A 72,089-nucleotide genomic window follows, 5' to 3' on the forward strand; every position below is an offset into this window, starting at 1 on the left:
AAAAAAAACTTCTATCCCTTTGTCATTCATAGTGTTAAACCCTCAAATAAAAGAAATTGTCTGCCGTTTGTTTCAAAAGGTTTACCTCAAACTTTAAAATGGTAAGAAATTATTTGACAACGTTGAAGTGTAGCTGAAATAATGTGTTCAACATGAACTTGGTGCATCAGATGATAACATTATTTTTTAAGTCTTGTAAAAATATATAATATAAATATATACATTGTCAGCTGGCTCTCCTGGCGCGAGTTCTGTTTTACAGTGAAAAACAGAATAAAAAAGAATATGGGTGATATATTCTACATTCGTGGCATGTTTGTGGCTGCTAAGTTTCAGTGATAGAACACAACATCTGGTAGGCATACCTGTCAACATTTGGATACCGAAATCCGGGAGACTCCGGGGGGCGGGGCGGGGGCGGTTTGGGGTGGGGGGGTCTGCGGGGGCGGGACTCGACAGATGGGGGTTGGGTTTGGAGCGGGTCAGAGGCAAGTTAAATACACATAATACATAATTATTAATAAGAATTATTGTGATAATAATGAGACTTATTCATGTTTATTTTTTTTATTATAACAAATTTTATATTACATAAAAGGAAACACTGTGGTGCATGTGGAACATGTAACAAAAAAAATTCATGTACTTCAAGTACATGAAATTTTTTGTTACATGTTCCACATTTACTTTGTAAGAAACACTAGGAAAGACCTTCATGTTAAATACATGAAGTACAGTACTTCATGGATTTTACAACCCCTCTGGAGGGAGTGTTTCTTACATTCAGAATTATAATTGTAAGTAGCAGACTGCTATAAGTACCCCTCTGGAGGGAGTGATAAAGTTTGAAATCGCGGGTGTGCCCCTTTGTGCCTCCACAGCGCGATTGTGCTGTTGAGATTTATTGTGCTGTGGTACGTCTTTTTTCCCAACGTGTCCGATACTGAAATCAGTGCGACATACTTAGCAAAAAGCGTGGGAATTGTTGATGCAGCTTCGTGATAAGAAGTTAAATTCCTCCGTCCAGCTGTTGTTATATTTGCAGCTATATTTAGTTTTTTTCGCCGTAGCTTCACCTGAGCTTTCTAATGCCATTTTTAGTGACGCTTGATTCAAATTCCCCCGTCTACCTGCGCAGATATCAACTGTGCAACAGAGCTGTAGGTTGCCAGGATGAGGTCACAAATGGGTTCAAAATTGTATGATGTACCTATTGTGTGAGTAGGATACGTTTCATAAAAGATCTGGCAACTAGACAACCTTGGAATAATGTATTGATGTTGTTATTATACATATTACGAGGTAGGGCCATACAAATTACGGGAGTTTCCCGGGAGAAATAACAAAACGGGAGGTGGGCGGGAGATGGGTGTCAAATACGGCACGGTCAAAGACTCCCAGGAAAAAACGGGAGTGTTGACAGGTATGCTGGTAGGTGACGCTTGCTCGCTCTCATTGGCTATCGTAGGTATCATGTCCGAGGCAGCCCGATCAAGAATCCTAAATATCAAACATGCTTGATATTTACGATTTGAGTTCGGGGACGCTCCGTCTCAATCGGGAGCAGTTAATCGTAATGACAACTTATTAAATTATTTGCGACAAGCCTTGAATCGGGCCATCTGTCTTCTGTGGTGGTTTTTATTTAGAAATAATAAATTTCTTTCAAAGATTTAGTCTTTCACTGACACTTAAGATGATGATTTCAGCATAAAAGCAGCAGCGTTGAACTTTCTCTATTTATAGACATAACAGTGGACTGATCAACATCAAGGCTTTTAGAGTCAATTAAAGTTTAGAATTAATCAATTAAACTTATTAAATATATTCATTCAAGACCAGTGAATGATTTTTCTTTTGTTCTTTGATTAACATTAATGATAGGCAGTGTGTTTATTAGGCTGTTGTCTCTTTAAGCAAAAATACTGTATGTGTGTTTTCTTTCTCATCTGTTTACGTTCACGTAAGACAAAAACGGCTGTGTTTATGATGATATACTGTTGTAGTTTTCTGTACACATAACGACAAAAAAAAAAAAACAAACCATCAACCCGGAACAACCTTTTCTATGCTAACAGGGTGCATGTTCTCTTTGGTTCTGCACTGAAATAGTTTTTAATTGCTCGTCCACCGACCGCTGCTGTCTGTGCACACGCTTGCGCTTCATGTGCGCTGCACACAAACAGAGCGCAAATTCTTTCCTTCCTACACTTAATCATTTTTAATCAAATTGAAATGCGAACATGCACAATTTTTTTCTAGGCTACCATTAGATTGAGCTGCCATGTACTATATTACCACATAGACCAATCGTTAATAATTTGTCCGTCACGGACTAAGTGATTTTGCCACTTCATGTGGAAATTTTTTTTTCTGCGACTATAAGTGCCTAATAAAATTTTGGTAATATGCATATAAACAGCCTTTTAATTAGTAGAATAATCATGGCAGATAGTAAAACATGCAAACATAAAAGAAAATCAAACTGGATGTGAGAAAAGCTGTAGGCTATATTAAGGATATAATTAAAAATTTGGAGTTGGGATAACCTCCAACCAAAGCCGATACTTTTTAAAAGCTCATTATCATCAGATGTTTCTAAAATGTTTATATTCCGAGGTAGATTGCTGGCAACAGACATTTTAGGATATTTCAGATTTGGTCTTAGTGACTTAGGGGTCCTCTTCACTACTCCTAACGTTTCACATATTTAACAGCTAGTTTTAGCGCTAAAACACTTTGTGAAATACTCTTAGAGCATTTAGGTTTGACACTTCCAATATTTTTAAGATTTTCTCCTAAATCGGCAAGGTAGGAGCTACTTTTAGCCTCAAGATGTTTTGTGAATGCAGAGCAAGAAAATCATTGTGTCCTTTAGAGGAACAAAAAAATTTACATATTTGTATATATGCTGGTGGCCAGCAGTTATTGTGATGCACTACAACTTTAATTATGGCCCTCATAAAATGCAGTACTTACCTGTTGGTTTGTTGAAAAATTCAGATAATGGAAGCCACAGTTGACCGTCTGAGATCAGGCTGGACTATTTCACTTGCCTCTCTCTGTGACAGACCCTGGTTTATCACATGGTCTATGATGGTGGCTCTTATTTCATCAGTAACAACAGCTCTTACTCTCCTTTGAACTGCACCACACATTCTTACTTTTCTCCCCCTACTTCTCCTTCTCCCTGGTCCTGGTCCAAATACTCGTCTCCCTAGTCCATCTTGTCCTCTCCCTCATCCAGAACATTTTCTTTCTTTTTTCTGCTTCTCTGTTGTTCTGTATTGTTATGAACAAAAACCAATCCAAAGAGTGCTTTTTTATTGTGCACGTCTATGTAATGGAAAGAACTGGAACTAATCATTAAGATTTGAATCAGCTATTTCTCAATTATCAGTAATTAAAACAATTCTTATCAGCTCTTTTTAACCTGCTGTTGTGGCAGAAGTAGAGGCTTTATACTATATTTAAAATTTGGAACATGAGGTGAAAAGAAAATGGAAGCATTTTAGAAATGCTTTAATTGACCGAATATTGTGTGAAAACAACATGAATTGTGTTAATGGTATGGTCACAGACAGATGTTGTGCTAACTGTTTAGAGTTTTAAAAATGTGATGCTTTTGAGATTCCCAGGTGCAATCATTCGCAATGCAAAAAAGCGAGCAGTTTTGTTTCGTCCTGTGTCGATTTATTTTTTTTCCCCCGTCATTCGCAATGAAATGGGCCGTCCAATCAGATTTGAGCTTAGATCATGTGACCGGAGCTGCTGCTGTTGCACAAAAAGGCAAGAGTGGTGGCGCTGTTTCAAAACCCAGTGTAAACAAACACGAAGAAGAGTGTTCTGAGAGAGAAGAGTTCTTGTTATCATTGGTATCTGAAAACAGATTTATTCCTCATGTGTTCTTAATATAATTCTTAATTCTCCACTGAATTACATGATCTGGAGAGTTTGTTTTCTTTTCCACGTGCGCGACTGTTATGAGTTGGAGCGTGTTCACTCTCTAGATCTTCCGTATTCAGAAAAACAAGTGAACATTTTCTACACATGAAATATGAAAGCAAATAGGCAGGATTGTGATATATTTTTTGTATGTGTTTTGTATGCAGCTCATGATAAGCAGCGTAGCATTATTAACAGAGGCGGACCAAGTACACAGCTTCATTACTTGAGTAAAAGTACAGATTACCCCTTGCTAAATTTTTACTCAAGTACAAGTAAAAGTACTACAGTCAGATGTCTACTTAAGTAAAGTACTGAAGTACTTGTTTTTAAAAGTACTTGAGTATCAAGAGTACAAGAGTACATTTTCTAAATATTGCATTACTACTGCCACAGTGCTTACATTTATGTACAGAAACGTCCTACATGGAGTTATGAAAGATTTTAATGTTAATACCTTGGAGAATGTAAAAGGAATTGAAAGTAAAATCAAGTCATTTTCATCTTTTTTACCATGTTGCTTTAACATTTCTCACTTGCGCACAATGGCAACACTCTGACAAACCTCTGCTAGAGTTTTAATGGATTTTTTGCACCCACATTTGAACCTGACTGGTGTTAAACACACCGCATACTCAACAACATAAAAGCCATACGCTCAGCTTACATTAATGCGTAATATCAGAAAAGAAAATTCAGCTAAGAATTGTGTGTACATGTGAAGTTTCTCTGTTTTTTCATCAATCAAATCAATAAACCTAAATCAGCAAAGAAGGCAATATAGCAATGTTCTGACACACCTCTGAACCTGACCATGTTATACACGCAGCATAGAAGAGAAAATAATAATGATTAAAGAAAATCAGCTAATCAGCTGTGTTTAGGTCAGCGTACAAAGAAGGAAAAAATTAAATTCAGCTGATTTGACTGACAGTATTAAGCCTCTTCCTCTCACAGACATACAGGCAAAGGCAGGAGAAAATACTTTCAGCTGAAAAACACCATTCTCACACCAGTGTTGGGGTCAGTTACTCAAAAAATTTAATTAGTTACTAGTTACTAGTTACTTCTGTAAATTGTAATGAGATTACATTACTAGTTACTGCATTTTAAAAGTACTTCACTACTTATACTTTACTTTCCTTTTTTAGGGCCCTATGAAATCTGTTTTTTATTTTTTTCCGAATTCCGTTTTCCGTTTTTCCGTTTTTTTTTCTGGATTCCATTTGTTTCGTTTTAGTTTTATTTTTTTTCAACTCCTTTTTTTATTGTTCAATTTAATTGTATTAATCAAAAAGCATGTCTAATTAATTTAAATCATAACACTTATACATTTTCACAACAATTTATTAAAAGTTTAACAAAAATTACATGTTTAGGGCCCTATGAAATGTTTTATTTTTTCTTCATCATATGTTTTATTGTTACCAAATTCTGTGTTTTAGCATGTCTAATTATTTAAACGCATAAAAACAACTTAATTTATTCATTTTTTCTTAAAATAGCCTTATTTTAATGCATGTAAATATGTCAATGACTTGCTGAAGTGCACGAAAACCAGCTATGTATTAGACCCGGAAATAATTTCTCTCTCTCTCTCTACTGTATAAAAAGTATTACGCCAACACCACCCGAACCCAATAGTTGTCACAGCCACACCATCTACACTCCCTGAATCGGACACTTACGCCACGCCCACTCGTTCCCAATCACCAGCATTCTGAACACCTGTGCATCATCACCAGTGCCACATATAAAAGCCCTCAGTCACCATCACTCATTGTCTGGTCTTGCACCGATCTCCTACTTACCTGAACGCCCTTCGTCAAACCTACCTGACCTGTTGTACCCTCTTCATCCTCCTCTGCCTACCTGTTCCCATCATCTTCGTCGGAGTCACCTTCTGTATCACCATCACCTCAAAGGAAAGTTGTGTTACCACTGTATTGTCTCACGTGTCAAGATTCACCTGTGTCTGAAACCTCTGAATATTATTAAACACTATTGCACTGAATCCTCTGTGTCCTCGTCTGTGTCTGACAATAGGATTATACACTATAATATATATATATATAATATAGGGCCCTATTTTTAATGATCTAAACGCAAAGTGTAAAGCGCACGGCGCAGGTACACTCAGGGCGTGTCCAAATCCACTTTTGCTATTTTGCAAAAAGGTTGGCGCGCCCGGGCGCATGGTCTAAACGGGTTGTCCCTATTCTCTAATAAGTAATAGGTGTTTTTTGGGCGTAACGTGCCATAAACCAATCAGAGTCTCATCTTCCATTCCCTCTAAAAGCCAGTTGCGCTCGTGCCATGACGGATTTGCTATTTACACGGCGGAATTTGGCAAGCGCAAAGACAGAACGCGTCTCTGAGATGAAACGCCTCAGCGTCGTGTGTGAGCAAATAGATAATTCTGATACATGCGATGACTATCCATTATGACATGTAGGCATTTTTATATTTAATTAGCCCTACAAAAAATTCTTATGCATTGCAATCGTTAAATTTTTAATATTTGGCATGTTTGTGTGCTGCTGTGCGTCCCTGTGTTAATAAGCAGCGTGTGCGTGTGTGTTGTGGAGCCGCCTATAACTAACACGCTCTTTAAATAACAAAGAAAAAAACATTGTGCCAGACTTTAGACCAGGCTTGAGTGGTCTATGGCGCAGTATATTTGTCAGCTCATTAAAATAGCAAATGCGCCTGAACACACCTCGTTTTCAGACCAGCACGCCCATGGGCACACAAATGGGCGCATATGCATTTGCAAATGAAACGACGTGGCGCTGGACTGAATCTAGCAAACACACTTGCGCCGCGCCTTGCGTCGCATTGCGCCGGGTGTATGATAGGGCCCTTGATATTGTATTGTATTAAAGTTATTATATCCAAGTTGTCTGTCTGGAACGCAACATTAGGTTAACGTCAATAAACTATCCTTTACTACAATTAAGAGCCATTCTATAAAGTGACGCAGGGCCGTCGCCAGAACAAACCAAATGGGGGGGCATTTAATTTTCATAGGGGGGCACACTTTTTTTAATGATCTGAGACAGACCATAACAACAACCCATAGAGAGCTGGGTAGTAACGGATTACATGTAATCTGGATTACGTAATCAGATTCCAAATCTCAAGTACTTGTAAATAAAGTAAACTACTTTTTAAAATACTCGTAATCAGATTACAGTTACTTTTTTATGGATTACATGATTACATATTATTTACACAATGGTAATAAGTTGTTCAAAAATTAATTGATTCTCCTAAATTTCCTTTTTTAACGTTTATATTTTTTCCTAATAAACCTGCCCGCTTTATATACGTTCGTGATTCTTCCAAGTTTTTTCGGCGGAGAGGGGAGGGGTGTCAGAATCGCGCTCAGAAGAAATCAGCAACAAGATAATGGGCAATAGCGGGTAAAAGCAGCCTTTAATCACTGGATGTACATACATCATTAATTTTTAAAGAAAGTCATGGGAAAATGTCACTGTTCAGTGTAAGATCCTGCCTACCGCAGATTAATTTGCTGTCCACGGAAATCTTTGACCTAGCAAAGTTATTGCTGGGAATTTCATGTTCTTTAATATATTTTTTGTAATGTTGATTTTTCTTCATTGTTACTACATTATGCACTTCAAGGGCCCCGTCCACACGGAGACGCAGTTCGCTGTATACGCATACATTTTGTATCGTATAGGTGTTTCGTCCACACGGATCCGGTGTTTTGGGAGAGCGAAACTGATCGTTTTTTAAACTGGGTCCCAGAGTGGATAACTCTGAAAACGCCGCCCTTCGTTTTCGTCTGGACAGCGAATCCGTATATTTTCTGAAACAATGACATCATCAGCCCACGTCTCGTCCCTAGTCAAACACTGCTACGTCACATAAGAGCAACACAAAAACATGAACAAACACTGAACAATTGTTTTTTTTTATTAATTAACATTAACACAAATTAATAAATGTATTGTTCCATGTTCATTTGTATACCGAGCGCAAGGTTTATGCGCATAGTCCATGTCTTCTCCGTGTTAGTGCATCTCTGTGGCAGAATTTCAGTGCCACATGCTGGTCTGGCATCTGTACTACATCGTTTTGTGTCTTTTTCTCATTAGTACTATGCACTTAAAATGTTTTGAGATGGATAGAAATGTCATTGCTGTGTGAATTTAGTCTTTTTCAGAATTTTAGTTTGGAAGGTAGCTATTGTTTGATGTTTTTCATTTATACAGTCATATACACTTCTAGTGTTTTTTTTTTATTTTTTAATATTTGACCTAGCAGAAATATTGCTGTTAATTTCATGTTTGTCAATATTGTTTTTTGTAATGTAGCTGTTTTCTAAATTACTTAATTCTAAGTAAATATGTTTTAAAAATCATAAGATGTGATTTTGGTTTATTCAGTGTTACTAGCAAACACTTACAGCAAGGTACATTAGTGTTAGTATTTTTTTTAAGTATTAACTTTCCATACATTGCACTTGAAAAAGAAGATATTGTGGCTCTTGTTGGTGAATTAAATATATTTTTTGGAATATATATATATTTTTTTTATCTGTCAAAATAGCACAGGATTAGGCTAATTCATTATATGTGATATCAAATAAGGGTTAGCTCAAATGTAATCTAAATGTAATCCAAAAGTAATCAGATTACGTTACCAAAAATGTGTAATCTAAGAGATTATATTACTGACTACAAATTTTGTCATGTAATCTGTAATCAGTAACTGATTACAATTCATAAGTAATCTACCCAGCTCTGAACCCATATTAGCATATAACTAAAATAGACCACAATAGTCTTGTTTTGTTTCAATTATTCAAATAAAATAACTTCACCGTATGATCTCAACGTCTCTGTTTATTGTCTCTTAACATTTGCAAATTTAGCTAGTAGCCTATATTTTTGTTAATCTGCATTGTTCGTCACATACACAAACACAGTGCCATCTAGTGGCTTTCTTAAGTAACATGAACAATCAACGTAACGCATATCATTACAAGTCCAACCTAAAACTACAACAAAACCAACATAATTAAAAACAATACACTCCTTTCCACTGTCGCGCTTAAAGCGGGCGTGCTAGTGCGTGCCAGGGCATCAATAGCCGCGTTTCCACTGTCTGGCTTAAAGCGGGCGTGCTAGTGCGTGCCAGGGCCAGTCGCGTTTCCACTGTCACTTCCGGGGCTTGATCGTGCCTCGGCGGGGCTTCCTCGGTGCCAACGGCCAGGGTTTTTTGGCCCGACGAAAACCTTGGGACAAAGCGGGGCAGCTGGGGCTAGAGGAGTGGTTCTGAACAAAGGCGGGGTTTCTCCGCGTCTGGAGAGTGTCAGCGCCGTTCATTTCAGAAAGATAACAGCTATAACATCAACATTAAAAACTTTTTTTTAAAAATAAGGTGAGCTCAAAACTCACTTTCAGTCAGCAGCGATTGTTTGAAATAACGCGATCCGATGTGGATTATAATCATCATAAAAGGCAAAAATATTTATAAGCGATGTAAAAGACTATGCACGCTAAACATTAACGTTACCAGAATAAACATGGCAAATGCAACCACTTGGAGAAATCAGACGTCAGCTTCTTATTCTCTATCACAATTGTGTATTTATTTAGTAACTTATATTATCTGTCATAAGTCTCGTCTCGAAGAGTTAGCTCCGCATAGCATGTCATCAAAATATAATAATGATTTTTGTTCGCGAGCTTTTATAAAAATAGAGTTATGTATCATTCATTCTAAATGCGACGTATATAGGCTACTGTGGCTACAAATAAACAGAAACAGTCTCGACTGAATAAGCAGGCTATTTTCATAAACGTTAAAAATAAATAAATAAAATAGAAATACATTTATTTCTGTGTGATTCATTTTGAGTCCTGATAAATTGATTCATTATGCTCAATGTATCACTTATTCTATAGTAAAACATTGATGCTTTTGAATTTTAATATTTAACAAAAGCATGCAAACAAAAATGCCGCTGTTATCATGTTCGTTTTGTGATCGCGCTAGTTCCAGTGACTTATTTCTTAGTTTTCTGATAACTTCTCTTTGTTGGTGAAACGATGGGGTTGCATGACGTTGTTCCTGAGAGGTGTGTAAAGGGCGGGTTTTAGTGACGCGCAGCGCAGCTTCTGGCCCGACTGTGGAAACGCTGAGCTATTCTGGCCTCGTGCTACTGGCCCGAGGCTATTAGCCCCGCCCGGCCTGCTTTAAGCCCTGGCTCGCACTGGCCCGACAGTGGAAATGCAGCTAATGTCCTGCAGCTTTGGCCCAGTCACAGCCACAGCGACAGCAATCACGTCATCACTAGTAGTAGGCCCATTCATAATTACACCCGCTGTTCTGTCTACGCTGTGAAGTTGTGTCTCATTAGACAAATTCTCCAATCCTACCATCTCATTAGCTCCAGAGTCGTCTCCACACACACGTTGGTGTTGTTCAAGTCGTCTTTGTCACCGACGAATCTTTAAAACACACTTTCTTATATCCATACTGTAGCTTTTCTGTACAAAAAAACGCCAAAAATTTATTCTGAGATCACATGCAATGCGCAGCTCAGCTGCGCAAAGGAATTACGTATAAACAATACTGTATGCTTAACTAAATGAATTGCATGATTTATATATATATATATATATATATATATATATATATATATATATTTACACACAAACTGCATATTGTAATTTGAATAAATAAAACTACTAACACAAAAAAATAACATATTAGCCCCTTTCACACTGCAGGTCGGACCCGGCAAAATGCCGGAACATTGCCGGGTCGACTTCTGTGTGAAAGCAAACACGTCCCGGGATTGATTCCGGGATTGAACCCGGGTCGGGGACCTAGTAAACATTGCCGGGTTCAGTCCCGGAACGAGCGCTGTGTGAACAAAAGCCAGATCTAATGCCGTGTCGTAGTGATGACGCGCGTTATCGCGCGACTCTTTCAGCGTGTTTTGAAGGCAGATCAACGTTCGCGACGAAACAAATATGCGCAAACTGTAACGAAGCAGAGATCAGTTAGTTCCTCATTAATCCACGCTGAAGCTGAGACCGTTCACCAGCTTCAGTGAAAGTTAACGTGCCTAGCGTTTTCGACTCGTACATTACACGTCACACCCTGATAATCACGTGTCTTCACGGGACCTTTACGGGTTGTGTGTGAACGCAAGCATATATTCCGGTAATCACTGGCAGTGTGAAAGTGCAAAAATCTAGCGACCTGGGTACAAATGCCGGGACACATTACCCGTGTATTTGCCGGAATCGCAGTGTGAAAGGGGCTATAGAAAGGTCTGCTGCTGGAGCCATTGGCTGTTGTATTTGAATAATTAATGAGGTAGGTCTTTGCAAGGTTTGGGTGCTATTTTGGGATGTTTTAACAGTCATTTATGAATATAATTATATTTAAAATTATGTTCTATGTAATAATCCGTTGAATAATGAATTGTCTGAATTATTTCTGAATAATTGCGATTGCTTTACGTGCATTGTTGGGAAACGTAAGATCAATCGTTATCGGGAAATCCGGCCCAGAACTTTACACACAGGCAAACACGTCTTGTGTAATGCAGGCAAAGCGCGTTCCCAGAGTCTAGTAAAGTAGTGTAGTTACCAATATTATTAGTGTAATGCGCTACTTTACTTCGTTACCCAAAAAAGTAATATAGTTACTCGTTACCCCCAACACGTGTCTCACACACACAATCTATGTGTGACAACACTCTGTGTGTGTGTGTGTACTGTACTTCAATTCAATCAGATGTCATGAAGTCTTTGGCGGATAGCTGAATGTGATTGCTGATAGGCTGTGTCCCAAACAGTGGCGCCTGCACAATCCAATCACGTTTTGAGAGGGAAACAACACATTTCCGAGATTTTTCTTTTTTTCCGATGAAGTCATCAACCCACGTCTCGCCCTAATCAGACACCGCTACGTCACGTAATAGCAACAAAAACATGAACAAACACTGAACGATTGTCTTTTTATTAACTAACATTAACACAGATTAATAAATGTATTGTTCCATGTTCGTTTGTGTACCACGCGCAAGGTTTATGAGCATAGTCCAAGTCTTCTTCTCCGTTTTTAGTGTATCTCTATGGCAGAATTACAGCGCCATATGCTGGTCTGGCATGTGTACTACATCGTTTTGCGGTTTCGTGTGGACGCGGATATTTCTTGAGACGAGGAAAAAAAAGATCGGATTGGGGTAAGCTCCGTCTCCGTGTGGACAGGGCCGAAGAAGTAATGGGTACTTACGGTTATGGATAGAAATGTAGCTGAGTAAAGAGTACAATATTTGCCTCTCAAATGTACTTGAGTAAAGTCATGAGTACTCCAAAAAAATGATACTCGAGTAAAGTACAGATCCCTCAAAATGTACTTAAGTACTGGTACTCAAGTAAATGTACTCCGTACTGTACGGCTCTGGTTATTAAACATACAAATAGTGCATGTCTACCTATTATAGTATCAAAATCAACTGTAGATCACAATCGGAAGTTATTACAAGCACTCAGTGATGGTTTACAGTGGGTTTTAAGCAAAAACATTAATTATTACATAAATTTTTAAGTATAGCTTGATGCTAATTTGTACCTCTAATTATATTTTAGGGTGTATTCCTGTAAGCATTATAGATAGTTTTGTGTTTTCTGGCATAGAACCAAACTCTATCCTAATGTAATGCTGTATATTGAGCAGCAGATGGTGTTTGTGTTAAATCCATATATGAGATGCATATCTGAGGAAAAATGCATTGTTGGGTTTGGCGCCACTAGCATGCAGATGTGAATTAGCAGAAGACGATCAATCGCTCCACGTTCAAAACCTTTATGAATTAGTTTGAATCAGTGGTTAAGAGAGTGTATCAAACCGCCAAAGTCACATGATTTCAGTAAACGAGGCTTCATTGCATCATAAACAGTTTCGAAATTCGTTTGTGGGGCAATGATTTCTGGGATGCCATGAATCATGCAGATTAAGAGATCACCTCCTTGTGGCCAGCCATGAACAAGTTTTTATGGTTTTTTACCTGATCTCTGATCAGTTTGAAGAGTTATTTGTATAATTAACAGGAATAACAGTAGTTAATCGTCTTGGTTACTTTATTTTAATAGTCCACTTTAGACATTCTACTAACTACAAGTAACTTTGTAACTACCTGTCAAATAATTATTGTTGAGTTTGCAACTACGTCTACTAACTCTAACTCTGATTGTAGAATAAGTTGACATATACTTGCAATGATTCTCATAGTATGTTGTATGATGTGGACCCATCAAAATAAAAGTGTTAGAAGATATTAAGCACACAGTCTAATTACTCTAATGACTGCTAGTTGACATGTAGTTGCAAAGTTACTTACTGTTAGTAGAATGTCCAAAGTGGACTATCGAAATAAAGTGTTACCATATTCTCTTATTTGGCCTTTTTAGCCAAACAAAAACAAAACAAGCCCTAAAAAACTGATAAAAAGAACACATTATAAAAACAGACATTTAATAGTCTGAGATGATTAGTTAGTTGCATTTGATAGATTATACTTCTGATAAAGTATTTCCAATGAATTTATAAAATGTGTTTTTATACAAGTTTTTGGCTGGAGTTTTTGTTTTATTTACACTGTTCTCACCAGCAGGGGCCAGAATTCTCCAAAGCTCTCCAAACTTTTGTGAATAAATTTTGTGAAGCAATTGGTTTAAACTAGTTTGTTCAGCCAATTAAGGGCAGCATTTTAATGAACTTTAATATTATTCATCTTGAAATCACCTGTTCAGCCAATTAAGGGCAGCAACTGAACTTTTTAGAAAGTTTTTTTTTTTTTTAAAAAAGGTTTTAAATTTAAGTGTACTTTAGGAGATGTAAAAATGCTGTTTTAGTCATTTTAGCATTTTTGTCAGTTTTACAGCAATTCATGACGTTTTAGGATTTAAAGTGTCATGATTATTGAGATACATTACCTATAAATATAAAGCAGCCAATCAGATGAGTGATTAACAGTAAAATAAAATGAATTAAAAATGCAGTGGAATCTACTGGGGCGACACACGGCAGGCAAAAAAAGTCATTTTTGTGCATACTGGTCGATTTTCAGAATATGGTACTTTTGCTTCTATAATACGTCTTCTTTAACAGGGACAAGGTTGTTCAGATAGTTTAGGTTAGCCTACTAGATTTCCACGTACAATGAATGAATAACTGGTGAATCATCCTGATTTATATTGACATTTACAAAGGTGTAATACTATATTTAGTGCTTGTATACATTAATTTTGATTGATCAAATAACATTTTGATAAATGTTTTACTTTTAGTGGCAGAGATAGAGTGAGGCTTGGAGTCACTAGGAAGGGCCAGAGAGCAGGTCAGACAGGCTTATGCAGACATTGACCCAGATGTGGCAGAAATTCTGAGGGAGGATGCAGATGCTGTCATTAACATAAGTGTGTCTTTTGATGGCACTTGGCAAAAAAAAAGGGCTTTACTTCACACTATGGCATTGGTGTGTGCATAGACCTTATTACAGGGCTTGTGATAGACTTTGAAGTTTTATCATCTTATTGTCATGCATGTGCACTAAAGGAAAATGCTAGGAGAGAAAAAAACAACATCACAGAGGAAGAGTACAACACATGGAAAGAAAAAGCACGATGACTGTACAAAAAACTTCTCTAGTTCCAGTAAAGCCATGGAGCAGGAATCAGCTAAACGCATGTGGGAGAGATCAATAAGCCGGCATCAGCTGCGCTACACTCAGATGCTTTCTGATGGAGACAGTACTGCATTTAGGCAGGTTGTTGCACTGAATACTTATCCAGGACATGAAATAACAAAACTGGAATGCATCAACCATGCACACAAACGTATGGGTACAGCTCTAAGAAAACTTAGTGCACAGGGTAAATTGGGTGGGAAAGGAGCAGGCAAGCTCACAGCTGCAAAATAATAAAAGCTTGCAAAATTATTATAGAGGGGCAATCCTTAATAATCAGGGCAATGTAGAACAAAATGAGAACTGCTATTTGGGCTAGCCTCCTACACTCCCATGTCAAACTGATGATAACCCCTTGCATAACAGATGCAAACCCTCATGGTGCTGGTACAGGAAAGCAGAGGAACATGGTGTAACACCAGAGAGTCACAATGAGCATGCAGGCTGCTCTTGACAAAAGAGGTTGGCAAAAAGCTTATTCCATTATATCATAGGATGTCTAGCGATAGCCTACTGCAGAGAATGCAAAAATGGGGGAACCCAAAATGCAAATGAGTGCTTAAATTCTGTCATTTGGTCAAGGTGTCCCAAAAACTGTATTTGTTGGCAAAAAAGAGAGTGGAGGCAGCAGCCAGTATGGCTATTTCAACCTTCAATGAGGTGCTTCTGCCATGTTATCTGTTATGGACAGATTGTGGCTTGAGACCACGGAGGTCCACAGTTAGTGCAATCAAAAGTGCAGACAAGCTTCGGATAGTAAAAGCAGATTCTCTGTGACCTCTGCTTGTGCAAAATATAAAAGAAAGAGCTGTGACATAGACAAGAAGGTCAAAAGACACAAGCAAGAGCTTAAAGAAGGGCCAACATATGAGGCAGGCATGGCAGACTAAGTTGGGGCCTCTCCTCTCTCTACCTCTTACTCCTATCCTCTTTTTGCTACACTTCTCCTCGATTTGTCCACGCATTTTAATACGTGTTTATAGTATCTTAATATTTTTTCATTAAAAAAAGGGAGAATATCCAAAATCTGCCCTGTAAAAAATTGTAACACTGATAGTTTATTAAAATGAAATAAAGATAACAAGTGTAACTGTTTTCAGTGTTCTAGATTTTTGTTTTTTAAATATATGTAAATATGCACATATTTAATTAGATATCAGCTTATTTGCATAACTAAACATGTTTTGTCAGGAAACTTGCAATTCAAAATTTTTAAGTAATAATGTATTTAATTTATTGGTAAAGTTTCAAAGTTAATATGTTTAAAGAAAAAAAAATCCCTATTCACCTGCAGTGTTTCGCCTTAAGATGAATTAAAAACGCAGTGGAATCTAGAGGCATGAGAGACCAACCCTACTGTTAAACACCAAAACCAGAGGAAGAACTGATCACAGAGACCTCAAATTACTGAACACAATCAAATATTTGTTGTCACTTATTCCCTTTATGTCAGCTCCTCTGCCTGTTCCTGTCATCAGCAGTAACTCTTCACCAATGTTTCCTGTTCATTGTTGTGTTCATCTGTGAATGTGGATCATGCGGCTCTCTCCTGGTACAAAATAATCAGTGTGTCTGATCGCAGCATCAATCTCTCTCTTCCCTCTGGAGGTAGACTGTCAGGATAAAAACACCTTCAGCTGTGTGCTCAACAATCCCTTCAGCAACCAGACCACACATCTCAACTTCACTCAGCTCTGTAGCACATGTGCAGGTACGGCAGCGCTGATATTAGTGGCTGATATTGTTGGTCAATGACAACAGATCGTCAAGAAGGCGAAATGGAGAAAACCAGAATATATTTAATAAAAGGTAGGAATTTAAGCATGTTTTGGAGAAGATTTCAAGTCAACATTACCTGTGAATTTTGGATGATTTTGCATCTGGTTTCATCACTGTATCTACTCCATTACTTTGGAAAGATTAAGGTGTGGCCCAAATCGCATACTTATGCAATATTATATGACATTTTGTAGTATAAATAGTGTGAGTACTGCATTCACCCTGAATATTCCAAAAGAAAAAGTGCACTTTAAACACCCAGAGTGGATGCACTTTAAATAACCCAAAACCTGAAGCGTGTGGAATGTTGGACACTTCATCAAACTGCACTCAACGAGTCAAGCTTTAATAATGTCATACAACGACATTGAACAAAATGGATGAGTTACGACTTCGCATCACCCACAGTAAGAGACTTTTGGACTGCAATGTCATGGTTTTTCACAGAAACATGGCTACACAACGACGTACCCGATAATGCTATTGAGCTAGCCGGACGCTACACGCTCCGGGCAGATAGAACAGCAGATGACTCCGGCAAGACAAGAGGTGGTGGATTGTGCATTTATGTTAACAAAGCTTGGTGTACGAACACTGTCATTGTTGGGAGACACTGCTCAGCTAACCTAGAGTTTCTCATGGTTAAATGTAGACCTTTTTTGGAGCATCTGCCGCGGGAGTTCACTTCCACCATAATAACTGCCAGTCTATATTCCACCGGATGCTAATGCCAAGCTTGCTTTGAACGAACTTCACGCAGCCATTAGTAAACAACAGACTGCTCACCCGGAGGCTGCTTTTATTGTCGCGGGTGATTTTAATCACTGCAAATTAAAGACAGTGCTCCCCAAATTTTCACCAGCATGTTTCCTGCCACAGCAGAGGAGACAAAACTTTGGATCATGTTTACACAAACATTGATGGAGCTTACACCGCGACCCCCCTCCCCCACCTCGGACAGTCTGATCACCTTTCTTTGCCACCCACACCAAACTATTCACCCCTCATCAACCGTGTGAAGCCATCAGTGAGGACCATCAAAGTGTGGCCAGCTGGAGCAGACTCTTTACTTCAGGACAGGTTTCAACACACGGACTGGAGTATGTTTGCTTCTCAGGCTGCCTGTGGCTCTCACACGGACATTGATACCTATACCTCCTCTGTACTGACTTACATCAACACCACCATTGACAGTGTTACATCAGAAAAACAGATCACAACATACCCTAATCAGAAGCCATGGATGAACAAGGAGGTGCGAATTCTGCTGAAAGCCCGCAACACTGCCTTCAGGTCAGATGACGTGCAGGCCTACAGTAAATCCAGGGCTAACCTGAAAAGGGGCATCAAAAAGGCCAAGTACTGCTACAAGCTGAAGGTAGAGGAACACTTTTCCAACTCTGACCCCCGACGCATGTGGCAGGGCATCCAGGCCATCAGTGACTACAAACCAAGCAACTCCACTCCAATGGTCACGGACGTCTCCTTCCTTAACGAGCTAAATGACTTTTATGCTCGCTTCAACAGCGACAGCAAGGAGACGGCCACCAAAACCACACACTCAGCAGACCACCAACCTCTCAAACTCACCTCCTCAGATGTCCACACTGCATTGAGCCGGATCAATGCACACAAGGCTGCCGGCCCGGATGGCATTCCTGGACGTGTGCTTAGAGCATGTGCAGAGCAGCTTGCAGGGGTCTTCACAGACATTTTCAACCTGTCCCTCACCCAAGCAACTGTGCCAACATGTTTTAAGTCCACATCCATTGTGCCAGTACCGAAACACTCCTCCCCGATGTGCTTAAATGACTACCGCCCTGTAGCACTCACACCCATCATTATGAAGTGCTTTGAGCGATTGGTCCTAGCACACCTCAAAGACTGCCTCCCACCCACACTGGACCCACATCAATTTGCCTACCGCAGAAATAGGAGCACAGAGGATGCAGTATGCACAGTGCTGCACTCTGCACTCACACACCTGGACAGTAACAACACATATGTACGGATGTTGTTTGTTGACTTCAGTTCAGCATTTAACACCGTCATTCCCTCCAAGCTGACCACAAAACTTGGAGACCTGGACATTAACACCTCCCTCTGCAACTGGATCATGGACTTTCTGACCAACAGACCTCAGCATGTTAGGTCTGGCCACACCTGCTCCTCCACCATCACACTTAACATTGGCGTACCACAGGGCTGTGTGCTGAGCCCATTTCTCTACTCCCTCTACACCCATGACTGCAAGCCTGTGCATGGATGCAACTCCATCATTAAGTTTGCAGACGACACCACGGTGATTGGCCTCATCAGTGACAACGATGAGACTGCCTACAGGGAAGAGGTACAGCACCTGGCCACATGGTGCGCTGACAATAACCTGCTCCTTAACACCAGTAAGACAAAGGAGCTCATTGTGGACTTCAGGAAGAAGAAAGGGAAGCACGCATGACCCCATCCACATTAACGGGATTCCTGGGAAACGTGTCTCCAGCTTCAAGTTCCTGGGAACCACCATCACGGAGGACCTGTCCTGGACCACAAACACCTCCAGCCTGGTCAAGAAGGCTCACCAACGCCTCTTCTTCCTCAGAACACTGAAGAAGAACCAGCTGTCTTCAGCCATACTGGTGAACTTTTACCGTTGTGCGATCGAGAGCATCCTGACCAGCTGCATCACAGTCTGGTATGGGAACTGCACGGTGGCTGACCGCAAAGCACTGCAGAGGGTGGTGAAAACTGCCCAACGCATCACAGGGACACCACTTCCTGCTATTGAGGACATCCAGAGGAAACGCTGTGTACGTCGAGCTCGCAGCATTCTTAAGGACTCCTCTCACCCTGACCATAGACTGTTTAACCTCCTGCCCTCCGGGAGGCGCTTCAGGAGCCTCCGGACAAGGACCAGCAGATCCAGGAACAGCTTTTTCCCTACAGCTGTCTCCTTACTGAACTCTGCCCTCTGACATCCCCCACACCATACACACAGACTCCTCCCTACATCTGACTGATTTATTTATTTATTTATTTACAACAAGCAAAAACAACAAACTTGCTATTACTTGCACTACTGTCTGTTCATCCAGGAACACTGAATAATCCATTGCACACTGAATATTTTTCTATGCACTTTACTTTCCATTGCACTAGTTTAAATTGTTCATATGTTCATAGTTCTGCCTATAGTGTACATACACTTCACACATATTCATCTGTATAATATGTTCATAGTACACCTATCTGTATATCATGCTGATAGTATTTAAAATCTGTAAATTTTGTCCATAATACTTATCTGTATAGTTATTGTACATATTGTAGACCTTGTATATTCTGTACTTACTGCTTATTGCACTTCTGGTTAGATGCTAACTGCATTTCGCTGCCTTGTACCTTACATGTGCAGTGACAATAAAGTTGAATCTAATCTAATCTAATCTAATGACTGTGCCATTTTGGCCCACAGCCCGGAATACAATATCCAGTCTGTACCAATCTTTTGGCCTACACTTTAACACTCAAAAAAACGAGGTCATGTCCTATCTCTCTACCCCCGCCCCCATACCCCCCAGTTTTCACATAAATGGTGTTCAACTTAAAACAGTGGACCAATTCACCTACCTCGGCTCCACCTTGTCCTCATGCTGTTCCCTTGACACAGAAATACAAACCCACATAAATACAGCCTCATCATCTTTTGGACTTTGGACGCCTACGTAGCAGGGGTTTCGAAAACCTTAACCTTAAGATCAGTACCAAGGTCGCTGTTTACAACAGTGTATGTCTCTCCACTCTGCTTTATGGGGCAGAGTCATGGACCCCATACCGCCTGCACATTACTAACCTAAAGGCCTTCCATATCTGCTGCCTACAGAAGATCCTCAATTTGTCCTGGGAAGCTCGAATCCCCCACACAGTCATCCTCAGCAACACTGACTCAATCTACATGGAGACAGCAGTGGCCGAAAAACATCTGCATTGGCTAGGGTACACCATACGCATGCCTGAACACCGCCTGCCCTGCCAAGTCCTCTACAGTCAACTAATGGGCGCAAAGCGCTCCGCTGGAGGGCAAAAGCGGCGTTTTAAGGACTACACCAGGGACCTCCTAAAGCGAGCGAACATTCCCCTCACGCAGCTCGAATCTCTGGCACTCGACAGGTCACCTGCGCCACTGCAGTCTCTCAAATACATCAAACCAACCAAGACCGACGATCCGAGAGACGCCCCCCGCTATCTGGCTTCCCGGCTGTTACCCCCCGGGTATTTGGTCTCCCTTGCTCCATCTGCGGAAGAGTGTGCGGCTCAAGGATCGGACTCGACGCCCACGACCAGCGGCAACATCGCTGAACCCACCCCCCTCCCACTCCCATCCCTGGAGCAAGCGTCATCATCGAGCACGACGGACAGCTAAGAGAGAGAGTGGGTGGGTGTGTGTGGGTGTGTGTGAGCAGGGGCGTTGCACAAGATCCCGGGCCCTATGCATATGCAGTCCTGATGGGCCCCCATGCCCCCCACCATGAAAATATCCAGGTAAAATAAAATATATTCCAGACTTTTCAAGGGCCATCTTTTCCTTTGGGGCCCTGGTAATTAGTACTGGTTTTACCCCCAGTCCGACGCCCCTGTGTGTGAGCAACATTCCTAATTTTCTTTTAGTTTAACTTGACAAAAAAAAAAAAAAAAAATGGATAAAATAAAATTGGCAAAACAAATCACTAAAAATAAAACCATAAAAACATTTTTGTTTCCTTATGAACAGATCAAAATCCCCGCTCTCCAATAAAAAGCATTTGCAATACCCAACTCTATTCATACTTACATTTATTTCATGCCTCTTATTCACATTCCTGTATGTAGATTTTTATAGCTCTATATATATATATATATATATATATATATATATATATATATATATATATATATATATATATATATATATATATATAATTCATTATATATTCATTATATATTATTATTATTATATATATTTTTTTTTCTGTTATTCTGTTTATTCATTCATTCATTTCTTTATTTATTTCTCTTATTACATGTCTTAATCGTTGTCACTCCGTGCTCTGGAAGTTTCTGTCACCAGGACAGATTTCTCCTGTGTGTAAACATACTTGGTAATAAATCTCATTCTGATACTGATTCTAAAACTTCAACAAAATTAATATGCAAAAGTAGGGCTGAGCGATAAAACGAAAATTATGATTATTACGATAATTCCTCATTAAAACGACAGCAAGATTTCGGAAGGAAACATGGCTCACGGAGCATTTATTCATCCGCTCGGGTCAGAGTTCTGAGTTCAGATGGAGCTCACAAGAGCAGATGTGTCTCAGTCACACGACACTGAACAGCTGTGAGATCCAGTGTGAATAGAGAAGAACACAGATGATTTACACTAGATCACAGTCGGATGAAACAGTGCTGATGAACAGATGACTTTCATTTACCATGGGTTTACTGTAGTAACACTAACTGCACCATGATATTGTGGCAGAAACATGGGATATTCATATCAAATGTTATTATATTATTAATGTAGACATGTATTAAATGTATTAAAGGAGTAATGGAATATAAGTACAGTATTTTATGTGATTAAGCTATAGCATTTGTGCATTTACACTAAATGTATTTAGACTGCTGTTTTTCAATCAAATACCTAGACATCATATACGATAGTTATATTTTTACAATGGTATTGAGGTACTATATGTGTGGTTTTAACTGTGTTTATCATGATCTTAACGTATGCTACTATGGAAGACCAATGGTTAATTCTAATAAAACTCAAACAGTCAGAATAATTCATTTTCACCATATAAATATGAGGCTGTTACAATTTTTACAGATGTTTCTGTTTTTGATAATGAACATAAATATATATCTACATCCAAACTCAAGCTACTATTGCCTGCACTGCAAACTGTGCTGAAGATACTCAAAGTCAGGAACACAAACCTGTTTCATGATTTATACATCACTCATTAGAACATGCAGAAACTAAGAAATAAATGTCTCTATTAAGATATTTATTTTATTCAGGAAAAATGACTAGAAAAGTGTAAAGAATTCAAAAATGTGACGTATTTGTCATATTCTGACCATAAAGAGAAGTTTTCAAAGCACAATGAATGGTCTGGTTTCTACAATGTTCACTTAGGAGCAAAAATCTGCCTTTAAACTTGAAAGAAATTTATAGTTACAGTAAAGTACAGCGGATTGTGAAAGTCCACCGCAGGCTTCATTCTGACGCTGTTTACTCTGCATCCAACAGTTTCTTGATGTGCATCATTCCTTTAGCGAATCGTCCACTAAAACAGCATATTGTGTGTGTACGTTCCCCCTCATGTTTAAACCTGTGCGGTGTGATCAGATGAAGAATGCTGCCTGTACATTAGCACTCCCGGCTGATGAACTGTTGTGTTGTGCTGGGAGAGAGAAATGCCCCACAGCTGCACTCCACTAATGAGTCCATTAGAGTCCGCTCGCCACCGATGCCCATTACACATATTGGTCTGGACAGCGTCCAGCAGCCTTCCAAATACACAAATCAGGTTTGATTAAAAAACACAGCCGTGTTCGATATGTCAAGAAAACAAGGAGGGTGGTGGTCTGAGCTCAGAAGGCTCTCCTCCAGATAAAGCTGCTGCATCACTGAACGCACAGGAATGAGGCTCCTGCGCAGAATCACAATGACTCTTGTCAACAGGAGGAGACAACAGCAGAATGCAAACGTCTTTACTGGAAATCTTCCGCTGATCCACAGCAGGCAGCACGCTGCGCTGATCAGAAACACGGAGATGATCTAAATCGATGGATCCATAGTCTCATCTCCTGTTTCAGCCCACTTATGAAGTCCCCCTCCACATAATGCAAAACACATTGCACCACACAGCTTAAATACAAAAATCCACTCACTGAACAAATCACTGTAGAGAGGCAATCAATCGCTAATACTAGATCAGAAAATCCTCCGTCCTGGGGATCAAGTGACTTACAGTCACCAGACTTCCCCTCCCGCTAGACATGATACACAATGAGCAGAGACCAGGAGAGCGAGGGGAATTCACTCAGGGACGAGTTACAACAGAACAAATCCTTTGACATGATGAAATTATAATGTAGCCTATATTTGCATCAGTTGTGCATTTTTCTGATTTACAGTTTTTTTTCAATTCTGAAAATTCTTTCAATTTTGAAAACAGGGCCCGATTTTTCAAACCCCTTCACACAATTAGCACAACACCTCAGATAATTTGCTAAATGTCTTATAAAAACCTTATTTTATTGACATAAACACAACCATCATATGGTCTGATTCTGTTTGAATCAGTTAAACACTCCTGTGCTCAACCTAAAACACTTTTAGCATTTACACAGAGAAAGTGTAAAAATAAATTCACCAACACCACATGACACCAATTGTGCAGACTAATGAAAATATTTATTTTCGTGTGCTCAAGACAATCAATACTGAACATTTCAACAAAACATTCATAAAACATTTTCCAGTCTTCATAGAGTATTACTGAACATACCATTGTACTGTAAGCTTACAGTAATACTGTAACAAATTGGGCCTCCCATCCTTCGCAAAGGATGTTTTCGGAAGCAATATAGGCATAGCATCCGTTTAGGTGTATATGGAGGAAATTTGAGGTGATTTCAAACCCTCTTGGGAAGGCAGAAGTCTGCAGGGGAAACACGGCTCTCCTAGGCTCATACCAGTGGACTATACGCATAGAAGTACCGCTTCAGGTGTCCAAGTATGGAAAACCGGCTTCCACGGTTCTCACGGATCATCATGAAGGCCTGGCCGCCGGACGTCCACTGCGTGCCAGCTGTGCTAGGGTGATGGAGGGGATCTCAAAACAGGGTCTACAGTACAGGACACTCTGGAGCAGTTTCACAAGCCGACACTAACCGGGGCCTCTCTTGGTTGCCGACTATCCCATTCTTTGAGGTGAGAACACAGGAGGGGGGCGGATAACCGGCCTCTACACGAAGGCTATGAGAACCTAGCGAACGTGTTAGGGGTACACCCACGCCACGCAGCTAGCTCTACAAAATACTCTTTCAGCGATGTTTTCTCCGGCACCACGAGCCAGCGCCCAGGAGGATGCAACACTTCTAGATAAGTGAGCTTGCAACTGAATGGGCTCAGGGGGGGGGGGGCACACCATGTGCATGATAACACAGTACAGAGCAAAGTAGGGCAGGGCGTATGCACTCCAGGGGAAGTGCTTGCAGGTTCGCCACTTGGTTATTTGATCCAGGGTGTAGATGGAAATCCTTGGAACAAGAAGGGCGGGGCCTCAGGATTACCTGGGAGTTAGCGGACCCAAATCTAGGCACAGAATCGTCAACCGAAGCAATGCGTTGCGGTTTCCGACCGCTTGATCAGAGGCCAGGTTGCAAGCCAGGTCTAGCCAGAGTTTTAATGAAAGCAAAACTTTTAGCTCAGAAGCGAGCACAAGAGCTCGAATGGGCCATGCTGTAGTGATTTCCGCACAGAGGTCAGGCCCAAGAGGGTACTGGAGGGGGGCCGACTTGAGGATTTAACCTCCTGGTACTCTGAAGGACCTGATTGACGAGGGAACATTGGGCAACAATAGACGGGCCGCGGGCACGGGGATCACTGGTATGTCAGCAATAGCAAGAACCGGACTTTTGAGGGTATTGGAGGGAGACAGATTCGCTGTTCTTGGCTTGCTGCAGAAAGCAAGCGAAAGCACGACCGCAATCGGGAACCCTAGGGGTCCTCTCAGTGGGAAGAACACCACAGCGATAATCAGGTTGCACTTCAACGGTGTAAGCGTCGTACGGTAGACAAGAGCTTGTCTGGCCGCCAACAGCTGATGGTGGTCTCTGTACCTACGCCTGGGGTAGGTTTTTCAAGCTGGAACATCCGCGTTCCCATCCAGCGATACCAGACCATTGAGTTTCCAAAAGTCTGGAGACGAGAGTGCCAAATTGGTGCACCATCTCTGAGTCCAGTAGTCCTTCTCAAGAGGAATCGGCTAGGAAGGGCTGTTGAGAGCAGCATAGTTTGGGGAACCAGAGTCCAAGTGGGCACAGTATGGCACCACTACGCCCAAGACTTCTCCTCGTCTTCCAGACTTTGCACAGTGTCTGTGTAAGAAGGTTCACTGGGGGAGGAAACGCCTATATCGATGTCAGACCACTGAGGCCAGCTGTCCTTGGTAGCCAGTGTCGCGTCCATGCAGAGTAGTTGCGAACGCGATCAAATTTATCTAGTGAGAGTGTTCCCTCTGAACAACTGGCAGTGACGAGGTGCTCTGGAGAAGAAAGCAAACAGGTCTACTCCTGAGCAACACGCTCTGAACCCGAATTGTCTCCAGCATCAAGCTGGATCGTCAGGGGACGGAGTCACCATTTCTCCTGGGGAGCATGTACTCGGAGACAGCTCGTCGACTGTACGGTTGACGCAGCGCCCGGAATGTGAACAGCACGAAGTGACCTCAGAACCTTCCGACCTCCAAAAGGAGGAGGTGGCGAGAGCACGAGTTCGCGACATGCGGAAAAAAGTGCAGGACACTTGTCAGTTGATGTACGCAATGCTCACTGTGTTGTCCGTTCAGACCAGACGTGCTTGCCTCCTACGCGACCTTTGAAGACGGTTCAAGGCAGGCACCACTGCGAACAAACTCTAGGCAATGATGTGCCACATGCAGCTGCGGGCCCATCCAACAACCCTGAGGAATGATGCACGTTGTACGTGCCCCCCCAGCTGGTGGGGAGGCATACGTGTAACCACAGCCAGCAGACCCGGAGATCTGCTTCTAGGGGCACCCGCCCGGAGAAGAAGAGCGAGCGAAGAAGAGAAACGCAAGACTGACCATGGGGTGGGGTTTGGCACAGAAGGCGGTGTAACTTGACCGGTGAGTTGCTGCACTTCCACGCCAACTCGCGGCTTGGCCACTAAAGCCGTGCTGGAGAGGTTCATATGTAACAGGCCGGAGCGGTTTAAGTGCCGCTGCAGCCGCCATATGCCCCAGGCGCCTCTGAAAAAGTTTCAGCGGGACTGCTCTGTACTGGCCATGAATGTATTCAAGCAGGCTAGCACCGACCGACAACGTTCCTCTGTAAGGCGTGCTGTCCTGTTCGACCAAATCCAACTCCAACCGAAAGAGACCCCTTGCATCGGCGAGAGCTCTTTCCCCAGTTCCCCCAACCCCCCCAAACAGGCTGGGTGCCGGGCCCCAGGCCCCCCGTGTGCAAAAGACCCGAATTGTGCTAGTACACCCAAATCGTGTAGATAGAAAGCGACACCCCTCTCTTGGGGAAAAACCAAGAGCCACCTCTTACTTTCGTAAAACACGGGGGGGCAGGAAGCCTAAAGGGCAGGACCTTGTATGAAACCCTCCTTTCGAACACAAACCGCAAAAAAGGTCTGGGCAGGAAAAGAAAGATTTCCCAAAAGGGCCCCTGGCCGGACAGGACAGGCGTGAGTTCCTGGGGGCCTCGGGGTGGCCAAAAACAGGACAGAAAAATGATTCATGGGGATACTACTGACACCTCCAAAGGTTCTGCAGCATTTGTGCACCTCTGGGGTTCCCAGCAGTAACATCCCTTGCAGAAACACAACAGGGCGAAGAACTTGCTTTGGTGAAAAAACCAGGTAGCGGGCTTGGTATCAGCTGAGACTGCGAGACTCCCAATCAGCTGTGTTTAAAACTCGACCGATCATAGTGACTTTACGATTTGTAGATCGACGTGACTTGGTTGTTTTGTGAAGTCGGGGGGGACTTGACTTGACTCGGAAAGGTCAACGGGACCCCCACTCGGGAAATCAACGGTACCGACCTTGACTCCCGGAAGTCAAGGGTGACCGACTTACTCGGGAAAGATAACTGTGCTCCCATTTCGGGGAAGTGCCACACCCACCCCCCTTTAAGGGGCATGGGGGCGGGTTCTGGATTGGGGGCCCTTTTTTGTGCGTGACCCCGGGCCTGGCGGCCATTTGGCATTTGGGGCTGGAAGATAATGCGGGAGTGCTGTGTTCCCCCTCCAGACGCCCTCCTCAAAAAAAAGATAGAGGCATACCTCTCCATTTTGGTTAATGGGCCAACCAACAAAATCCATCACATGTCCTCGATGCCGTCTCCTTGCGGGAACTAATTTTTGCTGCTGGAACCGGATTGGTAAGTCTTCTGAACTAGCCCAAAAACTTCAGATCCATATCAGTATTTTTTAAAGAATGGTCAGCCGGGAGAAATCAGGAACAGCACAATTGGCGGGGTACCAAATCATAAAATACCCAAAAAAGCGGGGGGGGCGGCGAAATCCGGCTAAAAAAAATCCAAGACAGACACGAAGGAAAAAACAAAGGAGAAAAAGGAATTTATTTGATTGACAAACCGAACGTAGTGTTTACTACCCCTGATAAAGTATGGGTTGTATCTTGTTTATATTCACAAGCTTTTATCGGATTTACTCTTTTACATGCACACATTGCTGAAAATGCGGTTTCCCGCTGTTTTCATACAGAAGAAATCGAGCGACAATAAGGCAGCATTTTTTAAGTGTTTGCCTCGTTTTTCCCTTAACTACTGGGGTACGTTGCAGGGGGAAAATTTGCTTAATTTTCAAAAAAAAAAAAAAAAAAAAAAAAATGGGTACTGTTCTTACAACAACGGATTGTCAAGCATTGTATACCGGTTGTTCCCTCGTTGACTGATTTTTTTTATGTTTATTTGTAAGTCGCTTTGGATAAAAGCTTTTGCTAAAGATTAAATGTAATGTAATGTAAATTACTTCGGTTTAAATTGGCCGCCCGCACATAACTTTTAAAAAAAGAAAAAAGTATAGTAAAAATGCCCCCTTTTCGCACAAAACCAGTCGTTTGTTGGGTCTTAAACAAGGACTCTGGGGATTGTTGTGCTGCTCCCCTTTACAGACGTGAGTGAAAGGGTAGTTTTATAATGACGGGTACTTATTTTGACACTTTATTTACCGGAAGAACACCGATCCGCTCATCATACGTTTTTTCTGGCACTCGTACAGTACTTTCCATTCGATTTTTTAATCCAACAAGTGTTTTCATGTCCTCTCGCTCGGGTTACAAAAGGAAATAAAACCACCACTTCAATCCCATAAAAATTTTAGTGGATCTGGCCCAAATTTATCCCATTTACGGTTTTCAGTGCCTTTTTTTTTGTCTGTTGTGCTTCTAGTCCTACTACGTCGGGTTCGTAGGGCCCCGTAAACACGCTTTAATTTTTTTAACTGAAAACGCATTAATTTAAAATTAAAAAATATTTAACCCCCCAAAAAAATTAAAAAAACATTTGAAAAAATCTCCAAGGGGGAAAAAACATGCAGGGTAGCTATACTGATATGGACTGGGTAATTTTTTAGGAATGAAAAAGCCACATTGTTTAATGGAAAAGAAAAATTTTCACCTACAGAGGGTGAATTCAAAAAGCCCAAAAAAATTAAAAGTGAAAAAAGGAGCAGCAGGTCCCCATTAAGCTGAATTTTTTGCAGCAAAAAAAGGGCTCGTATTTGTAGGCCCCCACTCCTTGTTGCAGCCTGAAATGCGGGGATGCCCTACTGAGACAAGGATGGTGTCCGGGGATTCCCTCCCGATCTGGACCAGGGCCCTGAGCTCCGGGACAGTCTGAGGTAACCCTGGCGCTCGAGGGAACCGAAACAAATGTCCCAAGGTGTTCTTTGGATTTAGGTGGGGAGGGGGGTGGGGGAAATTTCATGGTTAAAATTTTTTCTCCTTCTGGAACTGACGCATACCCCCGCCACATGAGGCGGGATTGTTGCACCAGGAGGAAAAAGGGCCCCCAATGCCCCAGGTGGGGTTGACAAGGGCCAGGATTCCTCCCAAAAGTTGCCTTTGTCTGCCTGTGAGATCCTTGTTCCCCCAGGGATATTCCCCCCCATCAGACCAACCCCAAAAAAGGGGCATGCTGAAAAAATTTTTACGGCAGCATAACTTTTCCCACTTTTTTTCCCAAACCCCTTTTTTACTCTTCCAGGGGCTTGGGGAAACCTCCCTTATCTGTAAAAAACAAGCCCCGGGGCGGATCTCCCAAATTTGGTTCAAGGCAAATGAAATAAGTACACGGTGCCAGAGGAGCACAGAGCCAAAAGGGGAAAGTCACCCTGGGCCCCTCATGAAGTCTGTTTTTAAAGTTTTTTCAGGGGCCCCAGGGCCGCTGGAGGTTTTTTTGGGGGCTTTGGCAGTGCTATCCTGTTCCTCCTAGCCCCAAAGGAGCGAACAGGTCCTGCGAGGGTTAACCTCTGAAGTCGATTAACGCGTTACCTTTTTGAGGCATTTTTCTCTAACCCCGAAAAGAACTTAAAATTACCTTTAGTTTTGATGACAGAAAGGAAATCACAATCAAATTGAAAAGGGGTCTACTTTTTTTTTTATACAGACAAATAACAAAAAAACTTTGTGCACTTAAAAAAAAGAAACAAACAAGGTGGCTGTCTCAGCCTTTGTCGCGCTGATCTCATTTAAAAAACGCTCTTTAAAAATAAACGAACTCGTAATACTCAACGAAAAAAATGAGAGGATATCTATAGAAAGCCTGCATTTACTTTTAAACAAAACTAGTGAAAGTAACCCCTATGAAAACAACGCGATGCCCTTTTTTTTCCCGTCTCCCTTATTATTTTTCAAATCGCCCCCGCCCCCCGCAAACACCATTCAGATTCAATGTTTTCACGAAGTGCGCGGCTTGAATACCCCACCAACAAAAGAAAACGCAGCGAGATTGTTCTTAAGTTTTTTTTTTTTTACTGTTGCTTACGATAAAGGGGGAAAGACATAATCACCCCAAAAAGTGTGATGGGGTTTTGAGGATTTAGTTTTGGATTCCTCAAAAAAAGAATGAAGCCTTACCCCAGCAAGATCATACACATGAGTAGTCTCTTTTTTTATTTATATATTTGTACTTTTTCAAAACTGAAAACATTTTACTAGTTGATTTTTTCAAAAGTTTTCCAAACTAAAATTTCCCGACTAAATTCAACAAGGAATATCATGAGTTTCAAAAACAATTTATAACCTAATATACCTTAAAAAATTGTTTAAAAAATAAAAATAACAAAAAAGGTAACTGTAAAAAAATGTAACAAACTGTTGTTTCTTTCAATTACCCCCCCTAAAAAACTAAAAAAAAAATTTCTCAACCTTTAAACCTTATTAAAATAATAATAATGAAATAAAACTAAATTTTTTTTTTGTAAAATAAGTTTGTTAAAATGATTTGAAGGGTTTGGTACTGGGAAAGATAAAAAAAATTCATTTTTAAAGTCGCTTTGATGTTCCTAAAAAACTGTTAACTGCACTCCAATTAAATTTAATTTTGGGGATTTTTTAAAATATATTCTAAAAAAACTCAAACAAAAATTATTACTTTATTTTGTCCTTAATTTTTTTCTTAATTTCTCCCCTCAACAGCGACTGAAGGCTATTATGCAGTTTAGGGGCCCTTTGTTTTCTCGGTGGAATACAATAAATTTCATGATATTTGCCCCACTCGCTAGACTTTTACCAAAAAAAAGTGTTAAAAAATTTTAAAATCATATATTTTTTTCTGAATGAGTAAACATGATTTTCACACATTTAGAAAGAAAATTCGGGGCACAAGCCCCAAATTTCAAAAGCCCGGAAACCCAATTTTCTGTAGTGTTTTTTTGCCTTATTTAAATGATTTTAAAATTTTTTTTTTTCACTAACCACACATAAAAATTTTTTTCTCAAAAACACAATCTGTCCAAAAAGCTGCCCACATTTATTATAGACCGTTTTTTCGATTACGTGAGATTTGACTTTTGCCATTTTGATATTTTTAAGAAATGAAAAAGCCAAAAAGTCAGGGGATGACAAAACTTCTCCAGGCCCCAAAAATACCCTTGATCCAGAGGGGTTTAAAGGACCTTCTACGCCCTGTCCAGTCTCCGGGGGTAAATGCCTTTTTCCTGGAATCCCTACATGCCCTTTAACGTGTGGGGGGCCAGCAAACCTTTTGGCTGGCACATAGGGCCACCTGGAGGGGTTGGACTGCCCGTGCAACCCTTTTTTTTGGTCCAGGGGTGCCCCATTTCTACCAGTAGACACTTTCCCTACCCGTGGGTTTCTCAAATTTTTTTCCCCCCGGCCCCACTATGGCCCAAATGCAATCTCGGGCCGCACCAAAATTTACATATTACGCACCAAAACAAACAACTGATTATAATTTTGCCTAAATATTTGATAATTAATGATTACTAATGAAATAAATTAAAATTCTATCCCCAAAAAAAAACACCTGGCTGTCGGGGGTGACCCTTTTGTGAAATTCGGCCGAAAGGGAAAATAACACACATGAATTGCGATGTAATTTCGTTGTAAGCGGCCGGAGCATGATTGAGCGCCAAAATTTCAGAAAAAGTCGTTCACAAATTACCTTGTTGATCCCCAAAAAGGAAAGCATTTTAAAATTTTTAATATGAGGTTCTCTCCAGAGATGTTTTTCCACATTTCGCAAATTAAAGGGTGATTGGCGTGTATGGGGTTTTTTTTTGCCTGAAATTTTTCAAGTGAGTTTGGCGCAAAACCCAAAATCCAGCACCCCTTCACTGTGTACTGTGATATTTTTGTTTGTTGTGTTCATTTACTGACATTTTCCCCCTTCTTTTTACTCCCTTAAAAAAAATTGTAATTCTGAGCTCATTTTTTCCGAACTAAAGGTGTTTATGACTATTTGAAATTAATTCGCCAAAGTGCGGTTGTATGTGTTTTAAAACGGAACGTTATTGGAGGTGCTCAGTCTGAAAAAATATATGAAAACAAAAGAATTTTACATATAAAAATTAGGGTAAACTTTTTCTTTAGTAGCTACATTTAAAGAAAGTAAAAAAATAAAAGAATTGTAAAATGAAAGTTTTTTTTTTAAATTTTGTTTAGCATGGGGCCCATTTGAATTCGGGGCCGGGGTTTAGAACCGCTCCCTAGCCAAAAGCAAAATAGTGAAAACAATAGAAAAGTAAGTGGGAAAAAAAGTCAGTGCCTCCACCGTAAAAAAAAATTTCCCGTTTTGGGGGGGTTTTTTAAGGTTGCCCCCTGGCCCCGTTGTTTAATTTTTTTAACACCAAAAGCAGCTGAAATGAATTAGCAACCCCCCCGCCGTAACTGACAGATCATATCCCCAAAATTTTAATTTACTTGATGCTATACTCTGCTCAAAAAAATTAAAGGAACACTTTTAATCAGTGTATATATTTTAAAAATCTTATTTCAATGGGAAGAAATCTATCATAATAATTGCATAAATATTAGTTAGTACCATGAAATTATCTCAAAACACAAAAGAAAAAATATTGTAGAACAAAAATTGTGTTATATTGATTTTACTGGGGTGGGGCGGGGGACATTACATTTTAGGTGTCCAGTCACTTTGACCGTGAAGATCACAAGTGTGACTCCCAAATGTGGCGCACTAGACCGAATGGCATTTTTGGCAGAACCTTTAACCACTGAGTGGAGCAGCTCAGTGTGGCGTTCATTCATTGTTTCAAGCATAATTGGATTAAGCTACAGTTTGTCACTTATGGAAAACATCTGTTGTAGTACCTATCCTTAAGTGTGAGAAGACGCAATTTTTTTAATGCCTATAACATTAACCTCACTAGTTTGAAAGAGTTGGAAAGGGAGTTTAAGTTACAACTTCTGATAGTCATGGGTGAGAAATTAGACCCATTACAGTTTGCTTATCGCGTTAAAGGGGCATGGATGATGCAAAAACTGTTCCTCTTCAATACTCTCATTAACATTTGGAGAGTGGGAGACCTTTGCTATACTGTTGTTTTCAGATTTTTCCTCAGTGTTCAATACACTGCATCCCATTATTTTAGAAACTCGTAATGAATTCAAAGTTAGTCATGGGTGGTTCTTTGGATCTTCTTTGGTTTAACATGTAGGCAGCAAAGTGTCAAGATGAATGAAGTTGATTCAGACACACTTTACACATCTACTGGATCTTCTCAAGACTGTCCACTTTCACCGATTCTCTCTACTGACACTAACAAGCGTTGAAGTTCTCAGAATAATTGTCATGTTGTTAAACGTGCATACGTCACAGTTCTTCTATCCCTGCTATCAAATTTTGTAGTATTATGATAATCTGCCTCTCATGAGTTTATTATATGGTTCAATGGGTAGAGTTGCAACTAAATATCAGTAAAACAAAAGAGATGGTAATGACTTCAGGAAAAATGCTCTAGGTTGCAACCAGTGTACAGTCATGACAAGACAGTCGATGGAGTAGAGGAGTACAAATATTTTGGAACTGTTTTTGATACCACCCTAAAGTTTTAGGCTATCATTATGAAGGCTCATCAAATATCTATTTTCTATGGAACATTAACTCATTTTATTGAGAGTATTTTGAGCTTTTCTTTCTCATGCTTCATGCGGGACTTATAACTACAAACTGAGTGTAAAAAAGAACCACAGCAAGGAAGTCTTCTATGACATTCCTGAAGGACTTCAACCGCAGGCAGTTAAGTACTTCACGGTTTAGTCTAGATTTGACTATCCTTCCCATACCTGAATAATCATAGGGTTGAAGGTGTAAGATAAAATACATAACTCCATTATGTTACGAGATGTGTCTTTTTATCTACCTTGCAAACGTGTGAATCTATCCCTCCCTTTGTGTCCTAAACCCTATAAAAGACAGAGTACATCTACATTCTCTGCTCACTGTGCTTGAGTTTCATCATGAAACTTCTAGTTTTCTTCTGTTACCATACCTCTCTCTGAGTGAGGTTGGGCAGGATTTTAGTCAGTGCAATCAGTTCTTTTGCGTAACAACCCTCCTCAGTTCACACCAGCACTGAGGTCATCAGCACACATCTGTCAGTGTCTTTTGGACAACAGTGATAAACAAATTTATCTTTATGCAACTTTATACAACACGCATGGAGGATCCCCATCTATTCTGGCGTATGTGTTTAAGAGCCCAAATATGGCAGGTGTGACGCTTGGTACATCGAACCTCAGGTAACTGTTCAACTGTATTTATAGTATATGTATTTGAAATGTCAGTAATCAGTTGTAATTATGACTAAAACTGTCTGAGACACTTTGTTGCATTTTTCTTGCATGTCCTTAAGCTGGATGATATACAATGCTAAGCCATGCATGGGACCTGAAGAACCCAGAAGACCTATTGGTACAAACCAGGCTGTGAATAGTGACTATAAAAAGTCTAATTAGACAAGGTCACCTCTACCCGGTGCAGCACACGAACAATCATCTGTCCATGCTGGCCACCTCCACCCTGACCAATGCCGCGCCACAGAACCACAAGTTCAATCAGGGTAAATGGAATAAAACATGAGAAAGATGTTATTCTTGATCTGCAGTCCTGTCATAGCGAAGCTTATGTGGTTACTGGTGTAGTCCCTGATACCAACATAAAAATTAAAACAAATAACCCTAGAGTTATACTGTCTCAAAGTATTACTGGAGAGCCACCTGTTGTAAAAGGGACAGAAATTTGAAGGAAAGGTTACTTTGGACCTGATAACAACGGCAGAGTGCAGTCATTTATCAATTACAGACTTGCAGGTCAGAAGCTGATCAAAGATTACAATGAGATGGATATAATTTTTCCAGTGCTTTACCTTCAGGGCACAAAGACCCTTGAGCCAGTTTGTAACTAATTTAGCCTTTACAACCTTGAGCTAAAAAATGGAGCAGTTATATATAGTGACCAGAAGAGGACATGTTCGGTTCATTTATTTGTCGGAGCCACAGCATATAAATTCAGGGGAAGTGATAATATGTCATGGCCCAAGATAACAATATCCTTATGGGCCGCGCGATGTTAAGTCGTGGCTTTGAGTCCTATGTTGCGGTAACAACATTTTTATAGTGGCCCCCAACTTTTTGTTGAGGGAACATTTATTTCTCATGACCATAAGTTTAATGGACCAACAAATCTGTGTGACCATAGCAGCCTTGGATTATCAGAAATTGATATTATAAACTACATTAATATTTCGGTTTAATTAAGAATGACAAAAAGTTCGAAGCCACGATACGCGTAGCCTATTATCTTATCTCTTATAACCTAAATCCTTGTGTGTGCAATAGTTGTCTTCAGAAAGCATTCTAATGATTTTTATCTGTCCCCTCCCAGTATTTTAAATCCATTCACTGGTCTGTTGTTCTTTCTTTCTTTTTGTTGTTATTATTATTGTTAGCTATTATTGTGTGGTTATATTTTTATTAGTATGTATTTGCTTTATTTCCCCCTTCATTTCCTTGAACCTCTTAATTAACATTCTGTATGTTGCTTAAAAGTAGGGGAAGTCAGTGACCTGAGTGGTTAGAGAGTTTGACTCCCTAACCCTAAAGTTGTGGGACTGAGGGTGCCTCTGTGGAGCTTGTAATCGAACCCCCAGCACTGCTCCCCGAGCCGCCGCAGCATAAATGGGTTAAATGCAGAGCACGAATTCTGAGGTATGGGTCACCATACTTGGCTGCATATCACTTCACTTTCATATAGTTTTGTAAATAATGTACTGTTAATGCCAAATCAAGCCAAGCAATAAATTATATAGTCTTTATGACTGTATTTCTGTAGGCTTAACTATGACTGCAAGTTTTGATTTAAAAATTGGCCCCCTAGGTACTTGCATGACAGCATTCGAATTAAAGTTCAAATAAATTTCTATTAATACGCTATATGTCAAAAATAATATTTACACTAAATAGCCCTAATATTCATTACACCCAAATGTCTTTTTAAATCTATTCACGTATGTAGGAATGTAATTTTTTATCTAATATTTTTTACATATATATTTATTTCCTGCTTTATCTCATTTTCTCATGTCCAGTTCTTTCCCCCTCAATATTTTACCCATTCTGTAGGATAGGCCTGCTTACAGTATCATATAGACTGTGAATTATTTTTTGTAAATTATGTAATTGCAGACAGTCATGCCAAGCTTTTGATCACGACAGGTCAGCACTTATAGAATGTTATGGGAGGTTCACTTTATGAAATTTTACCATAAGCTCATTTATTTCATTTTATTTTGCTAGTAATTAGGGGCATATAATAGTAATAATAATAATAATAAATATAGCTTTGCATGCAAGCATGGGGTTCAGTGTTTAAGACCTTTAGGCTGACACAAAAGCATTTAGGATTTATAGACACTGCATGTTTAGGGAACAGATCTTGAGTGCCTATACATAAGGAATTTTTCAATCTGGCGGACAACAGGCTCTGGGCCCGGGCCCAGCTTCAAAACAGTTCCATTTATTGATCCGGAAACACATGGGACATGTTGATAAGAGAAAAACATCATTTCTTCTAACTTCTTCCATCAAACACAATAATATCTGGAAGAAGAGAGGAGAAAATGTCGCGTCTTGTGGCTCGCGTAGCGTGCCCTAGGCATTGAATGTTGAAATATTCAGTTGTTCTAGGAGGCTGACGATTGTTAACAGGCACAATACAATTTGTGTAACATTGGTATGATAATACGATTTAAAGGGTTAGGTTCACTTAACCAAAATAAAATTATGTCATTAATGACGCACCCCTGCCAGTGGTGTGTTGAAAAAAAAAAAACCAAAACCGGTAAGACCTCCGTTCTTCTTCGAAACACAGTTTAAGATATTTTAGACTTTAGTTCTCGAGAGCGTTCCACCTGTAACCGCGCGCCTACCAGCAACCCCCCATTGTGAAAATGTATGTATGGTATACTGTCCCATTGGTCCAGAAAGGTAATAAAAAAACATTAATCAAAGTAGTCCATGTGACGCTCATGTGCCGTGTCAGTTAGAATTTGTTGAAGCATCGAAAATACATTTGGATTCCAAAAATAACAAAAATTTGAGACTTTATTCAGCATTTTCCTTCTTCCTCTCTCTTCTGGTCGGTCCTATTTTGGGTAAACTAACCCTTGTAAGAAACACAGAAATAAGGAAAGTAGACTAAAATATCCTTGTTTATAGTATATTCACTCTTTGGTTACAATTTTTGTCTCCATATATTTTATTACAACAATGAATAATAAAATAAATCTGTTTCCACATGAACCAACCACGTAACAAACATTCCTCACCAAAACATCATACAAGTTTCACAATGACACTAACTGTAACGTGAGAAATCAGTACGCCATAGTTACAGAACATTACCCACGAATCATCAAACTGAAAAAAAATATAAATGTAAGTAATTGATAGAATTTAACAAAAAAACAGATTCAAAGTTGTACCATAAACATGAGGAACAACCAGCAAATTCATACACACACAACAACAAAGGCCGAGAATGTGGGAGCAAGGTGAGGAAAGAAACGGAACATCGATGGGGAAGACCGGAAACACAGAGGGAGCACTGTTGAGTAAGAGAAACAATCCATGCCTACGTTCTTCTTCTAAGCTTCTGAGATTTGTATTGTGCATAAGATATATGCAATTTACGCAAGAAAAAACTGACTTCTTTTTGCACTAACTTTCTCGCCCAGGGCACTATAACTTCCTTAACGCATCCATTGCAGGCAAAACTAATATCTTGGCCTTCTTACATACATTCCCTCGTTATACACAAATAACAACACTAATAACACACAAACTAACAAAATTAAACTCCACATATTGTGGCGAAAAATCCCAAATAAATATCAACACACCACCGATACGGTTTAAACACTGCACAAAAAAACCAAACCAAGAGTTGTGTGACGGTGGCCCATTCCGCACGTTGCCAGTGTTGTACTGTGACGGATAAGCGTGTTCTTAAGTTTTGGTGGCTACTTGTGTGCCGTCATAGTGATAACAGCAATCACTTAGTTTTCCTGCTGTTGCATGCTACTGACGATTAGCTATGGCGTCTGTGCTAGGGTATTTTGCATAAAGAAGCGATCCTGATTGGAGGGCGCCTGGTTTGGTGCGTGAAAGGGTGGCAGTTTTCAACTTCTGCCCACAAGCCAACGGACCCAAACGCGGCGCGCACTGACCATCAATTCCTTTTGCATCTCTTGGCGTCACTCCACTTTCAAAGTAAATGAGAAGCGTTGTTGCCGATGCCCCCCACCCGTCTGAATGGGCCGTTCCCCCCCCCCTTTCATAGTTCCCTTCATAATACTCGCGGTGGCGTCACCATATGGTAACTGCCTTTCGGTGTGACGAATGTCTGGAAGCCCTATACACAGCCCAACCAATTTTATGTGGCCATGGGAAACAGAGCGCAGGCGCTGCCCCTACGCATAGTATAAAACTATCCCAGAATCTGAATAAAAAAACATAAAACCCCCAGTGGTTGTGCGTGCTATTTTGCTCAGATTTCATTTCCTTCAGGAAAGCGAATCATCTGTGCCCTAAGGAAACCATCTCTTGCGTTCTCAGCGGTTTTTTTTCTTCGAGCAGTGTTAACTCCTCTTCAGGACGCGATGAGTCATCAACGAAAGGTAAGTGGCGTATAACGGGTTTATCACAGGGGGAGACACTCATGAGAGGTTACTTTAGCAGCCCTCTCTATATGTTCTCTCTGTGATAGCCTGCGGCGACAGTGTGTTGCGCTCGGGAGTGTATTTTTCCTCTAGGTTCACCCTCACATCAAAACCCCCACCGTTCGCTTCGGCGGTCCCCCGGGCCCACACACGGCGGGGTTGGGGGCGATGTGTGCGGCTTGACTATGAGGACAGTGATGCACTGATTTTTTCCACTTTGCTCTCCCCCACCAGAGCGCTTTCCCCCCCCCCCACTTGAGTGTGTTAATCAGCAGATTTGCTTTTAAAACCTATGTTTGTCCACGCGGCTTCGGACTCAGAGTACGCACTGGCCTGCACATGCGGTTCTCTCCTCTGATCGGACAGGAAGAAAACGGTGCTCCCCCTTCCCCACCAAGAGGTTCGAGGTCCTGGAAGCAGCCGTGGATAAACTACCCTTCTCACGGACCTCCACCAAGAGGTTCGAGGTCCTGGAAGCAGCCTTAATCAGTGCGCATCACGAACGCCGTGGGTTTCGCCACCATTGCTGACTTGGCGGACCGCGGTTATACAGCGATGCCGCCTAGAACTCTCTAACTCTCTCGAACGTATCGCGCCGAACTCAGCCGCGGCCTGTAAGTCTCCCCCCTCTCAAAGGGCGTGTCGAGTCGCGTCTAATCTCGGCAAATTTACTCCACTTGATGGCGGTTCTTAACGAGAAGGTATCACACCGGAGGCTGTGAAAGAGCTGCGGCGGGCAACAGATTTGGCGCTAAGTGCTACCAAACACACTGCCCGTGCAGTGGACCGTTCTATGACGGGGATGTTAACGGTCGAGCACCACCTTGGCTAATCTCGCCGACATTACAGAAAACCTGAGTCAGAAGGCAAAGCCTCTCGTCCTCAATCTCCTAACAGCAGTTCCTGATACTTCTCTGTTCGTCAGGGACTGTTCCCTCCACTAGAGAGCGCTGTTGGACCGCTAATGCACATTCAAACCCTCTCACTGCAGTCCCCACTTTCTAACATTGACTGTCTCGCAGCAAAAGGCGCCTTGAGCATCATTGGATCAAGCTATACTTTGAGCACCCCTTCAGACACTCTGCTCAATCCAGCCTTCAGAGTTTGAGGGAAGGCACAAGAGGCTGACAAAGACGGCCCGTTTATGACGGCTCTCGCTAGCGGCGGACCCGATGTTCATTTTGTTGGATTAAATCCTGCCGTGGATATGCTTCAGGATTAAGCACAATGAAACGTAGTGACTTTGACACATGCGCTTTCCTTGCTTACAGATGCTGTGAGCTTTCCGTGCTCAAACATTAATGCATGTGGAATGGCAGAGGCTTGGAAACCACTACATTTTCAGGGCCACAGGGGAGTGCTTGCCCGGCATTTTCACTATGGGTTACGCACAATTCGTCACGGATACACCATTCAGTTTCAAAAAGGCCCGCCTCTTTGCCACGGAAATCTTCCCATGGTTGTTAAACCAAAGGAAATCGCGTTTCTGTGGCAGGAGATGTCATCTCTGCTGGGAAAAGGGGCTACAGAAGTACACCCCTCTCAGATGGAGTCAGGTTTTTTCAGCCGCTATTCTGTAAAAAAAAAAAAAAATCACAATCTATATAAATTAAAACCGATATTGGATTTATGCCGTTTGAATCTTGCACTCGGGACGAGCAAAATAAAGATGTTGACGGTAAAGTCTATTCTGTCTCAGATTTAATCAAACATTTGGTTTGTCACAATCTATCTGAAGGATGCATATTTTCATATTCAGATCATCAAGAGACACAGGAAGTTCCTCAGATTCGCTTTAGAGGGCAAGCGTATCAAAAACCGTGTTCTTCCCTTCGGCTTAGCCTTGGCTCCTCGAGCATTTTCGAAATGCATGGATGCAGCTCTGGCCCGGCGATCCAGGGCGTTCGCGTATTAAATTACTGGACGATTGGCTGGTGTTAGCACAATCGCAGAATCATCTAACAGCCTGGGCTTATGAAAAATTTCCAGAAGAGTGTTTTAATTCCCTCTCAATGGATCACCTTCTGGAAATAGACTTGGACTCTCGCGCAATGACAACAAGACTATCTCTCCCGCACGTTCAGTCTCTCACGTCTGCCTGCGCCATTTCATAGCAGGTCGCACAGTGACGGGTGATTTTGTGCTAAAGACTTTGGGTCTAATGGCAGCGGCATCCCCTGTAATCCGCCTGGGCTTGCTTCACATGTGCCCATTTCAGTGGTGGACGAAAAGCCAAACATTTCATCCCGTTGTTTGTCCGCATCGGACGATTTGGGTGACACGGAGGTGTGTTATGTCGAAACCAGGGATGTCAGCCAATCCTTCAAACGGGAGTTCGGCTGGGGATTTGTGCTTCCCGCGGACGGTCACGACGGACGCGTCTTTAAACCGGTTTGGGGGAGCTGTTGTCAAGGACGCCAGCTCACGGAGTATGGACGGCGACACAAACGCGGCTGGTATATACAGGTTGGAATTGCGGGCAGTTTTTCTAGCTCTCCATTTATTTCTGAATCTGCTGTTTCACCGTCCTGTACTAGTCAGGGCAGACAACATAGCGGTTGTGTCGACGAATCATCAAGGAGGATTACGCTCTCACCCCCTGTGCAGGTTGGCGGGATTTTTCTTCTTTTGGGCTCAGAACAGATTTCGTCGATCCGAGTGGATCATGTCCCCGGGCACTTGAACTTCGGAACGGATTTGCTTTCAGACAGAGCGGAGCAAAGGGAATGGAGGGTTGCACCCCCAAATGTTGAGCCTTATATGGCGAGTATTGGAGAACGAAAGTGGATTTATTCGCGTCGAGCACGACTACGCATTGCTCGCTTGGTTCTCTCTCTATGCCCTCCATCGCCCCTAGGCTTGGATGCGTTAGCTCACGATTGGCCCAGGACCAGCTTATATGCTTTTCGTCCAATTCGGATAATTCCAGCAGTGTTACCAGAATTTGGTGGACAGAGTGGAGCAGTGCTGTGGGGGGGCTCGTGGTGGCCCCCCACAGCCGTAGTTTGTGGATCTGGTCAATCTGTTAGCGGCTCTCCGGGGGGGTTTCCCCTCAGACAGGACTTACTATCGAAAGCACGAGGGATGACTTGGCACCCAAGCCAGATTATGGAAGCTGTGGGTGGCCTCTGAGCGGAGTGAGTTAATATGTCCCGGTTTTTTCAGTTGAAACCACCGAATTCTAATGAATTCAAGAACCAATGAATTCTAGGGCAGCTTCTACGAGACCTTATGGCTTTCAAAGGGAAAAACTGTTTAAGGCCCTGATGGGGAATTCATAATATAGACCAGTTTACTGCCCCGTGGCTCAGTACGGAGTTTCTTCAAAGCCGTTTTCGTGAAGTAATACCACCACCCCTTTAAGTTTAGTGGCAGCCATTTCGCAACCACGTATATATAGATGGTACTTCGTGGGCCATCATCTGCTGGTATCCGCTTTATACAGGATTCGTGACGGCTAGGGCTTTCTGCCCTGCGCAAGGTCCTTATGGAATTTATTCATTGTGTTCCCAAGGTCTATCAGAACATCGGTTCGACCCCTGGAAATTAAAAAAAAAAAAAAGAAATCCTACTTTAAAGACAGTTCTTTTGTGGCTTATCCTCCCTCATGAGAGTTGGGATTTGCAGGCTCTTTCTGTTTCGCCCCCGGGGCATGGGCTTTGCACCAGGTTTGTGAAAGTACTGCTGCGAACCCAGGCCTAATTATGTACCTAAGGTTGCCTCAACCCCTTTACTTTCAGCAAGTGGTCTTGGAAGCTTTACCCCCCGCTGAGGCGGGGCTAGGAGATTGAGTCTTTGCCCTGTCAGAGCGTTTAAGACTTATGTTGATCGAACAGCCCATGGCATGAGTCCGACCAGCTGTTTGTGTTTGGACACAAAATAGAGGCCATGCGTCACAAAGCAACCATGTCTCATTGGTTGGGGGGACTATATCTTTAGTCTATGAGGCACGTGGACTCGCTTTACCCTTAGGAATTAGAGCTCATTCCACAGAGCAGTGGCTTCATCGCAAGCTTTTCCAGTGGATCTTTTATGTATGATATCTGTGCTGCGACAGGATGGTCCTCACCAAGCACTTTGGTCAAGTTTTACAGTCTGGATGTGAGAATGGCTCCTGGCTCCCGGTTCTCTCCGCTTGAGCAGATTTTTTCCCTTTGGACCCCAGCTATCAGGTATGTCAGCGTTATGGTATAGGGTTCCCATACGGTGATGTCACCGCAGCATCGAAGTGACCTATGAAAGGGAATATCTGGGTTAAGTATGTAACCATGGGTCCCTGAATAGGGAATGATGCCGCGGTCCCAGCCATTCTGTACCTTGATAGCATTTTCTTCAGTTCATGAAATCTGAGCGAAATAGCGCGGGACTTAGGTATACTAGCTACGCATGCGTAGGCTGGTGCAAGTACTATTTGGCCAATAAAATTGGCGGATGGTATAGGGCTTCAAGACATTCGCACACCGAAAAGGGGTTCCCATACGGTGACGTCACCACAGCATCTCGTTCCCCCATTCAGGAACCATGGTTACATCTAACCGAGATGTTACGCCCCCTTCACACGGGGCTTCTGCGTTAACGCCTGATGGAGGGGATGTCTGAAGTGGATGCTGATTTAGTTGCACTGGTGATTGGGCGTGTTGTCGTCCCTTAGTGTACACACAAGCTGCACAACTGCACAAGCTCAGGCGACGTGGTGCCCGCCGTTGTTGAGTGCATTCTATTCTCAGAAAGCGCCAACAGCGGGAGAGTATCACAGACTTGTCCGGAGCTGCGCCTGGATGATGCACTGTTTGAGCAGTACTTCAAATGTCCCCGGACACATTCGACGAGTTGCTCGGCAAGGTAGGCCCACTCATCACAAAGGTCAAAAAAGTAATGCGGTTGGCAATTGGACCTTCCCAGCGACTCGCCATCTGCCTACGGTAATAATAATTTTATTTGATTACACTTGCTGTAGGCTTTGTCTTCCTTGTAAAACGTCTGTATGAACTATCGGATAGAGAGATGCCACCAGTGATCAGTGATAGAAGAAAATGCGTCTGTGGTTTAGTGTAAACATTTTGTGACTTTTAAAAAAAGCTAGTTTATTTAGAAGCAGTGCTACTACCAGTATAGGATAGTTCACCCAAAAAGAAAATTCTGTCATTTACTCACCCTCAGGTTGTTCCAAACCTGTATAAATTTCTTTGTTCTGCCAAGCTATCCCTTTAAAGGAGCGGTCACACTGCACTTTTCGTTCCATTGACTTCCATTCATGCGCATGCGAATGCGTCAGACCGGAAACGCAAGCTCATGCAAAAAATTTCGCATTTCGCTGCGTTCCAAAGTTCAAGTTTGGTGAACTCTGACCTGCGAATTCGCATCACGTGAAGACGTGGGACCAGTAGAATATCGATACTCACTGCATGACCTCTCTGTACAGAAATTCAAAAATTAAGGAAGCGCTAATTTTAGCCATAGCGCAGCATCCTATTTTATATAATACATATTCAAAAGATTATAAAAAAAAAAAAAAAAAGCTGCATGGTTCGCAGTGTCATTGGAAACAGGAATAGATGGTACATTTGAATGAGGACATATTTTATAATTTTTATTGCTTAGTGTGTCTGTATTTATATAGAGAGAGAGAGAGACAGACAGAGAGTAAAACTAATAGTAAAAATAATAAAACGCTTTCGACGCCGTCGCAAAGGCACAGTACAAGCACATTAATCCATGTTGTGATAACTGAGTGGAGACCGTTAACCTGCTCCCGCCCTATATTTGCAGCGGTGTCCGAAAAAATTTAGCACGTTCAAAGTCTAGTGTGACCGCCCCTTAACACAGTAATTGTCTCAGAGATCAGCTTGTTTGAGCATGTGAAAATTGTGATTCCACTATACTATGGACATGTATAATATGTATAGTATTTATGCAGTGTGTTTTTCTGCCCTGTATGGTAAATGCATAAAAGCCAGTAAGAGCAGATGACATGATAGTAGTCAGTGTGCTCATAGTATAAGACAAAAACATACATGCACAGTAAATCTTATTAACTTTATTATTTTTAATGTAATGTAATCCTGATTTTTTTCACAGGTACCTGGCCACTGGAGATTCCTTCAGAACAATAGCCTTCAGTTACCGTTTTGGGCACTCTACTGTCTCAGGCATTGTGAGAGAAGTGGCCATTGCCATCTGGACAGCCCTGGTGAGGAGACTATGCCAGTTCCCAGCATGGAGGACTGGAGGGCCATCGCTGACCAGTTCCATGTGCACTGGAATTTTCCCAGTTGTCTTGGTGCCATCGACGGAAACATGTGGTCTTACAAGCACCACCAAATTCCGGGTCCCTATTCTTCAATTATAAGTCCACCACCTACTCTGGTGCATCTGGCTGTTGTCGATGCCAACTACCTGTTTAGGGTTGTGGATGTTGGGGGCTATGGCAGAACCAGTGACGGTGGAACACTCCGGAATTCAGCATTTGGAGAAGGCCTCAGAGATGGCACGCTTGACTTACCACCAGATGCTGCTATCCCAGGAGCAGAACAACGGGGTCCTCTGCCCTTGTGTGTTTTGGGGGATGAGGGTTTCCCGCTGATGACGAACCTTTGCGGCCATACCCTGGACATCACATCCCACCAGAGAGAAGGGTGTTCAATTACGAAGCAGCGGCGGGCTATTTTGCTTTCACACCGGCAGCGAGGCAGCGCGCAACTGAACAGCGGATTTTGGACAGAGTACTGTCAGTTTGGTTCCAATTGAATCAGTTTTGTTTTTTCTTGAAAAGAACAATAATTCTACAATTTCACACATTGGTTTTATGTAGCCAACAGATGTTTTCTGGCTAAACATTCAAACGTATTAGAGTGAAAGTGGCAGGCTTTTTGAGGTTGCGGTGAACCTAGAACTGTAAGTACTTTGACATATGTGACCCGTCACGGAAACCAGTGACACAAGTCGGCAGCACAACTTTCACAAAAATGAGAAAGAAGCGTTTTTTTTTTAAATTGTGATTTTCGCGTTTTTTGCAGAATTGTTATTGAGATCATGAAGAAGCCTCTCCGTGTTTGAGATACCGTATTGGTATATACATTTTGAGGTTGAAATCGGGTCTTGTTTTTTTCTTTGAGATTCTAGCACGCAGTAGGCGGCTGTCGTGTGTATTTCCATACTGGATAGCCGGCTTTTGTTTCTTTTGTTATTGCCCCTGCCCTCTGTAAAAGCGTGGTTACATCATTATGCAGCGCTCTGGGCCTGGCGAAATGTTTTTGAAGTACTTCTTCGACAAGCCGATGTTATGAACAAGCGCTCACTGATTCTGAAGACGATCCTGAGCAATGATGAAAGCGGCATAATAAGACTGAATAATATCCCTAATCTACAACTGAGCAAAGATAAAGACGAGGAAGAATGTATCGGACTGGCGTCAGATGAGTTGGACCGTAACATATCAGAGGCTATATCGATAGTAACATCTGATGGGGATAAAGACAGAGAAATGGGGAAAATCTGTAACTTTGACTGTAAATGCTACACGAGGAGAAAAGAGAACTGTCTGCATGGGGGGAGACAGTCCTGTAGCCAGAAGCTTTCTCCAGACATTATATATGCAACCTCACGGCTGGATTCTTTAGCTGTGGAAAGAGGCAGGACATGCTAATTATTGGATGACAGAGGCAACAGACGACAGGTAAAACTGAGATTTTTGGTAACATCCACAAAGAAGACCCCCGACAAGAGAAAGTGTGCCTGAACGCACTTATTTCATTGGAGGCAACGATCTGCAAGAATACTTTTCGTTTCTTATGCGGGGTGAGTTTCCATAAACATCAAAGTTTGTCGCTTTGTGCTGTACCAAAAATGATGGCCAGATTTTAAAGGAGTGTCTTTGGCAACGCTATCTACAAATGCACAAGTTCAAATAGAGTTTTTGACAAAAAAAGGTTTTATAAAAAGATAAAACCTACACATATTTCAGCCTCTAAATCATTTTAGATAAAAGCCAAAAAAGATAAATTAATACTGACATTTTACAATGCACATTATCCTTTATTATTAATAGTATGCGGTCCGATTTTTTCCCTGCTAAGGCCTGTCAGCAAGCGTTGCAACCGATGCAGCTTTACAGGGGTATGGCTTAGAATCTAAATGAGATGCACGAGCCCTATTGTCACTCCCAGCAGGTGAGAACAGGTGAGAACTGCACAATCTTAGAGGCCATTTTCCCTTTGAGCTTTTTTTGAGTGCTCACCTTCAAATGGCCATAACTTCTCCAAATATGATCAGATTTCCATGTGTTACACATCGTTGAAAAGCTTGGAGACTACACTTTCAGAATAACTCAAAATGCCCCAGAACCGACTTGTGTCCTACTCCGCGGATTGTCACATATTTTAACATAAAATGTAAAAAATTATATATATATATATATATATATATATATATATATAAATTTATTATCTGAATTATATTTATTATATATTACCTTTGATATTTTGCATTAGCTCTCACTCATAAAAACTATTTTTATGCTGACACATAATACAGAATATCTGGACACATCGAATACATACTGTGGCATTACCCATCATAAAAAGCTTATTGATAATTCATAAATGTATACAGCAAACTTCTTAACAGAGACAATGTAAATGAGCAAACCCTCAAAAAGAGACGCAGATCATAGATGTTCATACTGTAGCTATGTGTGCTAGGCCTATATTAATCTATCTATGCTATTTGTTTATCTATATTGAGAGTTGTTTGCTCGCGGTGCCAGGAAAGCGCCAAAACACTATAAAATTACCTACCATCTGCACTAAGAGCCGCTGCAACTTCATCCCATGCTTTCTTTCACTTCGCAAGTCTTTGTAAAGTACATTGTGTGGATCATAAAGAACTGATATTTCTCAACTTCCAATGCATGAGAGACGAAGTGTCGCCCATTATTGTTCTTCCAGGTGCACTTGAAGACCACCAGCCAGACACACGCAGTTGTTGTTTATAGATTACTGCATGATGTCAGCATCTATTATCCGCTCTACCTTCGCCAATATATGGGCCTAGTTATAAGAATACGCTACAACTTCTAATAATCAAGAATCTCTAAAGGCTAAACTAGCAGTAGTAATTATTTAACGTTGTTTTTTTATTTCGGCCCCCAAAAGTTATGTTTTGGATAGAACTGTAGTACTTGGACAGATGTTTGTAAAATTTACTTTTTTGTGTCAGTAGGACTGTCGTATTTTGCCCATGATCATTGTCACTTTATCTTCTATAAACATATTTTTCAATATCATTTTGCTTCCCTAACATACTGCCAGTTCTTGTATAACACACCCTAGATGGTTGCTATATTATGTCCATTTAGGAGCACTTTTTGTGTGAAATCATATTTATTTTGTCCAGCAAAGGGGTACTTTTACTTTAAATGGCGTCAGTAGCGCAGCAAAAAATAGACTCAGCACCACCAAATGATCGAGGCACTGCTGCTTCTGCTTCTGCTCCTGCAACGCTCCTGCTGCGCCGCCTCTGCTGCGGTGGGTGAACGCTCTCATCTGGTTCAACATAGGCCCCGAAAAAAAGATGCACTGCTTCTGCTCTGCTGCCGCTTGCGGTGTGAACCCGGCATAACAAGAGAAGGATCACTCAAAAATCAGAAAAGAATGTGAAGGTTATGATGACAGCAATGGACATGAGTGGGAAGTTATAGTTCTCAAGGAATTTGTTCCTTCTAGATACTGAATATTTTCTGGTGAAGTATGATTTAAACAGGGACAGCATTTATTTTACAATCGCTCTCTCAATAATGGCATTCAACACAAAATTAACTTACAGTGCTACTTCATCTGTATCCGAAATTCGAATGAGCAGAATCTACATTAAATGCAGCGATCCAAAATAACTGACGAAAACGTAAAGCTGTTATGTCCATCGTTTCACAAACAAAATTTGCTCTGCAAAAAGCAGCATTGGTACGTTTTAATGCTGACAACCAAGTAATTATTGGCCTGTTGTCGGGGTAGGTAAAGAAATTAAATAAGCCACTTTTAAAAACTATACTCTCCTAGTAGTGCTATTGTATTTTCTTTCAATATCGGTTAATGACCACCCCGCAACTCCTGTGATATTTCAAAACATACTGAAATACTTTACCCGCTGTAACTTTCGTCATGGAGTGTGTTTTCTGGTATCATCCGTGAGCCTGGAGCGGGAGCAGGAAATGTGTGAACCATTTGGTCCACAGCGTGATTGATTACTAGAGGCGGGGGCACATATTGTAGACGCGTCCACCACATCTTCGACATACTTCTGTACAGCGCCGAATTCCATAGAGGTCTCTAACAATTCGACTAGTGCAGCTGGAGCAAGAAGGTCGATAACGACTGTGAATGATCTCACTCCAAAAAATTTCCCGTTTGTAACTGCTGCACCTGAAGTAATGCAGAATAAGGTTACTCTCGACAATGCAAACTACTGTTCTTTTCTCTCCCGTCCGCCACTCACTTAGCCAGTGATGGTCTCCAGCAAGCCAGTCGTGTGTATAAAGCCAAACGGATGTCGTTGCACCAGTCGGACGGACACCATAAACGATACAGAACAAATCATACTATGAGTGAACATTTAGTTTTTATATTTGGTGACATATGATATTAGCCTAGTTTAAGCGCCCAAGATCGTGCTCATAACCGGAGTATCTGCACGACGCAGAGTTGACAATCGATTCTGGGGATAATTACTATCAAAAGTTGTATGTTCATTAGTACGAGCTCATGCAAACCGATCGGTGGTTATCTCTACTGAATGATTCAGCAATGTTTTTGAATTTGGCACTCATTTGATCCAATGGATTTCATAAAGAGGGTCACTTTTCTTGATTCTTGACATGAATCAGCATATTTAAGTGAGGATCATTAATTTTTTTTCAAGTTTGTCGGGTCTATATCTTATTACAAATTGGGCACCCTTAACCTTAGACATAAGACTCATCAATAATGCGTTTGTAAGATTTGCAGTGTAAAATTCATTCATGAAATTTTTAAGAATTTCAATATGAAAATAAAAACACAATCATGTTATAAGATTTAGGAAAAAATTTGCCCAATCTTTAGTTTGGAAAGCAAAATATAGGAATCAGATATCACAAAGTTTGCTGATTTCAGTAAATAAGGACTGACATAGCAGTATCAGTTTTAAATAATAATGTACGATTTTTCTTACATATCCAAGATGATCGTCATTGCTCTCATCAAATTGAATGGTTAATTTAAAAACCATATAACCGGTCAAAGTTTGGGATCATTTTTAAACATTGTTTTTGAAAGAAATCTCTTATGCTCACTAGGGGTGTCCCGACTAAGGATTTTCAGTAGTTCGAATCGAAATTTTCGAATCTTGATGATATTTGGACGACAGTTGAATCATATGTTTTGGGGGAGGAGCAAAAAGACATTACCAAGTGTCAAGTCAGACATTCGACAGTCATAATTCCGTTTTAACACACAAGGAAAATGTGTAACGGAACGCCTTGCAGACACAAATTGGGTAAATAATTGTTTATGTTTTGGGGGGATTAAAAGATAGTTAACACTAAACGTCAGCGAAAAGCCCTAGAAATTCACAAAAAAGTTTAACATTAGTGCTCTCATTATAACGTTATAATGTATATGGACAGTTTTTATTAATGTTCTGCATATCTGTTTTGAGCTGCGCGCGTTGAAGATGACAGGAATGAAGCAGCAGGTTTTCAATTCAATGGGATTTTAACTCGTCATTTATCTCATATAGAATAGCTTCGTTATTTATTACAACAAAGTTTAATATAAGGACTAATTCACCTTATTTGCCATGGCAAACAAGGGTGCCGCCCATTGCGTTGGTTTTGTCATCTTACTTCCGGCTGAGAGGGATTCTAACGTCACCTAAGCTAGTGGCTTGAAACAGAATGCAACTATATCAAGTAATTATATGCTCAGTTAGGGGCTGCATTAAGAGAACATTTGCACCAACAATGTTACGAGCACAATGTGACGCGGTCGGAGTGTCGTGGTTGCACTTTACACTTTACACCCACCACCTAAAGAATCAGGAGCACCTGAGGCAACAGCTGAAGGCACGGATTTGAAGCGCCCATCCAAGCGCTCTTATGTGTGTTCATATCATTTCATGGATGGGAACCCGACTGAAACGAACACCCTTACCCCGAGAAATGGCTCGGTTACGATGTCCCGGTGAAAAAAAAAAAAAAAAAAAGACGTCACGCCGCCGATGCTGAAAAGGGTTGTCCAGATTCGGGTAAGCTAACTTAACTTAACTAGCTATGAGCTGTGTTCACCTAAAGTTAGATTAACGAAGTCCGTTCTATGAATACATTTAAGATCATAACGAGCAGTTAACGAAGTACAAAAAACTTTACCATTGTCCACCTATTATTTCATATTTACGGTAGTACAAAATATTATGGTACATTACCATAGCTCACATTATTTGTGTAAATTACAGAGATGCAGGTCACCCTGCTCCTGGAGACCTACTGTCCTGCAGATTTCAGCTCCAACCCCAATCAAACACACCTGAACCACCAGGGGTCTCCAACCCTGCTCCTGGAGAGCTACTGTCCTGCAGATTTCAGCTCCAACCCCAATCAAACACACCTGAACCAGCTAAAGCAAGGGTGTTCAGGGCTTACTGTTGATATGTACAGACAGGTGTGTTGGGGCAGGGTTGGAACTGAAGTCTGCAGGACGGTAGCTCTCCAGGAGTGTGTATACTGTTTTTGTTTTTAATGCATCTCTCTCTCTCTCTCACACACACACACCCACACACACACTCTTTCTAAGTATGGGTCCCATCATATATTATTTCGCATGATGTATTTTAGGAGGGATACATAATGTAAAAATGTTTTATTATTTCCACAGATTTAGCAATGCCCCGCCAGTGAAGCATTGGACAAACTGTGAGGGGGATCATATCCACATGCCCCTGAACTGTGATGCAGAAAACACAATGGGAGGATCCATCTGTCTTTGACCACAAACTACAGTTCAAAATTACCAACTCAAACCGACAGCCACATACATTGATGTGGGAACACAATGCATCGAGGCCTGTGCCATTGTTACAATAAACACTGCTGGTGGAGAACAAAAAACAACCGTTTTGTCCCCTCTTACACATGGTTTTGAATTGACATTTCATTTCAGTTTCCCGCGTCCCCCTTACCAGGTCCAGTTCATACACCAACAGCTTCCAGCTACCCACTTGGGATCAGATCCTGATTGATCTGATGAAAGGCTGTGTCTTAATTTATTGCCAGTCTTCTTAACTTAACTTTGAAAGGCACCGACGTACTGCCGTAATAGTTAATTTTTATGAACTTCACATGTCCACTGATAGTTAACTGCTGTGAATGGTTTTTTTTTTTTTATCTTAATTTGATCTTTTTTATCTTCAATCTCTGATTTGAAGGAAATAAGTCATGTCAAGTTTGTAAGTTAATTCCATCTTGTTTATACATATGGAAACGAAACAGAAAAATTTTACAGGATGGCCGGAGAAGTTGCTCTTGCTTCCTAAAAAAAAAACACAACAAAAAACTAAACAAAATCACTACGTTTATACAACTTATATTAAATTAACATTTTCTCAAACAAAATCCACCGTCGTCTCTTGTTTTTAACACAACTGATTAAAAACAACTAATTAAAATATTTCCAGTCTTCACCCACAACTCTAATCCACCACAATTACCGTAATATCCTATCCTAAACCCTAAATTATTCTCATTCCTTCTTACTTACAAAGCTGCAAGTATCTTGTGGAAAGCAGCAGGTGGCCTGCCTGAAACTCATCTGACACGAGGAAGCATATACTTAAAATAAAAGGTTTTTAGTCTAGCTGCAGTCTTGGCACAGAATTGCTCATTGTATGGGACATGTAGCAGAACTTGCTGTGATGGAACCCAGATGAGCAGCTTACAGGGCCCTCAGCCCTGTACAGAAGATGGCAAACTTAAGACAACTGTGAAAGCTTTGACATTTCTTTTATTTCAAAATCATTCATTATTATTACACTTGATGTTTACCTACATTATTCATTGATTAGACTTAATGTTACACTCAATGTACACCTACCAAATCTTACCTTTACCTTACCTTTTTGCATATACACTGTGCAGAATTACTAGGCAATGTGATTTTATATATTAAGTTTATTTTACCAATTCCAACCTTAACTATTAATTTTGTATTTAATCTTTTTACAAGTGATATATAATCTTTTTTGGCTTCATTTTATCTGTAAAAGAAAATCTGCCTAATAATTTGAACACCTGCAACCTAAGGTGTTTTTTAATTCCAATGGGTCAGCCTCCTCCTTTAAATATGTGAATTTTTATAAATGTTTACTCACCTACTCACTGTACAATAAGAGATTAGACAAGATACAGTTGATGATGGTCATCGGGCAGCCAGTGTGTATGTCACACACGTACATATACTTTATACATTTTAACATACTTAGTGTATGTTAAACAACATAATCGCTGTAAGATATTATCATGAAATAATAAAAAATGATGATGTGTTTGCTAGTCTAGCTTCCATAATATAACGAGGCTGCCTTCCCAAAGCAGTGAGGCACGAAATCCAGTAGTCTCCACGGACCTGCTCCACACACCACAGCACCACACGGAGCAGTTGGACTGCTTCCAATTGGCTCGATCACCGTTGCTTTTAAAAAGACGAATCACCCTCGCTGTGGAAAAGTTACACACCCACTTTCAATCTATGTGATAATGTAGGTACTTTTCTAATTTTTCCGTGCTGCTCAATCAACTCTTCTTCTGACAGCGACGAAGTAAGTTTAACATATGTCCCCCATAGCAACAACTTACCTCTGGCCACTTCTTCATATCGTCTACCACACGTTAACAATGACGATGGATGGGACAATTGGAGACCATCTGGAATCGTCGAAGAAGTCATCACCCGTGCTCCCAAATTATAACATTTACGGTACTCTAAACGTTCTTTGCACACTCTCGCCACAAGTTAAAGCTAGCTACAAAACAATCTATAGCGTTCTATTTAAATAATCAATCATTAATGCGATCTTGTATTATTCAACGCGCTATTAGTTATGGTTTGAGATATCAAACCACTGGTCAATGAACCATAATGTTTTATAAAACTGTACACCTAGGTTCATAAAAACCCATAATGATATCCTACACCTTAAAATATTTTCTTCTCAGCCATGTCATGAATTGCTCATTGAGCGAAATTCTCCTTCAATCTCGTGTTGGATTGGCATTTTGCAAGGATTGCCTGGGTAGTTATTACAAGCCCTGTATTTGGCGGGGGGGACCATGCATCTATGCGGGCTTCGCGGAAGACTTGCTTTTAAAAGGGTACAAGGAAGGTGCTGGCTGAGCACCACTTCAGGCATTAAAATGCTGATGGGGACGGCCTACGGACTCGTAGAATCGCGCGAGCACGCGCAAATTTAAGTCCATGAGACCGAAAGTCCACATTGAAGTGGTGCCAGTTGGGACAGGGCCTTACAACTACTGAAGCTAGTTACTGGATGTGCCGTATCAGTTTTTAGCGAGCAAGGTCGGATGACAAAATGCGGAAAAGCAAAGTATTAAAAGTGGGCGGGGTGGAATAACGGTGAGATAGGCTATCGCACAAATGCCCCGAATGCATGAACGTGTCTGTGCGCTCTGAATGAACGCTCCTTTTGTGGACGCATTCTTTATGCAGGCAACAAACGTGCAGAAACACAGCACTAAACGTCTAAACATTCACATGTTTTTTATTATAATAGTGTTTCTCGTTATAATGTTATGTATATGACAGTCCCAGTCAAAGTTATTAACATTCTGCATTGTTGTTTTGTCTGCCTCGCCTGTGCTGTGCGATGAAGAGATAATCACAGTAGGGAAGCGCATTAACTGCAGCGCACTCAACCGAATGCCTCTTATACAAGATAAAAAATACCACCATATATAAACCGCTGAAATGTTTTTGAAATCACTTGTGAGGCGCCGCGTAGCATTTAAAATCAATACTTCGCTTAGGAAGACATACATAAAACACATGCCATACACCTATAATTACCCAATCTGGCAATGACCGACCTTCAAAAAAACAATGTTTGATACAACGTTTAAAGCTGAACGGTTGAAAAACTGCCGTTACACGACCAACCTTCAATGTTGAAATATGGTTGAATTTAAGGTCGGTTGTTTTTAAACGGTTGAAACAACGTTGAAAATGTTTAATGCCTAAATGGTTGAAAAATGTTAAACTTTTAAATTATTTATATTAAATTACTTAAGCTTATTATTTTAATAGCATTTTACAATATTTTTAATCATCAGAATCAGAATCAGAATGAGCTTTATTGCCAGGTAATCGTTCGCACCCTATACGAGGAATTTGTTTTCGGTGACAGGCATGAAGCTCCGCAGTGTTTTTACAACAGAATGACACACGAACAAAAAACACACAAGAAAAAAGAATAAAAAAATACAAAAGATACAAATCCGTAGGTAAAGGAATGACAATATACAAATTGACAATTGTATGGCAGATCAGATATTACGAGCAGTTATGTATGTACAAGGATATTATGTGCAAAAAAAATTATAATTTAAAGTGTACACCGTAGAAGTATTGTGTGTTAGATAATAAGTGTATTGTCTGTAAATATAAATAGTGTAATGGTTCCACAGTTATTGTCAAGTGTTCATTAGATGGATTGCCTGAGGGAAGAAAACTGTTCCTGTGTCTGGTCGTTCTGGTGCTCAGTGCTCTATAGCGTCCGACCAGATGGCAACAGTTCAAACAGGGAGTGTGTGCGGATGTGAGGGGTCCAGAGTGAATTTTGCCAGCCCTTTTGCTCACTCTGGATAAGTACAGATCTTGAATAGACGGAGGGTTGTACCGATGATTCTCTCAGCAGTCCGGACTACCCTCTGTAGTCTTCTGAGGTCAGATTTAGAAGCTGAGCCTGAACCAGACAGTTACTGAAGTGCGGAGGACGGATTCAATGATGGCGGGAGTAGAACTTTTTCAGCAGCTCCTGTGGCAGTGTTAAACTTCCTCAGCTGGCTAAGGAAGTACACCCTCTGCTGGGCCTTTTTCACAATGGAGTCAATGTGAATGTCCCACTTCAGGTCCTGAGAGATAGTGGTGCCCAGGAACCTGAATGACTCCACTGCAGTCCACAGTGCTGTTCATGATGGTTAGTTAGGGGGGAGAGCAGGGGGGGGTTTCTCCTGAAGTCCACGATCATCTCCACTGTTTTGAGCGTGTTAAGCTCCAGTGTTGTTGAGAGTACACAACCAGACAGCCAGCTCTTTAACCTCCTGTCTTGTAAGCGACTCGTCAACCATCCTGAATGAGTGATACCTTATTCCTAAAATCTAAAGCTATATGTTATTATATTATCATCAACAACAATAAAAACTAAATACATTTCGCTTTTGCGTTATCACGCTGAACAATTCCTATGGTTTGTTTTACTTTATTGCTTTGATCAGATTGGTTAATCTGGCTGTCATCCAGGAAACTGGACAATGAAACGGTTTCTCGCGCCTTTTCTACAGTTTGAAAATATGACCGTTTATTATCGTCTTTTTCTGTGAGTGAGGTGGTTGACTGTGAGCTGCTGCTCTTGTGAAACTGCTCTGTCGGTCCGGTCCCGAATTATTTAATATATTGCCTGTTATTTTTTTTTTTTTTTTTGTTTTATTTGCCGCGATCTATTTTGAGTCATGACATGTCAATGGAGAACAAAAACTGTAATGTGGAACACAAGAAGGGTCAGATGAGTTCTGGCGAGGTCTGCTGCATATATACTGGCAAAATGAGTAAAGAAAATCGCTATCTTTATTATCTTTCAAGAAAATAGTAGAAGTAACATCGTTACGTTACCAGAGGGTCCCGAAACGGGTAAAGACATGTAACCTGCAGAAGATAAATACCTGTGTGTGTATTTTTTGTATTGCGCTTTATCACAGATGCTCAAGTTAGATGATCAGCCTGATGTTGTGTGTGTTGCTGGTAAGCTTATGTGTTAATATCTGTCTTTAGAGAATTTTTTTCCACATTTTCCCTGATATGAATCCCGTGCATTAGGTTTGTTTATATTAGTTTTTTTATACTTATAATAGTCTCAAAGTGTTTTCTGAAATATATAATTCTAACAAATGTGGGTACAATTTAAATGAATTATGAAAATAAATTTAAAAAATGAATTAGGATTGTTTAAAGCAGGGGTTCTCGCAAGTTTCAGGCTCCCTCTAGTGGTTACACAGGGGAATCACTAAATTAAAATATTAATGTTAATACATTTTAATTTAATCAGTGATAAGGTTATTATTCTTTTTTTTTTTTTTTTGTTTTTTTACAATAAGTACAGTAACAGTTATGTAACTTTTGTTACTATAACACATTTTAATTTAAACTACAGTTTTCATTTACCTGTATGTAAGCACAGTGCAGTTTTATGTTTCAGACCCCCTGCACTGTGTATTTTACAGATGTTAAAGTCGCTGACTACAATAAAATATTCTTATTAGGTAACTAAAACTGGCTCACACCTTCCCATTTTTGAACTGTACATGAATAGTTATGCACTACTAACTGGCTGCTTGCTGAAATTTAATGTTGGTCGCGGCGTAGCGGCATACTGACCTACTTAGACTAGACAAATGTTTTCTGAAGTTCGGCCTACTGGTAGTAAAATAAAGTTTGAGAACCCTGGTTTAAAGAAATGGTATAAAATGAAATCCTGCTTTTTAAGGAACTTTTCAGTAAACCAAACTTTCTTTCTTCTTTCCCCTTGTAGAGAGTCATCAAGGATCCAGCTTATTCTTGAAACATTGGCTAAGAAATTGTTCATCTGCTACATTGCTCACTGTGCTCACTTGTCAATGGTTAGAGATTCAGTTGACTTTTTTGTGATAGGTTGTGATTTTACTTGGTCTTAATACAAAATGTTTTTACTTAATTTGATTTTACTTGTTTTTATACTACACTGCGTCATTTCTAGGCGTCTCTTGCGATTAAAACAGTGTAACTGTGGGCTCTGAAAACACTGCTTACTGAATAATTGATTTGCTTCGATATTGTAAACTTTCATCGCGAATACATTAAATAAGTGTTTAATGAATACGGTTGTGCACGTTGTTTCCAACCCCACTTGTTACTTGAACTGTAAAGTGAAAATAGTATTGTGATTTATTTTGCATTCAGTTTTCAGTTAAAATATTTTCACACAGTATCAAAGTTGATATTTTACTGAGGATTTATTTTTGGTGTTTTTTCGTTTTTGTTACATTGCAGGACAGTACAGACATTGAAGGATGGACACAAGTGGGCCCGAGAGTGGAAGGGACACGGCGTCAGGCCCCCCCAGGACCTAGACCTTGCTGGGACTCTTTCAAGGATTCACCCGAAGCACAACCGCCACTATATGCATGAGGGCTGTTGCGTTCTAACATTTAAGAGTCCCCTCTCGGTAGAAAATCACATTCTGCGTTCCCCACAGTAAAAAAAAGCACGCAATCCGGGGGTGCCCCTCTTAAAACTGGGACCCTTGGAATTGTACCTAATTGCTCTCATCCACTCCCCCATACACGTCCCCTGGTTGAAGGTTCCCGTCTCGAACTGTTCAACACATTTTCCACTGCACAAACTATGTACAACATCTCTTGTAATAGAGACACTTTATCTAAAATTTGTTTTTTACAGAAACTAGTTTTCCCACCAAAATAAAAGATCGGCTGGTTTCAGTCATAAAAGGTACAAGGGTTTCTCTTGCAAGTGCCACACAAAATGCATTTATATGCAAAAATGTTTTGCCAAAAACCTTTTAAATATTATGGTATTTGGATTGTTTCTTCCTACAAATGTTTTTTACAACATACATCCATGCACATATGCTGCAAAACATAAAGTTTGGGATTATTTTCCATCTGTTTTATACAGTATGTTTCCCTAAATAAAACTGCTGTTTTTTTACAATTTCTGAGTTGGGTTAGGGGTATGTGGTAGTTTATTGAAGTTGATTGTAAAGCCATTGCTGCCAGTCATTTGATTTTTAGTGCCTTTATAATGTACTACAGTGTTGATCTAAGTGCAAACTAGGCTCTTTTAATTGAACATACAGTTGTGTATTTTATACATGGTGCAGGTAGGAACGGTGAAACAATCTCGTGTTATCAACGTTGATTCACTTTGCAAAATCAACACCTAATTCAATGTGTTCATACAACGCTTCCAGAACGACCATAATTTTTTATCACCCATGATGAATGTATAGACGGTGTGTGAAACAGCGTCGTGTGTTGTTTCAACTTGGGGAATCAACCATGGTACCTGACGATGTCTTTCAGCGTTGAAATGCCGGCTGGGTACTCACACTATACATGCACATACTACTGGATGTTCAATAAATATACATATATGAAATACACGTGCACACTAATATGAAATACCATACCCTCGTTGTATTTCTATACCGAGGGGAAATCCACTAAATATCTTATGGCCATTCTTCTAAACCCACAACAACAGTTATAATTAATCTGTTCTTACCACTCCAATTGAAATCCAGATCTGCGATGAGTAGAGGTTGGAGTCCTCCCCGGCACCCGCAACTGCTCAGCTCTCTGGGTACGGTTCTACTTGAAAGCTCGTATTCTGATTATTTCAGTTTATAATAAGTGTTTTTCTATTCATAAATGAATTACTCAGAGACCTTGTTGTTTAATAAAATTCTTCGCATCAACCACGTGTGTAATGGTTTCGTTTAGTTAATGAACAATAACTCATAAGCAATCAAAAATGAGAAAATAAAAACCGAGTAGGTCCTTCACCAATCGAAAGTGCGGCTCCGCACTCTGATTTTTCTTCCCCTTTTATAGCTTTGCATATCTTTGTATTCCTCCCCTACATTCTCCCTTATTTTTGGTAATCACGTGTAACCCTATACACACCATAGTATCTGACCGGTTTATATCATCTAATACAGAGTGTCAAAAGTTCAAAGGGAAGAATAGCAGGGGTGGTCAGCAACATATATACGTTAGTACAAAAATATCCCTTAACACCTTCTTCTGCCATAGGTACAAGTATGTTCGGTTCAACGCACAGAAGTGCCACACTTCATGCATTGCAAAATCAACACTGCGCTGTGCGGTTTCATCTCCTAAGCATGCTGGAAAATGCAACCGTGTCCTTTTATACTCTTTAAAAAACAAGCAAAGCATACATCAAACCTTAAACCACAAAGATTAATACCTTCAACGGGTAGAAAAAGTAAAAAGGGAAATGAAAAAGACAATAAATAATAAAAGACCATTTGAAACATGATCATGTTTCCCCCCCAAAAGAAAATAAAAGAACTCTTACATCTTAAAACATTGGAGCTTTGAGCTTCAAAGACTCTAAACCCATTTGTCAGTGCTTGCAGCTCGAGATGGATCTTATTATACTCAGCCATCTCTCTTACCAACTTCATCCATTTTCTTTATTTAAAGTCTCTTGCTTTGCGCACCAACTTTGTCACCGTTCTCAGCTTGAAAATGCAACGTGTCTCGCTGGTATTCAGGGCCCGGTTAGCCCCCGATAACGCGCTCACTCATCTTAGCGCGCTAAGAAACTCGAAAGATATATCTTACCAAGTTGTTTATGTTCCTAATGTGTGTCCCCCGAAGTTGTCCCTTAGGAAGCTTCTTAACATGCTGTATCTTACGTTTCGACGTTACAAAGGCGCTGTCACACGTGAAGGTGCTGAATAAGGTTGGCATCGTGTGATTGCCTCAGGAATCGATTTTCCACTTCACGCGAAGGTGGCATTAGGCGTTAAGAAAGACACACACGTTCTCTTGCAAATGAAACATTCCTCAAATTATTCCAGTAACTTTATTTTAACATAGTTATACCCGTAAAAATATAGACTATTAATTAAATTATCAAATTGTCCAGTAATATGTTTCACCCCACGATATGTTTTGACGGGTAGCACGAAAGAAACCGGGTATTCCCTCGCTAATCATCCACCCTCCTTATCCCATTGTGCCGCTTCTTGACATGGGTTTAAAAACGACTTCTAAAAAATATGTAATACACTTTTAGATTAATGGTCAGGTACTTTACAATCAGAATTCCCCCTGCAGGAGCGCAGAAGGGCAGTTGGTGACAGTGTGGACGCACCTCCACACCGAGGTCTTGCTTAGGGCCGTAGCCCTCTCCGACGACCTCGATGACGCTCCCTGTAGCAAAAACCGTAGCGCTGCAATCAGCGTGGACTTACTCAGGGCTTAAAGCAAAAATTCCGCCCGCGTTAGCCTGGCAAGCGCAGGTCTGAGAAGGTCCAGCGAGCTCCATAAATGAGTTGTCTTGGGAGGCGAAATTTTTTTTTACTATAGCCACGTCAGGCAAAATGTCAAAGAAGGGCTTAAGTGGTTGCCGACTCAAAAAATGGACATGGACTAACGGCTACCGCTGCCGGCGCCATCTTTGATTCAATACAATGACCGTCACTATACTGGACACCACCATGCTTACCCATTTATAAATCTTAGGCCATTTAGAGCCAATTGTTTGCCAGATTTTAATTATCAAAAGTGATTGCACAGAGTTAAACGCTTTAGTGACATTAGAAATAGCCTAGGCTAATTACCACAATATTAGTTCATGATACCAAATAAGGTCACTTCATAAATTACCTGTACAGAGGCGTGTCTACGTGGTGGCCAGGGGTGGCACCCCACCAGATGTCTTGCGATGAGACTGTGTTTTTAAAAGCAATTTTCTAACTGCATCTGGCAGTGGCGGAATCCTGGCATGTGTAGCTGGCCTACGCCGCTTTCTTCTCCTCTTTATACTTAATTTCAGGCTGTTTCTATAGCGTGATATTTGACAATATCGAGAGCGCATAATGTCACGTGATCCTGTAATGCGCGAGCACGAATCTCCCTCGCAAGTGGATTTCATTCACTCACACAAAACTGGATGTGTCGGCTTTTAAATATAACATTGTTCTTTTTATGAATTGGCTCTGCTTTTTGCTCAGAGATTACGTGTATGCTAAAACGTTCTTTGCATCACTGAAGACTAGAAGCGCCTTTTTTCTAATTCAGGTGAGGGAGTAGGCTTATCTCATTAAATGGAAGCAAGCTGATTATAGTCAGCCTTAGTTATTTATTTTATTAATAGCCTTTCTTATTTTACGTTAAGTGCTTAACTTATAAATATGCATTTATTCAATTGTTTTATTAAGTGCATTTGTATTTTAAATTGTTTTTGTATATAGTTTTGCACACTAAAAGCGTATTAACCAGGTTCCCAGAAATAATCACTAGAGGGTGCTTCTAAAATTAGGGAGGTGGGCCCCTCTAGTCTTAAATGGCCCATTTTCACATATTTTCTCCCCGTCTATTGCTTTTGGTTATCATTGTGTCAATCACTGCTACTTCGAGAGTGAATCCCACATAAATATGCAGATATGTCCCCCCCCGCCAACCTCTTTTGATAGCCAGTGCCCCAGACTGGCCACGCACCCCATTTAAAATGCTCTAGACACGCCCCTGGGCCTGTATCCATTGCGAACATATTTTATTATTAGTCTTAAAATGTCCATAACATAAAATAATTTTTTGAGCCACAACATTGGTCAACATACCATAGTTGGACTTTTACTGCGCTGCGCTGATTTCTAAAGACTACTGCAAAGTGGCGGCGACTAGCGTCTTGAGCTCAAACAACGCTAAGAGAGCGCTTACGAATGGTCCAGACCAACCTTACGAAAGTGTGGACTTACAGAAGACATACTTAGCGTACGAACGTGTCCAGGAATCGTGCCATAACATTAAGAAGAGAGGTTAAGGAATTGGGTTAAGAAACTACTTAGGCGATAAGAACGTTTTGGGGAACCGGGCCCAGATTTCTTCGTTTGCTCGGCAACGCTTCTCAACTTTCGCTTGCTTTTTGGCTTTTTCGGCTTCCTTCCACTTGCAGTCCTTTAATGATGAGATCACCAAAGTCAACATTCACATTTGCTTTACTTGTCGTCTTGGTTTCTTAAGGTAATTGGGTCCAGCAGGAGATTGGTCCAAATTACTCCATCGTTAAATTGTCTCCGAATATTACAGATACCAAAACATGTTAGAGCAAATGAATGCATATACACTTGTGAATAACTTGCGTATACATATAAACTTGACACGTGCATACACCTACAGACACTCGTGTAAATGTATAAGCTCGATCCATGCATATACACCTACACACACTCGCACATACATATAAACTCACTGCATACAAACACAACTGCACATACTCGCATATACATAAACTTGATCCGCGCATATACACCTATATAAACACTCGCACATAAATATAAAAAGTACCACACATGATTTAAGGTAAATGTTTTTGGTATTTTTTTAAGATGTTTTTTTTTTTTTTTATGACACAAACCTATACTCTAAAAAACAGTTTAAAGGCTTTACATTTGAAAGTGCATTAATTACTCTACCAGAAAGTCTGATGTACTGGCAGAATAAAAGCTTTCCAAACATATAAATTTACAATCTTATCATCAGTATAATGCCATAGAAAAAATACGCTTGTGCTTTTCTAATCACTCCTCACTGCCAAAGATTCCATTAGTTCTGTTCATGTTCAGAAGTAAAGGCTCCAGGGAAATGATCAGACAGATTTTTGCCTAAAATCTTTGCCTATGTCACAGTTTTTGCCACATAAAACACATCATTCTCCAACATGAAAAAAAAAATAGTCTAATCTGGCAACTGTGTTGGGTCCATAAATAAACTACTAATCTTTTTTTGTGGATGTATGCGTGTGTATTCATGCTTTTGACCATTCTTTTTTCCCAGACATCTGACAGCTTTATATGGTCATGAAATTTCTTCAGTTTTTCACTCCGTGCAGAGTGTCTTGAGATAATTTGGGTCGCATCCAGTGCAGGATTAAGTGTTGTGTTAAAGGTCTCCACCAATTACAAGCTTGCTTTTAAAAAGCATCTGATGCATTTGTTAATCGAAGCTGTAGAAGAGCTTCAACATGAGATCACAGATCGATCAGGAGCTGTAATACTGTAATACACACTCACAAATGTGTACTTCTGATTGGTCAATCTCAACATGAACCCAAGCATATTCTCCATCCTCACAAACGCTGTCAGCAGTTTGTGTGGTTTATTGATAAGAACTTGCAACACCTTGGCTTTTTGAGCTGAAATATGTCATATACATTGTGTGGTAGCTGGTCATCATTTCTCTCTGGGTACTCTCTGATTTGTTAGTTTTTTTTTAATGTTGGTTTTAATTGTGATGTTTTAAAAGACGTCAGTGATGTAATCCCAGTCAGCATCATCGTCATCATCATCTTCAGGATCCATTTTATACCAATGTGAGTCCTCTTGCAGAAGGACAACATCATTTTTCCAAAGAGTTTTTAGTAGTCTGGTCTTTTCTTTCATCCATCATTTTTGCTTTCAGGAGAGAATGTTGATATTACCACTTTCTGATGCGGATGCCGTTTACGAGAAAGATTTGTTGTTGCTGTTGCTGTTTGTGCGATGTACTGTAAACACAGACAATTTGACCCCCCCCCATTTTAGGTTGTTTCTGTCCGGTAAGTGAGCTGAGATTCACACCACATTCAGTTCAATTAACATGTATTTCCCAGTGTCACAGTTAATGCAAATAAGTAGACATTCTCTTATCCCCTACATTAAACTTATATAATTGCAAAGAGAGAGAAGAGCAGGACATGGGGACTTGTGACTTGGACTCGAGTCGCTATTTTTATGACTTGTGACTTGACTTGGACAAAAAATAAATACTTGAGACTTGACTCGGACTTGGAAGTTAAAGTCTCGGGACTTGACTTGACTTGAGATACATGATTGACTGACTTGAGTGTTAATCACATCATGTTTTCAGTTTGAATATAAAATATATAAATTATTTTTACAAATAAAGATGATTACTCAGCTGGAGCGCAGGCTGAGAATAGCGTTGTCATCACTGGATCACGACACTATCATCAGTCATGCCCTCTCGTACCTTACGCACACCACGCCCACTTAGATCAGATACCACATCACATCAACGTCAGCCGGTGGGGAACCGAGTGTTATCGCTTTTGGCTTCAAGAATTTTTTGCAAGATGGCAAAAGAAGAACAGCGCTTTGCAAGACATGCAACATACAAATCTCGGACAGCCAGACGACAACCTCCAATTTCGTCCGTCATCTGAAGAACCATTCTGCCCAGTAAGTGCTTGTCAATTTGTTAATGTTATCTGGTTAGTTGGTAGTTAGCTACTGTAATAATAGCTAAAGTAGCCATTAAAGGTTGTATCAGCGATTTCAGGCCCCAAAAAGGCCCAAACATAAATGATCACATTCATCTAATCTTTCCTAACGATCCTCTAGCAGGCCGTCAAAAAAATGCGTTTCTTGCATGGGCGGCGCTAGGGCTGAGCTAAGGGGGCTTAAGCCGCGAATGTTTATAGTAAAGCCCCGAATATTTTGTTACCTTATCTTTCTCATAGAGCAAAACAATTAATCAGAAAAACAAATGTGAATAAGACTACAGCTGCCGCGATTACCTAATCTTGAAAAGTGCATATTACAGTGTCGTGGCTAAACGTTTTGAGAATTACATAAATATTAGTTTTCAAAAAGTTTGCTGCTAAACTGCTTTTAGATCTTTGTTTCAGTTGTTTCTGTGATGTACTGAAATATAATTACAAGCACTTCATACGTTTCAAAGGCTTTTATTGACAATTACATGACATTTATGCAAAGAGTCAGTATTTGCAGTGTTGTCCCTTCTTTTTCAGGACCTCTGCAATTCGACTGGGCATGCTCTCAATCAACTTCTGGGCCAAATCCTGACTGATAGCAACCCATTCTTTCATAATAACTTCTGGAGTTTGTCAGAATTAGTGGGTTTTTGTTTGTCCACCACCCCTTGAGGATTGACCACAAGTTCTCAATGGGATTAAGATCTGGGGAGTTTCCAGGCCATGGACCCAAAATTTCAACATTCTGGTCCCCGAGCCACTTAGTTATCACTTTGCCTTATGGCACGGTGCTCCATCGTGCTGGAAAATGCATTGTTCTTCACCAAACTGTTGTTGGAAGAAGTTGCTGTTGGAGGGTGTTTTGGTACCATTCTTTATTCATGGCTGTGTTTTTGGGCAGAATTGTGAGTGAGCCCACTCCCTTGGATGAGAAGCAACCCCACACATGAATGGTGTCAGGATGCTTTACTGTTGGCATGACACAGGACTGATGGTAGCGCTCACCTTTTCTTCCCAAACAATGCCCCAAACAATCGGAAAGGGGCTTCATCGGAGAATATGACTTTGCCCCAGTCCTCAGCAGTACATTCACTATACTTTCTGCAAAAGATCAATCTGTCCCTGATGGTTTTTTTTTTTGGAGAGAAGTGGCTTCTTTGCTGCCCTTCTTGACACCAGGCCATCTTCCAAAAGTCTTCGCCTCACTGTGCGTGCAGATGCGCTCACACCTGCCTGCTGCCATTCCTGAGCAAGCTCTGCACTGGTGCCACTCCGATCCCGCAGCTGAATCCTCTTTAGGAGACGATCCTGGCGCTTGCTGGACTTTCTTGGACGCCCTGAAGCCTTCTTTTTACAAGAATTTAACCTCTTTCCTTGAAGTTCTTGATGAACCTATAAATTGTTGATTTAGGTGCAATCTTAGTAGCCACAATATCCTTGCCTGTGAAGCCATTTTTATGCAACGCAATGATGGCTGCACGCGTTTCTTTGCAGGTCACCATGGTTAACAATGGAAAAACAATGATTTCAAGCATCACCCTCCTTTTAACATGTCAAGTCTGCCATTCTAACCCAATCAGCCTGACATAATGATCTCCAGCCTTGTGCTCGTCAACATTCTCACCTGAGTTAACAAGATGATTACTGAAATGATCTCAGCAGGTCCTTTTATGACAGCAATGAAATGCAGTGGAAAGGTTTTTTTGGGATTAAGTTAATTTTTATGGCAAAGAAGGACTATCCAATTCATCTGATCACTCTTCATAACATTCTGGACTATATGCAAATTGCTATTATAAAAACTTAAGCAGCAACTTTTCCAATTTCCAATATTTATGTAATTCTCAAAACTTTTGGCCACGACTTTATATTTTCCCTTTGCATTAAAGGTACTCACGACGTGCTTTTGCAGCATTGAGCATTGTAGCCAATCACAGATATGTCTGTTGAACGCATTGGCCAATCAGAGATGTGCAAATGAGTCGCTGTGCTGTAGATGTGTTTTGCGCGAGCTCACCGAGTTCTACACTTTCACAAACCTGTCATTATTATTGGCAATAAACTTAAGATGCAAATAAGAGATTTACTGCAAAATATTTGATATTCTTGATGCTGCTCTGATGAACTCCATTAGGACTATGCACCGCTCTGTTTGTTGTTAGGAAGACTAAAAGTTCAGCGGTCTAGCTCATCATTGTCAAAATGATTAAAGAAGTGAACGAATGCCTGGTAAAAATGTAGTAGATAAACATTTAACATTTTTATTTATTACATTTTAATGCCTTTTTGAATTTTAACATTCATGCACAGTAGCATCGTACCACTAATACTAACCCCCTCACAGCCGTAGAAGGGCCACGTCTGGAGGATTTTGATGCTAAGCAAGATCGTAAACTCAAAACTACAAAAAGCCTCAAACCACATATTTTTTTAACCATATATTCATGTTTTTTCATGTTTGCCCGACCATACAGTACCACCCATTCTTGTTTTGGCTTCTTGTTTCACAGGATATGGCAGAGTATGAAGGTGCGAAAGAAGAAAACGCCTGCACTGATGCTACACAGCCGCCCCCCCCATTTCCCATTTCATCCAGTCTCTTCCTCAGGAAAGCCTATTCAGCTAATTCATCCAAGACAGACAGGCCATAACCAATGCCGTTCTAAGAGACCTGTTATTAGGACTGTAGCATGCCTCTTTCAATCACTGAGAATGGGACATTTCAACAACACTTTCATGTCTGTGGCTGACAGCCAAGTACCAGCCACTGCCTGTCGTAGGACAATAACTTTAAAGATAGAATCCCTTGTTGCAGAGACTAAAAGAGAAAATAAAAGTGCTCTTCTTGCTAGTGCAGACCATGTATCGTTACAGTGGATATTGGTCGACAGGAGAATGCGTGGCTTTTTTGGGAGTCAACTAGCCATGTTTTTGTCTCAACATCTGATTGGAGTTCAGCTGAAATCACTTGCTTGCCTGCAACGATTCAAAGGAACTCACCACAGGAGAACGGATATCAATAGCCTTTTTGATTCCCTATTGTGATGAATATGACATCAGACAAAAACTGACTTTGTTATTTGTGACAATGCTGCTAATATGAAGCGAGCATATTTACAGTGTGTTTTCCAAAAAGAGCACTGATGGTGAAGTAACTGATGACGACAATCTTTGATGATGCAGAGTTGTGGGAAGACCCTCTCCAGAGGTGAATGGGAGACTGTGGACCCGCATGATCAACAGAGGAAGTCCTAAACGACAGCAATGCTTTGCCCATACACTGCAGTTAACTGTTGGTGATGTTCTCAGGATGCACGGATCATGAACAGTACCTTTGCAAAATGCCTCCAAACTGAGCTCTCTCCTGCATACTCCAGCACCCTTTAAAGATGCATTTGAAGATATAGTTTGGGCAGCCGATGGATACCCGCTGCTGTGAATACACGGTGGGAATTCAAACCTCTCCGCCAAGTCAAGGCAGTGCTCTCATTCAGTCATCAGGAACTGGTGCAGGTGTTGTTCAGGACACAGGCCACAGTGAGCTGGTCTTCTCAATTAGGGGAGTGGAATCTGATCAAGGTAACGCTTGGTGATGTTGCTACAGCCATTTGCCGAGGCCACCGATCTTACTCAGGGAGAGAAGATTGTGACGGTCAGCTCTGTCCTCCCCTGTGTATTGTCACTAAACCACCATTTGGAAAAAAATCAAACAGCAAAAGTGCGCTTCCTGGGAGCATGATCCATAGGGGCCTGCAATGCTCTCTCAAGAAATAGATTCTGGGGGATCTTTGTTAATCTGAAAATGTTATCAGCAGCATCAGGAGAAGAGTTGCCATTTGCGGAAGCCACTCCTACATCAGATCAGCTGTCCTGGACCCGCCTTTTCTCCATGATGTTGCTTCAGCATGAGGTGCTTGTCACCGATAAACATAAAGAATGACCTTGTTTGACATGGTGAAAGGTCAGTGATTTTTTTTTTACATGATATACAGTTATAGGTAGGTCACCATTATCAAAGTATGGAAATTAAATTCAGAACAGTTTGTTATAAATAATAAAACATTTTTAGGGCTGATTTGCAAGCATGTCAAACTGAGCTGTGAAATAATGAATGAGGAAGTTACAATCATGATTCACAATCACACTTGCCCTTTAAAGAGCAGGTCGATATGGTTTTTTGAAAAATCTCTCTTTTGCAGTTTATAACATAGCTATCCTTAAATGAAAAAAATATGCAAAGTTGTTAATCAAAAAAGTGCATGATAAATAAAGATATTGTCTCTCAAAGAAGAGGTCGTTTCTGAATCGCCTTACGAGTTGTTATATTTTCGACTCTTTTTGCCTGTTACCGTTGTAGCATCACTGGTAACACATTTGCATAATCCCCGCCTGCCCGCGAAATGACGAACAGAGTCTGACCTGCCCACAAACACTTTTTGCTATTAGTGCGTTAACATCATGTTGAGAAGACGCGGTGTTCAAGGATACCACAGAAATACAATTCGAGAGCCTTTTGTTGTGTGCTTGTCATTTTATCAAGAACTGCTTCTCTACTCTGGGCTTTTATCTTCGTTGGCTTCTAATCTTCTTAATTTGGACTAACAAGCTTTCTGAAACCACGACCTGTAAGTAGTACGATTGATACGTTTAGGTGTACATTTTCAATTGAGTGCTCAAAATCTAATTGTTTTGTGCCAATATGTGATGGTTACCTAGTGCAGCTTTAGGTTTCCAGGTAAAGCACGATATTACTGTCTTACTGAAGTATTTCTAAAATTCGCAGTGAACCTAAGAATATGTCGATTATTTGGTAGACTGACGTTGTTCTAATTACTTTGTTTAATAAGAAAGTAAATCGTGTGTAGCACACAGACTTTATAATAATTGTGAAACTGCTGTTTATTGTGCTGCACTGGCAGTTACAGGGTTAATGCGGGAGAGATGAGTGATTTCGGATGGTGCTCCTGTCATACAACTGTTCTGCGGTTCTGATAAAAGTTAAGACCAAGCGTCTTTTGTCTGTCGTTCTTCAAACATTACACTAGACATATTTTGGTTTACAAACTGTATTGTTTCACATCAGTTTAGTCACGTTAGCACTCGGCTAACACGTATCCACCTAGCCTCCCGTGTTCACAGTTTAGCAGCTAAACTTTAGCTGTGGGCCGGATTCGCTTGCATAAGTGTTTTTGTATTTTATGTCATTATAAGAAACGGATTGATTATATTATTGTTTTATGTAAAGGTGGCTTTGTCAATGGGTAGCGCTGGCTAACTGGCTCAAGGACTCATCTCTGTGCCAATCACAAACAGGTTTGGCCAGTGCTGACCAATCAGAGCCGAGAGTAGGCTTGAGGAAGGGAGGGGCTTGCTCCGAACTTGCTTGAAACGAATCATTTTCCTAATCATTGGCAAATGATGACTCTAATATTAAAATGTATATTCTGAGAAAATTACAATGTTTTCTGACCTTAGATGCATTTAAACCTGATGTAGGGGATTCCAATACAATACTGGGACACTTTAAAATACCATCTGACCTGCTCTTTAAATTAGATTAACTTTTTTGTCTTTGTTTTTATTAGATCTGATTCTACGTGAGGTGCGACCTGACACAACATCCCAGAGTCCTGGATTCCAAGAGGTTGAAAATGAAAACCAGGAGGAAGAGAGCACTGGCTTATTCTCAGAGTACAGAAAAACGCCGCAAGCAGGACACAAACACCACTGAAACTATGAACCCCCCCCCCCCCCCCCCCCACACACACACAACTAATTATATGATGACATGCACGGAGTCACTTGTGCAGCATTGGTCTGCTCACTCACCGCTCACTACCTCATTCGGCATGGAACTACCTCATCAGTCAGTAAATAACTGCTCTTGGTCACTTGTCACTTTAATCAGACTTAAGATATTTTTAATAAGTGATTTTTTTTGCACTAAAAAAATCTTTAAACGCACTGTTGTTCACACTTCATTGATTTGCACTATATCTGTCATTTACCTTGCGCTGCTTTATTTAACTTTATTTTTAACTTGTATTTTATTATATGTCTTTTATATGTCTTTTTTTTTTTTTTTTTTTATAAATCCCTTATTGTATAATTGTATCTACATTTTATATTTGATCTAGTTATTTTTTTAGGCTTTAATGTTAATGTTATCTGTATGCACGGAGACCTGAGAGTAACGCAATTTCGATTCTCTGTATGTATGTACTGTACATGTGGAAATTGACAATAAAGCAGACTTGAACAAACCACCAACCCAGAGACACAACTAAATAACTATTTTGGTCTTTGTTGTGGGCAGGCTTGTCTGTCCTTCTGGGATGCAAACAGGGGTATCCTCCCTGCACTTTTTCCTGTGCAGTGAGAGCTTTTTCAGTGCCGGCTTCAAGTGCCCTAGTTGAAAGGGTCTTCAGTCATGGTGGGATCATCATGAGGCCACATCGTGCTCGGCTTGCAGACAAGACCCTCTCAAATCTTATATTTTGCAAGTGCAATACCTTGTAAAAGAAGTAATGACTTATGTATATAAGAGTGTGTGTGTGTGTGTGGTGTGTGTGAGAGAGAGAGCGAGAGTGAGTGTGTGTGTGTGTGTGTGTGAGAGAGAGAGAGAGAGAGTGAGTGTTTGTGTGAGAGAGAGAGTGAGTGTTTGTGTGAGAGAGAGTGTGTGTGTGTGTGTGTGTGTGTGTGTGAGAGAGAGAGAGAGTGAGTGAGTGAGTGTGTTTGTGTGAGAAAAAAAT

At 40.8% G+C, this 72,089-nt stretch overlaps 1 pseudogene; it reads left to right on the forward strand.

Moving 5' to 3' along the window:
* Positions 1-24,254: 24,254 nt before the first annotated feature.
* LOC122144061 lies at positions 24,255-35,166 on the forward strand (annotated as a pseudogene).
* The last annotated feature ends 36,923 nt before the right edge of the window (positions 35,167-72,089 follow it).

The sequence above is a fragment of the Cyprinus carpio genome, unplaced genomic scaffold (genome assembly GCF_018340385.1).
Source record: "Cyprinus carpio isolate SPL01 unplaced genomic scaffold, ASM1834038v1 S000006585, whole genome shotgun sequence".
Lineage (NCBI taxonomy): Eukaryota > Metazoa > Chordata > Actinopteri > Cypriniformes > Cyprinidae > Cyprinus > Cyprinus carpio.